Genomic DNA, 72,089 nt, shown 5'->3' on the forward strand with positions numbered 1-72,089 from the left:
TATCATCATGTGTATCATCATGCCTATCATCGTGTGTATCATCATGCCTATCATCGTGTGTATCATCATGTGTATCATCATGCCTATCATCGTGTGTATCATCATGTGTATCATCATGTGTATCATCATGTGTATCATCATGCCTATCATCATGTGTATCATCGTGTGTATCATCATGAGTATCATCATGTGTATCATCATGTGTATCATCATGCCTATCATCGTGTGTATCATCATGTGTATCATCATGTGTATCATCATGTGTATCGTCATGCCTATCATCGTGTGTATCATCATGCCTATCATCGTGTGTATCATCATGTGTATCATCATGCCTATCATCGTGTGTATCATCATGTGTATCATCATGTGTATCATCATGCCTATCATCGTGTGTATCATCATGCCTATCATCGTGTGTATCATCATGTGTATCATCATGCCTATCATCTGTGTATCATCATGTGTATCATCATGTGTATCATCATGTGTATCATCATGCCTATCATCATGTGTATCATCGTGTGTATCATATGTGTATCATCATGTGTATCATCATGTGTATCATCATGCCTATCATCGTGTGTATCATCATGTGTATCATCATGTGTATATCATGTGTATCATCATGTGTATCATCATGCCTATCATCCTGTGTATCATCATCCTGTGTATCATCATCTTGTGTATCATCATGTGTATCGTCATGCATATCATCCTGTGTATCGTCATGTGTATCGTCATGTGTATCATCATCCTGTGTATCATCATGTGTATCATCCTGTGTATCATCATGTGTATCATCATGTGTATCATCATGTGTATCATCATCCTGTGTATCATCATGTGTATCATCATGTGTATCGTCATGCATAATCATCCTGTGTATCGTCATGTGTATCATCATGTGTATCATCATCCTGTGTATCATCATGTGTATCGTCATGTGTATCATCATCCTGTGTATCGTCATGCATATAATCATGCATATCGTCATGTGTATTATCATCCTGTGTATCATCATGTGTATCATCATATGTATCGTCCTGTGATCGTCCTGTGGATCGTCCTGTGGGTCGTCCTGTGGGTCGTCATGTGGGTCGTCATGTGTGTCGTCATGTGTGTCATCATGTGTGTCATCATGTGTATCATCATGTGTATGATCATGTGTATCGTCATGTGTCTCATCCTGTGTATCATCCTGTGTATCGTCATGTGGGTCGTCATGTGGGTCGTCATGTGTGTCGTCATGTGTGTCATCATGTGTGTCTTCATGTGATCATCATGTGTATGATCATGTGTATCGTCATGTGTATCATCCTGTGTATCATCCTGTGTATCGTCATGCGTATCGTCATGCGTATCATCATGTGTGTCATCATGTGTGTCATCATGTGTGTCATCATGTGTAGGACACTCATTGGCTCCTCATAGTGATGGGCATTGGCGCCAGAATACTATAATGTAAACATTCCTGATTTCTATATTAATAAAAAAGATTAAAATTTAACTGAACTTTCAATTTAGGTCACTAAATACATTCTAGGTGCGCAAAGATGACAAAAGGTATGCGAGGTCTTACAGGTTTTTTTTTTTTCTAGAAAGCAGACAACAGCCTGAGAATCCTGTCCCCTGCCAGCATGCTGCAAAGAAGGACACCTTGCCATATATTTGTGGAAACAGCGGCCTCTCCGCAGAGGTCCGACACACCCCTACTGAGTCAGACCTATAACATCCCTTTCACCCTTCCATACATCTGTTTACAGAGGAAAAAAAAAGACCACCCCCCCATGTATTTCTATGGACTTGAGGATGTAAACAGATGAAGATCTTTTTTACATCCATTAACATCCGTTTTTTTTGAACGGAACAAAACCCTATTTTTCTTTTGCAGAAAAAACCCCGGAACAGACGAAAATCAGATGTAAATGGATGAAAAACAGATGTAAACCAATGTAACCGGATGAAAAAATGGATGTAAACGAATGAAAAACTGATGTTATTGGATACAAATGGAAGAAAACGGATGAAAAAACTGATGAAAAACAGATGTAAACCAATGTAAACGGATGAAAAATGGATGTAAACGACTAAAAACTAATGTAATTAGATACAAATGGATGAAAACGGAATCTAAACAGATGAAAAACGGATGTAAACCAATGAAAACAGACCAAAAACGGATTGAATTGGATACAAAACGGATGAAAACGGATCTAAAAACGGATCTAAACAGATGAAAAACGGATGTAAACCAATGTAAACGGATGAAAAATGGATGTCATCGGATGTAAACGGACCAAAAACGAATGTAATTGGATACAAGTGGATGAAAATGGATCTAAACAGATGAAAAACGGATGTAAACCAATGTAAACAGACCAAAACGGATTTAATTGGATACAAATGGATGAAAATGGATACTCCTGCCGCTGATCCCAACAACGGGGCATCATTCCTGCTACTGACACCAATATGGGGCACTTTTCCTTCCAATGAAAAGAACAATGGGGCATCATTCCTGCCATTGACACCAGAAATGGGGTGCTGTTCTCCCCCAATACCAAAGATTTGGCATTGCTTGCTCCCACTGGGCCACAGTCCACCCCCCCCCCCCGAAGGACTATAAACTGGCCCTTTCTTTCGAACGTTTGGAGACTTCTGGCTAAAATGAGATGAATGGAAAGGCATCCTATCACCCCCCGGAGTCAGTGATATTGCAGAAGCAGAAGGTTTTTGAAGGTACTGATGACTTCTCTGTATATAGACCGCACGTCCTCCTGTTAATATCGGCACCATCTGAACGGGTTGGGTTTAAAAGGAAATATATAACTCAGGAGACCGAGGACCACCGTCAGGAAGGCGCTGCTGGTCAGCCCATGCGCCCCGCTGCCGAAGTTGAGCCAACTGTTGACGTCTCCAATCTGCTGGGAATTGCACAGGTCGGACGCACAGCAAACTTCGGAGGCAGACACAACGGTGAAGTTCTGTTGGGCGTTGATACAGGCGGCAGAGCAAAACTTGCTGATCCAATTTACGAAAACGCCTTTAACTGTTGGGAAAAAAAAAAGAAAACATGGTGGATTCCATGGGAAACTGCAAGCAGCACCACCACAAGGACCCGGGTCATCAGGAGACACCTCAGACTGAGGTCTACAGGCAACTCTACAGCTTAACCACTTCTAGTCCAGACACTTTCCCCCCTTCCAGTCCGGACACTTTCCCCCCCATCCAGTCCGGACACTTTCCCCCCATTCCAGTCCGGACACTTTCCCCCCCTTCCAGTCCGGACACTTTCCCCCATCCAGTCCGGACACTTTCCCCCCCCTTCCAGTCCGGACACTTTCCCCCCATCCAGTCCGGACACTTTCCCCCCTTCCAGTCCGGACACTTTCCCCCCTTCCAGTCCGGACACTTTCCCCCCCTTCCAGTCCGGACACTTTCCCCCCATCCAGTCCGGACACTTTCCCCCCCCTTCCAGTCCGGACACTTTCCCCCCCTTCCAGTCCGGACACTTCCCCCCCCCCTTCCAGTCCGGACACTTTCCCCCCCATCCATTCCGGACACTTTCCCCCCCCTTCCAGTCCGGACACTTTCCCCCCCTTCCAGTCCGGACACTTCCCCCCCCCCTTCCAGTCCGGACACTTCCCCCCCCCCTTCCAGTCCGGACACTTTCCCCCCCCTTCCAGTCCAGACACTTCCCCCCCCCCTTCCAGTCCGGACACTTTCCCCCCCCCTTCCAGTCCGGACACTTTCCCCCCCCCTTCCAGTCCGGACACTTTCCCCCCCCTAACAGTCTGGACACTTTCCCCCCCTTCCAGTCCGGACACTTTCCCCCCTTCCAGTCCGGACACTTTCCCCCCCTTCCAGTCCGGACACTTTCCCCCCTTCCAGTCCGGACACTTTCCCCCCCTTCCAGTACGGACACTTTCACCCCCTTCCAGTCCGCACACTTTCCCCCCCTTCCAGTCCGCACACTTTCCCCCCCTTCCAGTCCGCACACTTTCCCCCCCTTCCAGTCCGCACACTTTCCCCCCCTTCCAGTCCGGACACTTTCACCCCCCCTTCCAGTCCGGACACTTTCCCCCCTTCCAGTCCGGACACTTTCCCCCTCTTCCAGTCCGGACACTTCCCCCCTTCCAGTCCGGACACTTTCCCCCCCTTCCAGTCTGGACACTTTCCCCCCCCTTCCAGTCCAGACGCTCCCCCCCCCCCCCTTCCTGCCCAGGCCAATTTTCAGCTTTCAGTTCTATCACATTTTGAATGACAATTACGCGGTCATGCAACACTTTCCCCCCTTCCTGTCCGGACACTTTCACCCCTTCCAGTCCGGACATTTTCACTCCCTTCCTGTCTGGACACTTTCACCCCCTTCCAGTCCAGACACTTTCACCCCCTTCCAGTCCAGACACTTTCACCCCCTTCCAGTCCAGACACTTTCACCCCCTTCCAGTCCGGACACTTTCCCCCCCCCTTCCAGTCCAGACGCTTCCCCCCCCCCTTCCTGCCCAGGCGAATTTTCAGCTTTCAGTTCTATCACATTTTGAATGACAATTGCGCGGTCATGCAACACTTTCACCCCCTTCCAGGCCGGACACTTCCCCCCCCTTCCAGTCCGGACACTTCCCCCCCCCCTTCCAGTCCGGACACTTCCCCCCCCCTTCCAGTCCGGATACTTTCACCCCCTTCCTGTCTGACACTTTCCCCCCTTCCAGTCCAGACACTTTCACCCCCTTCCAGTCCAGACACTTTCACCCCCTTCCAGTCCGGACACTTTCCCCCCCCTTCCAGTCCAGACGCTTCCCCCCCCCCCTTCCTGCCCAGGCGAATTTTCAGCTTTCAGTTCTATCACATTTTGAATGACAATTGCGCGGTCATGCAACACTTTCACCCCCTTCCAGGCCGGACACTTCCCCCCCCTTCCAGTCCGAACACTTCCCCCCCCCTTTCAGTCCGGACACTTCCCCCCCCCTTCCAGTCCGGATACTTTCACCCCTTCCTGTCTGGACACTTTCACCCCCTTCCTGTCTGGACACTTTCCCCCCCTTCCAGTCCAGATGCTTCCCCCCCTGCATTCTTGCAGCCATTGAGAAATACTGTGAGAGCTGTGATTGCTCACAGCTTGTCACATGGTACAAGGCTGTTGTTAATGGTCCTGTACCATGTGATCTCTGTGATCATTCACAGATTTCACACGTAGTAAGCAATGATGTCAGAAGTGACATGTTGCTTACTACTCTGCTTGTGATCACTGATTGGCCAATCAGTGATCACATGATCGGGACCTCACACAGAGGTCCTGTACAGCGATCGGTGTTCTACTGTGTCCAGAGGACACAGTGGGCACTGGATCGCGGTGCTGAGCGCTCCCATCAGCAGTGGAAATTCCAGAGACTGGGGATTTGATTGACTTCTCTGCTGAGGAAAAACAACCTGGTGAGCCTCCAGCAGAAGAGCTGGCAACAGGGCCAAACATTGCTGAACTCTGCCCAGCACTGGTAACATCTTCTGGGTTCCACGGACAGGAGATGGTGAACCCCAATCCCCAGACACCAGTTCCAGAGACTGGGGATCTGATTGACTTTTCTGCTGAGGAGGAACCAGCCGGTCCGCCTCCAGCAGAAGAGCTGGAATCAGGGCATGGCGTGGTTGACCTCTGCCCAAAAGAGTCAGCACCGCAGGAGCTACAGGAAGAGGATGCAATCGGCACCTCACAACGGCAGCTTGAGCTGATGTCCGTGGATGGGACTTCGGTCTCCACTGACACAACCCCAGAAGAAGGTCTGGCATTGGGACAGGAGGTTGTCAGCCTTACTTTGCAAACACTGCAGGATGTCCATCATCTCAAAGTGGATGAGAATACAGTCACCACCTGGATACCCCAGGGATGCTGGGCAGTCAGCCCAGATCCCCAACAGCATGATGGAGTCGGCCCAGATCCCCAACAGCATGATGGAGTCGGCCCAGATCCCCAACAGCATGATGGAGTCGGCCCAGATCCCCACAGCATGATGGAGTCGGCCCAGATCCCCAACAGCATGATGGAGTCGGCCCAGATCCCCAACAGCATGATGGAGTCGGCCCAGATCCCAACAGCATGATGGAGTCGGCCCAGATCCCCAACAGCATGATGGAGTCGGCCCAGATCCCCAACAGCATGATGAGTCGGCCCAGATCCCCAACAGCATGATGGAGTCGGCCCAGATCCCCCACAACATGATGGAGTTGGCCCAGATCCCCCACAACATGATGGAGTTGGCCCAGTCACCCTGTCTTCTCTCCAGCGGCTGAGAGGACTTCAGGAGAAGGACCAGTCCGTACTTCACCCCAGCGGCGGGTATGTTCTACGAGAGAGGCAGAGGTTGGCTGGGTGAGTAATGCTTTGTGTGGGACAATTTGTTTGGGGAACTGTGTGGGTGATGGCATTGGAGGACTGGAAGTACAGACTAACTTCGGAGTCCACCCGTCTGGGGTCTCCTCCTGTGTTAGTCTCCTGCCGAAAGGGGAGATATGTGACGGGAGTGACTTTTGGGGGTGGGGGGACCCCTGCATCATCTCACCAAATCTCTCTTATGTGTAAGGCATCCTGTGCCTGTTAGAGGTACAGTGTAGAATGTCCTGATATTGTGTGGACATGTCTAGGTGGGGTGGGGGGTTGTCCATTGTTCACTACCATGTGCTGCATCCCATTGTTCTATTGTGTCTTGCTGGCCAACAAACTATTATGGGATGTATGTGTTCCTGTATTGTCTACTGCCACCTGGTGTGTCCCATTGTTCTATTGTGTGTCTTGCTTGGGAGCAGAGTATTATGGGATATATGTGTTTGTGCTGACTTGATGGCGGGTGTTTCCAGCAGTCCTTCCCCCTGACAGGACGGCCTGCTGATGGGTTTCCTGTTACTGGATATATTTCCCCGCCCTGTGTATATATCTTGTGTTTGTGGTAAAATAAAGCAGTTTTACTTCCTGTCTTAAGAAGCCTGGTGCTGTCTATTTCTGTATGGTCAGCGGTGGGGTCCGTGGATGGTGTTCCCGGACAGGGAAGCGGGAACAGAAATACCCTAGCACAGTCGGGGTCCGTTTACGTTACAGACACCAATACTGGGGCACAATCTCCTCCCCCAATACCAGAGATGGGGCATGGTTAATCCCACTGATGCCAGGACATTTTTTACCCCCATTTTGGCCCCACTAAAGTCTGAAGGACAGTAAACTGGCCCTCTTGTTTAGAAAGTTTGGAGACCCCGATCTAAGGGTATGTATCAAGTTCAACATGTATAAATACATAAGGGGGGATATGATCTCCATGTATAATACATAAGGGGGATATGATCTCCATGTATAACACATAAAGGGGATATGATCTCCATGTATAAATACATAAGGGGGGGTATGATCTCCATGTATAATACATAAGGGGGGATATGATCTCCATGAATAATACATAAGGAGGGATATGTCTCCATGTATAATACATAAGGGGGGATATGATCTCCATGTATAATACATAAGGGGGGGATATGATCTCCATGTATAATACATAAGGGGGGATATGATCTCCATGTATAATACATAAGAAGGGGATATGATCTCCATGTATAATACATAAGGGGGGGATATGATCACCATGTATAATACATAAGGGGGGGATATGATCACCATGTATAATACATAAGGGGGGGATATGATCACCTTGTATATACATAAGGGGGGGATATGATCACCTTGTATAATACATAAGGGGGGAAATGATCTCCATGTATAATACATAAGGGGGGATATGATCTCCATGTATAATACATAAGGGGGGGATATGATCACCTTGTATAATACATAAGGGGGGGATATGATCACCTTGTATAATACATAAGGGGGAAATGATCTCCATGTATAATACATAAGGGGGGATATGATCTCCATGTATAATACATAAGGGGGGATATGATCTCCATGTATAATACATAAGGGGGGATATGATCTCCATGTATAATACATAAGGGGGGATATGATCTCCATGTATAATACATAAGGGGGATATGATCTCCATGTGTAATACATAAGGGGGGATATGATCTCCATGTATAATACATAAGGGGGATAAGATTTCCATGTATATACATAAGGGGGGGATATGATCTCCATGTATAATACATAAGGGGGGATATGATCACCATGTATAATACATAAGGGGGGGATATGATCTCCATGTATAATACATAAGGGGGGGTATGATCTCCATGTATAATACATAAGGGGGGATATGATCTCCATGTATAATACATAAGGGGATATGATCTCCATGTGTAATACATAAGGGGGGATATGATCTCCATGTATAATACATAAGGGGGATAAGATTTCCATGTATAATACATAAGGGGGGATATGGATCACCATGTATAATACATAAGGGGGGGATATGATCTCCATGTATAATACATAAGGGGGGGATATGATCTCCATGTATAATACATAAGGGGGGGATATGATCTCCATGTATAATACATAAGGGGGATATGATCTCCATGTATAATACATAAGGGGGATATGATCTCCATGTATAATACATAAGGGGGGATATGATCACCATGTATAATACATAAGGGGGGGGGGATATGATCTCCATGTATAATACATAAGGGGGGATATGATCTCCATGTATAATACATAAGGGGGGGATATGATCACCATGTATAATACATAAGGGGGATAAGATCACCATGTATAATACATAAGGGGGATAAGATCTCCATGTATAATACATAAGGGGGATATGATCTCCATGTATAATACATAAGGGGGATATGATCTCCATGTATAATACATAAGGGTGGATATGATCTCCATGTATAATACATAAGGGGGATATGATCTCCATGTATAATACATAAGGGGGATATGATCTCCATGTATAATACATAAGGGGGGATATGATCACCATGTATAAACATAAGGGGGATATGATCTCCATGTATAATACATTAGGGGGGATATGATCTCCATGTATAATACATAAGGGGGGGATATGATCTCCATGTATGAAACATAAGGGGGATATGATCTCCATGTATAATACATTAGGGGGGATACGATCTCCATGTATAATACATAAGGGGGATACGATCTCCATGTATAATACATAAGGGGGATATGATCTCCATGTATAATACATAAGGGGGGTATGATCTCCATGTATAATACATAAGGGGGGATATGATCACCATGTATAATACATAAGGGGGGATATGATCTCCATGTATAAATCATAAGGGGGGGATATGATCGCCATGTATAATACATAAGGGGGATATGATCACCATGTATAATGCATAAGGAGGGATATGATCTCCATGTATAATACATAAGGGGGATATGATCTCCATGTATAATACATAAGGGGGGGATATGATCTCCATGTATAATACATAAGGGGGGATATGATCTCCATGTATAATACATAAAGGGGGATATGATCTCCATTTATAATACATAAGGGGGGATATGATCTCCATGTATAATACATAAGGGGGGGATATGATCTCCATGTATAATACATAAGGGGGGATATGATCACCATGTATAATACATAAGGGGGATATGATCTCCATGTATAATACATAAGGGGGATATGATCTCCATGTATAATACATAAGGGGGATATAATCTCCATGTATAATACATAAGGGGGGATATGATCACCATGTATAATACATAAGGGGGATATGATCTCCATGTATAATACATAAGGGAGGATATGATCTCCATGTATAATACATAAGGGGGATATGATCTCCATGTATAATACATAAGGGGGGGATATGATCTCCATGTATAATACATAAGGGGGATATGATCTCCATGTATAATACATAAGGGGGATATGATCTCCATGTATAATACATAAGGGGGGATATGATCTCCATGTATAATACATAAGGGGGGGATATGATCTCCATGTATAATACATAAGGGGGGGATATGATCTCCATGTATAATACATAAGGGGGGATATGATCTCCATGTATAATACATAAGTTGGGATTTGATCTCCATGTATAATACATAAGGGGGGATACGATCTCCATGTATAATACATAAGGGGGGATATGATCTCCATGTATAATACATAAGGGGGGATATGATCTCCATGTATAATACATAAGGGGGGATATGATCTCCATGTATAATACATAAGGGGGGTATGATCTCCATGTATAATTACATAAGGGGGGATATGATCTCCATGTATAATACATAAGAGGGGATATGATCTCCATGTATAATACATAAGGGGGGATATGATCTCCATGTATAATACATAAGGGGGGATATGATCTCCATGTATAATACATAAGGGGGATATGATCTCCATGTATAATACATAAGGGGGATATGATCTCCATGTATAATACATAAGGGGGATATGATCTCCATGTATAATACATAAGGGGGGATATGATCTCCATGTATAATACATAAGGGGGGATATGATCACCATGATAATACATAAGGGGGGGATATGATCACCATGTATAATACATAAGGGGGGATATGATCTCCATATATAATACATAAGGGGGGATATGGATCACCATGTATAATACATAAGGGGGGGGATATGATCTCCATGTATAATACATAAGGGGGGATATGATCTCCATGTATAATACATAAGGGGGGGGATATGATCACCATGTATAATACATAAGGGGGATAAGATCTCCATGTATAATACATAAGGGGGGGATATGATCTCCATGTATAATACATAAGGGGATATGATCTCCATGTATAATACATAAGGGGGATATGATCTCCATGTATAATACATAAGGGGGATATGATCTCCATGTATAATACATAAGGGGGATATGATCTCCATGTATAATACATAAGGGGGGATATGATCTCCATGTATAATACATAAGGGGGGATATGATCACCATGTATAAAACATAAGGGGGATATGATCTCCATGTATAATACATTAGGGGGATATGATCTCCATGTATAATACATAAGGGGGGATATGATCTCCATGTATGAAACATAAGGGGGATATGATCTCCATGTATAATACATTAGGGGGGAGGATACGATCTCCATGTATAATACATAAGGGGGGATACGATCTCCATGTATAATACATAAGGGGGGGATATGATCACCATGTATAATACATAAGGAGGGATATGATCTCCATGTATAATACATAAGGGGGATATGATCTCCATGTATAATACATAAGGGGGGATATGATCTCCATGTATAATACATAAGGGGGGATATGATCTCCATGTATAATAGATAAGGGGGGGATATGATCTCCATGTATAATACATAAGGGGGGGATATGATCTCCATGTATAATACATAAGGGGGGGATATGATCTCCATGTATAATACATAAGGGGGATATGATCTCCATGTATAATACATAAGTTGGGATTTGATCTCCATGTATAATACATAAGGGGGATACGATCTCCATGTATAATACATAAGGGGGGGGATATGATCTCCATGTATAATACATAAGGGGGGATATGATCTCCATGTATAATACATAAGGGGGGGATATGATCTCCATGTATAATACATAAGGGGGGTATGATCTCCATGTATAAATACATAAGGGGGGATATGATCTCCATGTATAATACATAAGAGGGGATATGATCTCCATGTATAATACATAAGGGGGGGATATGATCTCCATGTATAATACATAAGGGGGATATGATCTCCATGTATAATACATAAGGGGGATATGATCTCCATGTATAATACATAAGGGGGGATATGATCTCCATGTATAATACATAAGGGGGGATATGATCTCCATGTATAATACATAAGGGGGGATATGATCTCCATGTATAATACATAAGGGGGGGATATGATCACCATGTATAATACATAAGGGGGGGATATGATCACCATGTATAATACATGAGGGGGGATATGATCTCCATATATAATACATAAGGGGATATGATCACCATGTATAATACATAAGGGGGGGATATGATCTCCATGTATAATACATAAGGGGGGATATGATCTCCATGTATAATACATAAGGGGGGGGATATGATCACCATGTATAATACATAAGGGGGATAAGATCTCCATGTATAATACATAAGGGGGGGGATATGATCTCCATGTATAATACATAAGGGGGATATGATCTCCATGTACAATACATAAGGGGGGATATGATCTCCATGTATAATACATAAGGGGGATATGATCTCCATGTATAATACATAAGGGGGGATATGATCTCCATGTATAATACATAAGGGGGGATATGATCACCATGTATAAAACATAAGGGGGATATGATCTCCATGTATAATACATTAGGGGGGATATGATCTCCATGTATAATACATAAGGGGGGATATGATCTCCATGTATGAAACATAAGGGGGATATGATCTCCATGTATAATACATTAGGGGGGATACGATCTCCATGTATAATACATAAGGGGGGATACGATCTCCATGTATAATACATAAGGGGGATATGATCTCCATGTATAATACATAAGGGGGGGTGTGATCTCCATGTATAATACATAAGGGGGGATATGATCACCATGTATAATACATAAGGGGGGATATGATCTCCATGTATAAATCATAAGGGGGGGATATGATCGCCATGTATAATACATAAGGGGGGATATGATCACCATGTATAATACATAAGGGGGGATATGATCTCCATGTATAATACATAAGGGGGGGATATGATCTCCATGTATAATACATAAGGGGGGATATGATCTCCATGTATAATACATAAGGGGGGATATGATCTCCATGTATAATACATAAGGGGGGATATGATCTCCATGTATAATACATAAAGGGGGATATGATCTCCATGTATAATACATAAGGGGGGGATATGATCTCCATGTATAATACATAAGGGGGGGATATGATCTCCATGTATATACATAAGGGGGGATATGATCTCCATGTATAATACATAAGGGGGGATATGATCTCCATGTATAATACATAAGGGGGGATTATGATCTCCATGTATAATACATAAGGGGGGGATATGATCACCATGTATAATACATAAGGGGGGATATGATCACCATGTATAATACATAAGGGGGATATGATCTCCATGTATAATACATAAGGGGGGGATATGATCTCCATGTATAATACATAAGGGGGATATGATCTCCATGTATAATACATAAGGGGGATATGATCTCCGTGTATAATACATAAGGGGGGATATGATCACCATGTATAATACATAAGGGGGGGATATGATCTCCATGTATAATACATAAGGGGGATATGATCTCCGTGTATAATACATAAGGGGGATATGATCTCCATGTATAATACATAAGGAGGATATGATCTCCATGTATAATACATAAGGGGGGATATGATCTCCATGTATAATACATAAGGGGGGATATGATGTCCATGTATAATACATAAGGGGGGATATGATCTCCATGTATAATACATAAGGGGGGATATGATCACCATGTATAATACATAAGGGGCATATGATCTCCATGTATAATACATAAGGGGGGATATGATCTCCATGTATAATACATAAGGGGGGATATGATGTCCATGTATAATACATAAGGGGGGATATGATCTCCATGTATAATACATAAGGGGGATATGATCACCATGTATAATACATAAGGGGGGGATATGATCTCCATGTATAATACATAAGGGGGATATGATCTCCGTGTATAATACATAAGGGGGATATGATCTCCATGTATAATACATAAGGGGGGAGGGGATATGATCTCCATGTACTTCTGACATCATTGCTTACTACGTGTGAAATCTGTGAATGATCACAGAGATCACATGGTACAGGGCTATTCACAACAGCCTTGTACCATGTGACAAGCTGTGACACAGTATTATCTATGGCTGAATGCAGCCAGAGAGAAGGAGAAATGGATTGATATTACAGCCTTTATGGGTGTAAAAGCAATCAGTGTTGAAAAAAAAAAATCTTCATCACCCCCCAACAAGTAGTACAGTGTCACTATGGTGACACTGTACTTTTAGGGTGACAGTATGTTAAAAAACATAAATAATAATATAAAAAAATAAAATTAAAAAAATAGCTGAATACATTGTGGCCAATATTTATAAAGAAAGATTATTTATTTGCAAATTTTATAAGAAAAATACTTTTTTTTTCAAAATGTTTGGATTTTTCATTTTTATAGCAAAAAAATAAAAATCCCAGCTTTGAATAAATACCACCAAATAAAGTTTTATCTGTCTGAAAAAAATGCTAAAAAATTAATTTGGATACAGTGTTGCATGACCGCGCAATTGTCATTCAAAGTGTGATAGAGCTGAAAGCTGAAAATTGGCCTGGGAGCAGGAAGGGGGAAAAGTGTCCTGACTGGAAGGGGGGGAAAGTGTCCGGACTGGAAGGGGGGGAAAGTGTCCGGACTGGAAGGGGGGAAAGTGTCCGGACTGGAAGGGGGGGAAAAGTGTCCGGACTGGAAGGGGGGAAAAGTGTCCGGACTGGAAGGGGGGGAAAAGTGTCCAGACTGGAAGGGGGGGGGGAAGTGTCTGGACTGGAAGGGGGTGACAGTGTCCGGACTGGAAGGGGGGTAAAGTGTCCGGACTGGAAGGGGGGGAACGTGTCCGGACTGGAAGGGGGGGAACGTGTCCAGACTGGAAGGGTAGGAAAGTGTCTGGACTGGAAGGGGGGGAAGTGTCTGGACTGGAAGGGGGTGAAAGCGTCCGGACTGGAAGGGGGGAAAATGTCCGGACTGGAAGGGGGGAAGTGTCCGGACTGGAAGGGGGGGCAAGTGTCTGGACTTGAAGTGGTTAAGTTAACAAGGTGCAACCCTTAAAAGTGCTGTTCCTTCAGGAGGAAATGATCTACATTCCATAGGATCTCATCTTCTACTATTATTATTATACAGTATTTATAAAGTGCCGATAGTTCGCTCAGCGCTGTACATTACAGAGGGGGACAGAACATGTGACAGAACAATACCAATACAATACAATACATGAGGGGATCGAGGGCCCTGCTCCTTGGAGCTTACAATCTAGGAGGGAGGGGATGGTGGCACAGGAGGAGATAGCTGTTTGGGATGGAGTGGTAGGAGGAGTGGAGGAGGTTGGCAAGTTAGCAGGGGGTGGGGTAGGCTTCCCTGAAGAGATGGGTTTTCAGGGTGCGCCTAAAGGAGAGGAGAGTAGGTGATAATCTGATGGGTTGGGGCAGGGAGTTCCAGAGGATGGGTGACACCCTAAAGAAGTGCTAGAGGCGGGCATGGGAGGAGGAGACCAGGGAACTAGAGAGAAGGAGGTCTTGCGACGAGCGGAGAGTACATTTTGGGTGGTACTTGGATATTAGGTCAGTGATGTAGTTCGGGGCAGTGTGGTGGACGGCTTTGTACGTCAGCGTTATAATCTACTAGACACAGATCCAGCTCTGGTTTAGCAGCTCGTGGATACAACATTTTCCCCCAACTTTCCATGGAGCAGACAGATCCTAAGACTATACGTACCGACTGAAGTCCCACAGTACGGTGTTGTTCCGGTGCAGTGGTCACTGCCGTACACGACGCGTCATTCGTGGCCATAGTGCAGGTGTAGCATTCATAGGAGTGACCTGTAAGAACATTATTACTATCATTTATAGAGTCAAAAGTGCAACCTGTAAATATCAAAGTCATTTAGATTTAGTATCTGGTTGTCAACATGTTCGTATGATCGGTGTGAGAAGTATTATTTTTTAAGATATCTAATTCATTTTCTGTAGGAACATCTTTTGTTCTCCAAATAAATAGTGCTCAAATGATACAAAAGTTCACTTTATTGACAGGACTGTGATTCGGACCGCAATTCTGAGCAGATGGAAGGAACCTGAATATCAACAGTTTTTGGAATTCAAAAAGCAGCAATTCTCCGAATCCCTGACAAGACTTCCAGAATACCCGCCAGGTCTTCCAAAGATATAGGGAGTTCCAGAGCACGGGAGAAGGTGAAGAGGAAGATGGAGAGCAGAGCAGGAGGTCTTGGGAGGAGGTGAAGAGGAAAATGGAGAGCAGAGCAGAAGGTCTTGGGAGGAGGTGAAGAGGAAAATGGAGAGCAGAGCAGGGAGGTTCTTGGGAGGAGTGAAGAGGAAAATGGAGAGCAGAGGCAGAAGGTCTTGGGAGGAGGTGAAGAGGAAGATGGAGAGCAGAGCAGAAGGTCTTGGGAGGAGGTGAAGAGGAAGATGGAGAGCAGAGCAGAAGGTCTTGGGAGGAGGGAAGAGGAAAATGGAGAGCAGAGCAGGAGGTCTTGGGAAGAGGTGCAGAGGAAGATGGAGAGCATGTGGTATTTTAGTAGTGAGACATTCATTCATGTTCCTGGTGTCATTGGGGTTCCTTGTGTCAGTGGGGTTCCTGGTGTCAGTGGGGTTCCTGGTGTCAGTGGGGTTCCCTGCTGACAGCTGAATGTCAAAAGAATTGCTGGTATTGCCCGACAATTAAAATTAAAAAAAAAAAAAAACGACATGGGGTTCCCCCTCCCATCTATACTAAGCTCTTCAGGTCCATGATGGATTTAGAGGGGAACCCCCATGCCAAAATAAAATAAAAAAATGGGCCCAAATCTATAACAGATCCATATCTGAGCATGTGCCCTGGTAGGTCAGGAAAAAGGGGGGGGGGGGAGCGAGCCCTCCCCCATTCCTAAACCATACCAGGCCACATGCCCTCAACATGGGGGGTGCTTTGGGGCAGGAGGGGGGAGCCGCCCCAAAGCACCTTGTCCCCATGTTGGTGGGGAAAAGGGCCTCTTCCCCACAACCCTGGGCTATGGTTGTGGAAGTCTGCGGGCGGGGGGCTTATTGGAATCTGGAAGCCCCCTAGATCCCGCCCCCCCTATGTGATTGAGTATGTGGTACATAGTACAGTTACCAAAACAAAAATATAGTGTAAAAAAAACAGGAGAAAGTCTTTGCCATGTCCTTTGTTAAAAAATTACAGTAAAAAAAAAATGTCCCCCGAAGTAAATCCAACGGCAATCATGATGCCCGGCGCAGCCCCCGCCAAAGAAAAAACGCGATGTTGGCTTCCACCCGTCTGACAGCTGTGCCCCTGATGACAGTTCTTACATACTGGTGTGATGTCATCCTGTCCTGTGACTGGCCAAAGCATTGCACCTGACCTATGGTCAGGCGTGTTGCTTTGACCAATCTCAATGCACTGTGGGGCGTGGCATGGGAACAGCCCGCTGAACACCCGTACCACTCGTGTTTGGCGAACACACGAACGGCCCATGTTCGAGTCGAACTTAGTCGAACCAAGACTACTGGTTAATGCTTAGACCCCGCACCCCGGGGGAGCCCCCATCATCTCACAAGGTGACCTGCTTGGTCACCTATCCAGCTGGTTGGTGGGAACCTCTCTACTGCTATAGCTACTGATCTCTGAGCCTGATCCTTGACCATGACAGAGGTGCTAGCCGGGTTCCTCAGCGATTGTTGATGAGGAGCAAAGACGTTTACTGACCCCTGAGTTGGCTGGGTATGTGGCCTGCTACCTACAGTTGTAAGGATGAACACTGGTCCTCACAGGTTGTGTCATGGCCGAAGCTCCGAGGCAGAAACAGAGATCAGTCTAATGGTTTGCTGGGCCCTGAGGATGACCTCAAACCTGTTGACCATATCAGTAGCAGGACAGGTTTCTCCAGCTCCCAGGATGAGGATATGGAACTTAAATCCTCCCCCCCCACTGACAATACATGAGTGTCCCAGCCTGTGTCCATTCTCTAGTGCACGGTGAATGCGGCACATTTTTTATGCTTTCTAACAGCTGAGAGGTTGCTCGTGTTTGGTGTTGGCCATGCTAGTATCAGGAGAGGTTCATCCAACGTCCAGGGAGAGAGTGCAAACTGTACCACGTTCCTCACTGCTAACAGAGTAGAATGGGCATACCTCCCTGTGCCTGTTCTCCTCCCCTTCGCTTGGGCTGCCCACATTTAATATGGAGTGTTCACAGCGCATGCGTGGCAGTCATCTCCTTTCTAGCAGCTGGGAGGTGGTCGCTCATGCGTGGTGTCTTTTTCATGCCAGGTGTGGGCGGCTGGGGTGGAGAGTGAGCATGTTGGAGCAATAGCTGTCAGAGCAGACAGTAGGCTGTGGTCCACTGATCTGGGGTGTGGCTTGCTGTGTGGCCACCCCCCCCCAACCTCCTGTGTAACAGCAGTGCAACTGGGGCGGCTGCCCCTTTGCCCACCCCCTTGTTCTGACCCTAAGAGATGTTCCATTGCCAATGATAAAGGCTTTGAAAGGGCAAAGTAAAAGGTTCACTTTGAAGAGGTTCTAAAGCCTGAAGGTTTTTATCTGAATGCATTATCTACATTAGAGTGTTACTAAACCCCGGACCCCGCATTCACTTTATTCGCTCTCCCCGGAGCCTGCATTCACTATATCCGCTCTCCCCGGACCCCGCATTCACTATATCTGCTCTCCCCGGACCCCGCATTCACTATATCCGCTCTCCCCGGACCCCGCATTCACTATATCCGCTCTCCCCGAACCCCGCATTCACTATATCTGCTCTCCCCGGACCCCGCATTCACTATATCCGCTCTCCCCGGACCCCGCATTCACTATATCTGCTCTCCCCGGACCCCGCATTCACTATATCCGCTTTCCCAGGACCCTGCATTCACTATATCCGCTCTCCCCAGACCCCGCATTCACTATATCCGCTCTCCCCGGACCCCGCATTCACTATTTCCGCTCTCCCCGGACCCCGCATTCTCTATATCCGCTCTCCCCGGACCCCGCATTCACTATATCCGCTCTCCCCGGACCCCGCATTTTCTATATCCGCTCTCCCCGGACCCCGCATTCACTATATCCGCTCTCCCCGGACCCCGCATTCTCTATATCCGCTCTCCCCGGACCCCGCATTCACTATATCCGCTCTCCCCGTACCCCGCATTCACTATATCCGCTCTCCCCGGACCCCGCATTCACTATATCCGCTCTCCCCGGACCCCGCATTCACTATATCCGCTCTTCCCGGACCCGCATTCACTATATCCGCTCTCCCCGGACGCCGCATTCACTATATCCGCTCTTCCCGGACCCCGCATTCACTATATCCGCTCTCCCCGGACCCCGCATTCACTATATCTGCTCTCCCAGGACCCCGCATTCACTATATCTGCTCTCCCTGGACCCCGCATTCACTATATCCGCTCTCCCCGTACCCCGCATTCACTATATCCGCTCTCCCCGGACCCCGCATTCACTATATCCGCTCTCCCCGGACCCCGCATTCACTATATCCGCTCTCCCCGGACCCCGCATTCACTATATCCGCTCTCCCCGGACCCCGCATTCACTATATCCGCTCTCCCCGGACCCCGCATTCACTATATCCGCTCTCCCCGGACCCCGCATTCACTATATCCGCTCTCCCCGGACCCCGCATTCACTATATCCGCTCTCCCCGGACCCCGCATTCACTATATCCGCTCTCCCCGGACCCCGCATTCACTATATCTGCTCTCCCCGGACCCCGCATTCACTATATCCGCTTTCCCAGGACCCTGCATTCACTATATCCGCTCTCCCCAGACCCCGCATTCACTATATCCGCTCTCCCCGGACCCCGCATTCACTATTTCCGCTCTCCCCGGACCCCGCATTCTCTATATCCGCTCTCCCCGGACCCCGCATTCACTATATCCGCTCTCCCCGGACCCCGCATTCTCTATATCCGCTCTCCCCGGACCCCGCATTCACTATATCCGCTCTCCCCGGACCCCGCATTCTCTATATCTGCTCTCCCCGTACCCCGCATTCACTATATCCGCTCTCCCCGGACCCCGCATTCACTATATCCGCTCTTCCCGGACCCGCATTCACTATATCCGCTCTCCCCGGACGCCGCATTCACTATATCCGCTCTTCCCGGACCCCGCATTCACTATATCCGCTCTCCCCGGACCCCGCATTCACTATATCTGCTCTCCCAGGACCCCGCATTCACTATATCTGCTCTCCCTGGACCCCGCATTCACTATATCCGATCTCCCCGTACCCCGCATTCACTATATCCGCTCTCCCCGGACCCCGCATTCACTATATCCGCTCTCCCCGGACCCCGCATTCACTATATCCGCTCTCCCCGGACCCCGCATTCACTATATCCGCTCTCCCCGGACCCCGCATTCACTATATCCGCTCTCCCCGGACCCCGCATTCACTATATCCGCTCTCCCCGGACCCCGCATTCACTATATCCGCTCTCCCCGGACCCCGCATTCCCTATATCCGCTCTCCCCGGACCCCGCATTCCCTATATCCGCTCTCCCCGGACCCCGCATTCCCTATATCCGCTCTCCCCGGACCCTGCATTCACTATATCTGGTCTGCCTGGACCCCGCATTCACTATATTCACGCTGACATCACTTCCGGTATCCGTTTCAGGCATCGGTGGATCCGTAGAATGAACATGAGCCTCTCTCTCCTGTTCATTCATCTGCAGTGCAGCTGAGGCTGCAGAAAGGAAATGGGGAATGTGTTTTCTCAGCCCCTTTCTGTCTCAAATAGGGGTCCCTATAGCTCACCCTTGTTATCTCACCAAAGCTCCGCCCCCTCCCAACAGTGTTTTGAAAAAAATGTCCAAAAAAATATACAAAATTGCAAAAAAAAAAAGATTAAAAAAAATTATAAAAAAATCAGGCTAAAATTTCTAATCAGACTATAAAGCCACGCCCAACGTGTAGCATTTAGCCACACCCATTTTTTGCTGCAGTATGCGTTGGTCACCATTTCCCTGGTAGGGGCCCCAGTGCATTACTTTGCCTAGGGGCCCATGATGCTGTCAAGGTGGCACTGCTTAGGTGAACATTATCATGAACAGAATTTTATTGCAGGTTGCAGTCAATTTTACGCAGAGCTTTACATATATATAGTATGCCTTCACATAGGTCCCAGCCCTCAAGGAGCTTACAATCTAAGGGCCCTAACCAGGGGCGGACTGACAACTCATGGGGCCCCCGGGCAATAGGGTATCATGGGGCCCCTGTGTCCTCGCCCACACTCAAACAACACCAAAAAAAGCCTATGAAAGGTACCAGGGGCATCTCATGGCGACCCCTACTGACCCCGGGCCCTCGGGCAGTGCCCGCGTTCCCAAATGGTCAGTCCGCCCCTGGCCCTAACTCACATGCATACACATACTAGGGCTGATCTAGACAGGAGCCAATTAACCTCCCAGCCAGGGGCGGACTGACAACTCATTGGGCCCCCGGGCAATAGGGGATCATGGGGCCCCTGTGTCCTTGCCCAAACTCAAAAAAGCCTATAAAAAAGGAACCAGGGGCATCTCATGGGGCCCCCTACTGACCCCAGGCCCTCAGGCAGTGCCCAAGTCTCCATATGGTCAGTCCGCCCCTGCTCCCAGCATGTCTTTGGAGTGAAACCGGAGTACCCAGAGGAATCCCACACACAGGCACAAGGAGAACATGCAAACTCCAGGCAGGTGGTGCCTTGGTTGAGATTCGGATCCTAGTGCTGCTAGGCGGAAGTGCTAACCACTCAGCCACTGAGGAATGTTGAATGTAGAGAAAAATGAGAACTCAGCAGCAGCCATGATGGACGGGCCCCATAACCCTCCAGAAATTTTTTTTTTTTAAATAATAATTTGTTTTTGAAGCAAAAAAAATGTGTTGTGACAACTGTAATCCCAGAAGAATAGCAATGAAAAGGTGTTGTCACAGTAAGCAACAAGGTATTTTTTTGTCCGTAATCCTCCCTATAGAATAACCTGTGTACACTGTATATATTTGTATCTTTATACTGAATTACTGGAATTCCTGGGGAGTGTTCAATAGTTCACAGTCAAGGAAATGTCTGGCGTACAGACATGCAGATACCGATTGTCACCGGGTGACACGTGAATAAGATGTGAAAAATTTGTCTGCCGCCCCCTCTGGATGTCGCTTAAGCCGGCCATAGTCGGATCAACTCTCAGCTGGTTCAGCAGGGGCCGGACGAGATTTGATCCATCTGTGGGCAGGTTGGTTGTACTGAAGTCAATCCATCGATCCACTTCAGTACAAGCAGCCTCTCGACTGTTTTTTTTTTTTTATCCAATCACTGCCGGCAGCTATAAAACAACAAAGTATACAATGGAATTGGACATTTTTCAAGCATTATATACAAAAAAATCACCAGCGATAAAGAAAATCGTGAAATAATTCCTAACTAAATGCTGCTGCTCATAAGTGTAAACACCAATAAAATAGTAAAAAAAATCAAACAGCGCAAATAAATTATACAATAAATAATAAAAGAGAAAAGAAATAAACTTTCTTTCTTTTATTATTTATTATATAGTTTACAATTACAATTTATTGTATAATTTACAAACATCAAACAGCGCAAATAAATTATACAATAAATAATAAAAGAAAGAAATAATCTTTGTTTCTTTTATTGTATAATTTATTTTGGCTGTTTGATGTTTTTTTTATTATTTTTCAAGTACTGACCAATTGCCAGATTAAGTAATAGTTGTTTATTTTTTTCTAATCTAAATGAGCTGTAAATGTATTTATTTATTTCAGGTACATATATAGCGCTGTCAATGTACGCAGTTCTTTACATATATATTGTACATTCACATCAGTCCCCGCCCCTGAGGAGTGTAAAATCTAAGGCCCCTAACTCACATTCATACATACACATACTAGGGACAATTAGACGGGAGCCAATTCACCTACCAGCATGTCTTTGGAGTGTGGGAGGAAACCGGAGTACCTGGAGGAAACCCATGTCTTTGGAGTGTGGGAGGAAACAGGGAGAACATGCAAACTCCAGGCAGGTGGTACCATGGTTGGGATTTGAACCAACGACCCGAGTACTGCCAGGTGGAAGCGCTAACCATTTAGCCGCTGTGCTGCCCGTAAAATTGTATTCACTTTATGACAAACTTTCTTGTATATAAATGTAAAATGACGGTTGCTGAGGATTTCTGATGATGGCTGACTCCAGAAGTAAGCTATACAGAGACATATATATATATATATATTAAAAAAATTTAAATAAGCTTTCCCATATTGGAGAAAAATATATTTGAAATATATTGTAAAAATATTCTTCCCAAATATATTGACATAAATTTGAAATGCTACAATTTTGGCCGTATTCAATATATTTTTATATATATATACACATATATATATATATATACATATACACATACAAATATATATATATATATACAGATATATATATACATACATATACATATATATATATATACTGCATGTGTGTACTACACGTTGAAATGCATTTTTTATATATTACAAAATATATGAAAAATATTTTTTAAAATATATATTTTTTAAGTATATTCTTCAGATTTTTTTAACATATAAAAAAGTCATATTAGCATATATTTTTACATATATTTGTAAATGCATTCCAAAGATTTGTATTTTTAAAGACATGCAGTATCTTTGAAATGCTACAATTCTGGCCACATTTAATATATTTCAATAAATAAATAAATAAATATATATATATATATATATATACAGTACACACACACATATATATATAATGCGTTTTTTCTATATTACAAAATATATGAAAAAATATTTTTAAAAATATATTTTTTTAAAATATATTCTTCAGATTTTTTTTAACATATAAAAAAGTCATTTTAACATATTTTTACATATATTTGTAAACGCATTTCTAAAATGGAGATCTGTATTATACTGTTAAAATGCAAACAAACAATTAAGTGATGGCAATTCTTAGCGGCTGTTAAAAATAAAATCACTTTGTAAAGAGATTATGCTGAGAGGACTAAATCTGGCCGTAGGTGGATAGGATTAGGTCTTAAGTGGGGCGCACGCTATGAGAGACGGGAAAAAAATTTCCGTATGAGGCACAATCATTCCATTTTCGTACAGTGCGTACACAACGTTTGACACCCGATATAGACTTTCCAAAGGAAAATTTCCACCATTTTTCTTGTACGTGAACAGAACGATTTTTGTATAATGTGTAATGTTTTTGTAGAGTTTTTGTATGAAAAGAATCTTACAGGAAAGACTGCGAATGATCAGAAACAATAAACATCATTTGAGAGTTTCGTTCAGTTAGTAACATCCTCAGTTTGGAGCTGCTGTGAATCGTGGAGGAAATCCGGACAATCGTTCGTACGATTTTCTCATAGTGTGTACTGGGCTTTAGGAAAAATTTGTACACAACATTCTCAGAACATTCATTTGTCATTCGGAAGATTTCATTTGCTGGTCACATATGACTTGGTAATGGTTGAACTGGATGGACTTTTGGTAATGGTTGAACTGGATGGACTTTTGGTAATGGTGGAACTGGATGGACTTTTGGTAATGGTGGAACTGGATGGACTTTTGGTAATGGTTGAACTGGATGGACTTTTGGTAATGGTTGAACTGGATGGACTTTTGGTAATGGTTGGACTAGATGGACTTTTGGTAATGGTTGAACTGGATGGACTTTTGGTAATGGTTGGACTGGATGGACTTTTCCCCTCTGCCTCTCCCTCCACTGGCTCCCTATCGCCCAACGCATCAAATTCAAACTACTCACTCTGACCTACAAAGCCATTCACAACACTGCCCCTAACTACCTCACCGACCTGATTCCCAGGTACCACCCTACCCGTACCCTTCGCTCTTCACAGGACCTCCTTCTATCTTGCTCCCTGGTCTCCTCCTCACACGCACGTCTGCAAGACTTCTCCAGGTCCTCCCCCATCCTCTGGAACTCACTACCCCAATCCATCAGACTGTCACCTTCCCTCCTCACCTTCAGGCGCTCCCTGAAAACCCACCTCTTCAGGGAAGCCTACCCCACCCTCACCTAACTGCTGCTCTCCTTCATTCCTCCTACCACTCCATCCCCCACAGCCACTTCCTCCTGTACCACTACCCCCTCCCTCCCAGATTGTAAGCTCGAAAGAGTAGGGCCCTCTTACCCCTCGTGTGCTGTTCGTAGCTGCTGTAATGTTTCATGTATTGTCCCCCCCTCTATTGTACAGCGCTGAGCAAACCCTTTGGCGCTATATAAACTCAATGTAATGTAATAATGTAATGTAATGTAATGGTGGAACTGGATGGACTTTTGGTAATGGTTGAACTGGATGGACTTTTGGTAATGGTTGGACTAGATGGACTTTTGGTAATGGTTGAACTGGATGGACTTTTGGTAATGGTGGAACTGGATGGACTTTTGGTAATGGTTGAACTGGATGGACTTTTGGTAATGGTTGAACTAGATGGACTCTTTGGTAGTGGTTGGACTGGATGGACTTTTGGTAATGGTGGAATTGGATGGACTTTTGGTAATGGTGGAATTGGATGGACTTTTGGTAATGGTGGAACTGGATGGACTTTTGGTAATGGTTGAACTGGATGGACTTTTGGTAATGGGTGAACTGGATGGACTTTTGGTAATGGGTGAACTGGATGGACTTTTGGTAATGGTTGAACTGGATGGACTTTTGGTAATGGTTGAACTGGATGGACTTTTGGTAATGGTTGAACTGGATGGACTTTTGGTAATGGTTGGACTGGATGGACTTTTGGTAATGGTTGAACTGGATGGACTTTTGGTAATGGTGGAACTGGATGGACTTTTGGTAATGGTTGAACTGGATGGACTTTTGGTAATGGTTGAACTAGATGGACTCTTTGGTAGTGGTTGGACTGGATGGACTTTTGGTAATGGTGGAATTGGATGGACTTTTGGTAATGGTGGAATTGGATGGACTTTTGGTAATGGTGGAATTGGATGGACTTTTGGTAATGGTGGAACTGGATGGACTTTTGGTAATGGTTGAACTGGATGGACTTTTGGTAACGGTTGAACTGGATGGACTTTTGGTAATGGTTGAACTAGATGGACTCTTTGGTAGTGGTTGGACTGGATGGACTTTTGGTAATGGTGGAATTGGATGGACTTTTGGTAATGGTTGGACTGGATGGACTTTTGGTAATGGTTGAACTAGATGGACTTTTGGTAATGGTTGAACTGCATGGACTTTTGGTAATGGTTGAACTAGATGGACTTTTGGTAATGGTTGAACTAGATGGACTTTTGTTAATGGTCGAACCAGATGGACTTTTGGTAACGGTTGAACTGGATGGACTTTTGTCTTTTTTTCAGCCAGACTAACTATGGGACTATGTTTCAAGTGGAGTAAGTTATCTCTAAAATATCTGTTAAGATGGCAGTGGCAAATTTTTGTAGAAAATTGTCTGAATCTATGACATTTTGGCTCAAGATTTTCATCTTCACTGCAACATGTTTCTGTATTTATATTTTCCATGGTCCCCCATTTCTTCCCACCTTTAATAAACAGCCCCTCTTCTCATCACCCCCCCTCCCCCCAACCCCAAGGTCTTACCCAGTTGGGCTACGCAGAGCAGCACCGCGGCGCTTATCACAAGGTTCCTCATGGTGATCCTTCTCTGGAGCAATGTTCCTCGACCTCCTAGATGAATATTATATACGGACTGAGGCTGGTGACGTCACTCTGGTTTTCTAGAGATAACAAGACCAACCTGTTTTTCCTTTTCCTAACATTTTTTTTAGATGTTTAAAGACAAAACACCCAAGTCATTGAAGGAGTGTCAGCCATGACGTCCAACCTGATGACCTTCAGGGGATCGTACTGTTTGACTCCCTTCCTTCTGCAATTATAATGTATTTATTTTAGGCTCTATTAGATAAATGATACAATACGTTTGTACAGACCTGTATTTATTGTACAGTATGTGATACAACAGGGGGCCGCCATACCGAATACAAGGACAATGACTCAACACATGTGACTTAGGTGGATGATTTCATCATTTAGATCAGTGGTCTCCAAACTGTGGCCCGGGGGCCGGATGTGGCCCTTTGCTTGCCTTGATCCAGTCCTTGAGACACTATTCCTCCCACTGACATCAACAATGGGACATAATTCCTCCTTCTGTCAACCAACAATGCGGTACTATTCCCCCAACTGACACCAACCATAGGGCACTATTCATCCCACTGTCACCAACCATGGGGCACTATTCCTCCCACTGACACCAACAATGGGGCACTATTCAACCCACTGACACCAATGATGGGGCACTATTCCTCCCACTGACACCAATGATGGGGCACTCTTCCTCCCACTGACACCAATGATGGGGCACTATTCCTCCCACTGATACCAATGATGGGGCACTATTCCTCCCACTGATACCAATGATGGGGCACTATTTCTCCCACTGACACCAATGATGGAGCACTATTCCTCCCACTGATACCAATGATGGGGCACTATTTCTCCCACTGACACCAATGATAGGGCATTATTCCTCCCACTGACACCAATGATGGGGCACTATTCCTCCCACTGACACCAGTGATGGGGCACTATTCCTTCCACTGACACCAATGATGGGGCACTATTCCTCCCACTGATACCAATGATGGGACACTATTCCTTCCACTGATACCAATGATGGGGCACTATTCCTTCCACTGATACCAACCATGGGGCACTATTCCTTCCACTAACACCAACAAAGGCGCACTATTCCTCCCACTGACACCAACCATGGGGCACTATTCCTCCTACTGACACCAACCCTGGTGCACTATTCCTCCCACTGACACCAATGATGGGGCACTATTCCTCCCACTGGCACCAATGATGGGGCACTATTCCTCCCACTGGCACCAATGATGGGGCACTATTCCTCCCACTGACACCAATGATGGGGCACTATTCCTCCCACTGACACCAATGATGGGGCACTATTCCTCCCACTGATACCAACCATGGGACACTATTTTTCTAATACAAAAAACAGGGCATTTTCCACTCCCACTGGCCACAGTCCGGCCCCTTCAAAGTCTGAAGAACAGTAAACTGGCCCTTTGTTTAGAACGTTTGGAGACCCCTGACTTAGATCCATTGTACTTCCTAGAAAGCAATAAAACTTTGTAAGAACTTTGGGTACGGTGTAAATTGAAGCTGAATTCTTGGCACCAAAATCTTTTTTGGAAACATTTTCTTCAATGGCCACCTTCTTCCCTTCCCCATGTTCCTATGTCCCCATGTTCACCTACGAGGGAGGGGCCCCGGATAAGCTCCAAACCAGACCAAGCAGGATGGGCTCACAGGTAACGCGGTGATGAAGGCGCAGGGGCAAGGTTAGTGTCACCCAAGGGCAGACTGATCATTTGGGAACTCGGGCACTGCCCGAGGGCCTGGATTCAGTAGGGGGCCCCATGAGATGCCCCTGGTACCTTTCTCTCCAGCAGCCAGCATCAATAGACTCTCCAGCAGCCAGCATCAATAGACTCTCCAGCATCAATAGACTCTCCAGCAGCCAGCATCAATAGACTCTTCAGCAGCCAGCATCAATAGACTCGCCAGCATCAATAGACTCTCCAGCAGCCAGCATCAATAGATTCGCCAGCATCAATAGATTCTCCAGTAGCCAGCATCAATAGACTCTCCAGCAGCCAGCATCAATAGACTCTCCAGCAGCCAGCATCAATAGACTCTCCAGCAGCCAGCATCAAGAGACTCTCCAGCAGCCGGCATCAATAGACCCTCCAGCAGCCGGCATCAATAGACTCTCCAGCAGCCAGCATCAATAGACTCTCCAGTAGCCAACATCAATAGACTCTACAGTAGTCAGCATCAATAGACTCTCCAGCAGCCAGCATCAAGAGACTCTCCAGCAGCCAACATCAATAGACTCTCTAGTAGCCAGCATCAATAGACTCTCTAGCAGCCAGCATCAATAGACTCTCCAGCAGCCAGCATCAATAGACTCTCCAGCAGCCAGCATCAAGAGACTCTCCAGCAGCCAGCATCAATAGACTCTCCAGCAGCCAGCATCAATAGACTCTCTAGCAGCCAGCATCAATAGACTCTCCAGCAGCCAGCATCAATAGACTCTCTAGCAGCCAGCATCAATAGACTCTCCAGCAGCCAGCATCAATAGACTCTCCAGCAGCCAGCATCAAGAGACTCTCCAGCAGCCAGCATCAATAGACTCTCCAGCAGCCAGCATCAATAGACTCTCCAGCAGCCAGCATCAAGAGACTCTCCAGCAGCCAGCATCAATAGACTCGCCAGCATCAATAGGCTCTCCAGTAGCCAACATCAATAGACTCTCCAGCCAGCATCAATAGACTCTCCAGCCAGCATCAATAGACTCTCCAGCAGCCAGCATCAATAGACTCTCCAGCAGCCAGCATCAATAGACTCTCCAGCAGCCAGCATCAATAGACTCTCCAGCATCAATAGACTCTCCAGCATCAATAGACTCTCCAGCTTTAATAGACTCTCCAGCATCAATAGACTCTTCACATGCACAGAATGCAGGGGTCAGGAGAAAATCATGCACAGAATGCAGGGGTCAGGAGTAAGTCATACACAGAATGCAGGGGTCAGGAGTAAGTCATGCACAGAATGCAGGGGTCAGGAGTAAGTCATGCACAGAATGCAGGGGTCGGGATTAAGTCATGCATAGAATTCAGGAGTAAGTCATGCACAGAATGCAGGGGTCAGGAGTAAGTCATGCACAGAATGCAGGGGTCAGGAGTAAGTCATGCACAGAATGCAGGGGTCAGGAGTAAGTCATACACAGAATGCAGGGGTCAGGATTAAGTAATGCACAGAATGCAGGGGTCAAGAGTAAGTCATGCACAGAATGCAGGGGTCAGGAGTAAGTCATGCACAGAATGCAGGGGTCAGGAGAAAACCATGCACAGAATGCAGGGGTCAGGAGTAAGTCATGCACAGAATGCAGGGGTCAGGAGTAAGTCATGCACAGAATGCAGGGGTCGGGATTAAGTCATGCACAGAATGCAGGGTCAGGAGTAAGTCATGCACAGAATGCAGGGGTCAGGAGTAAGTAATGCGCAGAATGCAGGGGTCAGGAGTAAGTCATGCACAGAATGCAGGGGTCAGGAGTAAGTAATGCGCAGAATGCAGGGGTCAGGAGTAAGTCATGCACAGAATGCAGGGGTCGGGATTAAGTCATGCACAGAATGCAGGGTCAGGAGTAAGTCATGCACAGAATGCAGGGGTCAGGAGTAAGTCATTCACAGAATGCAGGGGTCAGGATTAAGTCATGCACAGAATGCAGGAGTCAGGAGTAAGTCATGCACAGAATGCAGGGGTCAGGAGTAAATAATGCACAGAATGCAGGGATCAGGAGTAAGTCGAGCATAGAATGCAGGGGTCAGGGGTGAGTCATGCACAGAATACAGGGGTCAGGAGTAAGTCATTCACAGAATGCAGGGGTCAGGAGTAAGTCGAGCGCAGAATGCAGGGGTCAGGAGTGAGTCATGCAGAGAATGCAGGGGTCAGGAGTGAGTCATGCACAGAATGCAGGGGTCAGGATTAAGTCATGCAGAGAATGCAGGGGTCAGGAGTAAGTCATGCAGAGAATGCAGGGGTCAGGAGTGAGTAATGCACAGAATGCAGGGGTCAGGAGTAAGTCATGCACAGAATGTAGGGGTCAGGATTAAGTCATGCACAGAATGCAGGCGTCAGGAGTAAATAAAGCACAGAATGCAGGGGTCAGGAGTAAGTCATGCACAGAATGCAGGGGTCAGGATTAAGTCATGCACAGAATGCAGGCGTCAGGAGTAAATAAAGCACAGAATGCATGGGTCAGGAGTAAATAATGCACAGAATGCAGGGGTCAGGAGTGAGTCATGAACAGAATGCAGGGGTCAGGAGTAAGTCATGCCCAGAATGCAGGGGTCAGGATTAAGTCATGCAGAGAATGCAGGGGTCAGGAGTAAGTCGAGCATAGAATGCAGGGGTCAGGGGTGAGTCATGCACAGAATGCAGGGGTCAGGAGTAAGTCATTCACAGAATGCAGGGGTCAGGATTAAGTCATGCAGAGAATGCAGGGGTCAGGATTAAGTCATGCACAGAATGCAGGGGTCAGGAGTAAGTCATGCCCAGAATGCAGGGGTCAGGAGTAAGTCATTCACAGAATGCAGGGGTCAGGAGTGAGTCATGCACAGAATGCAGGGGTCAGGAGTGAGTCATTCACAGAATGCAGGGGTCAGGAGTAAGTCATTCACAGAATGCAGGGGTCAGGAGTGAGTCATGCACAGAATCCTACTCCAGCCCCAAATCCCCTCACAACAAATACTCCCCCATCCTAGTACATGTCTACTGCCCATAATCTCCCCTCCCAACACAAATCCCCCACCTCAAACTATCCTTCTAGTACATATCTTCTTCCTCTCCATTACCCCCCCAACAAAAATCCTCCTTCTTCTAATCCTACATCCAAGAACAAATCCTCTCCTTCCTCCTCAATCCTCCATCCCAGCACAAATCCCCTCCCCCCAATTCCTTCTGCCAGCACAGACTATCTCCCTCTTCTGTCATGTCAGCTCCCCCTTCTAGCACAAATCCCCCCTCAACCCCTCCTCCTAGCACAAATTCTCCCAATTCCCACCTCACACCACAAACCTTCTTCTTCCAAGCCCAGAACAAATCCTCCTCTGCCCCCCCAAAAAAAATACCTCCTCCCAGAACCCCCCCCCCTGCCCCATCCCAAAACAAATCCTTTCCCCCTCCTTCCCAATTCCCTCATCTGCCACAAATCCTCTTACATCCTGATACAAACCCTCTTCCTCTCCAAACATCCCCCCCAGAACAAATCCTCTCCCCATCAATCTTCCTCCAAGCACAATACCTCTCTCCATCCAAATTCATCCTCCCAGCACAACACCCCCCCCCCCCCAGCAAAAATCACCTTCCACCCAAACCCCCCTCCCAACACAAATCCTCACTCCCCAAAACATTTCTCCTCCTAGAAAAAAAATCACCTTCCACCCCACAAATCCCCTCTCCCAGCACAACATCCCCCAATACCGGCACAACTCTCCCCAACCCCCCTCCTTCCCCCCCAACCCCCCTCTCAACACAAATCCTTGCTCTCCCACATTTCTCCTCCCAGCAAAAATCACCTTCCACCCCACAAATCCCCTCTTGCAGCACAATATCCCCCAATACCGGCACAACTCTCCCCAACCCTTCCCAATCCCCCCCTCCCAACACAAATCCTCACTCCCCCATATTTCTCCTCCCAGCAAAAATCACCTTCCACCCAACAAATCCCCTTTCCCAGCACAACATCCCCCAATACCGGCACAACTCTCCCCAACCCTTCCCATTCCCCCTCCTTGCACCCAAACCCCCCTCCTAACACAAATCATCACTCCCCCACATTTCTCTTCCCAGCAAAAATCCCCTTCCACCCCACAAATCCCCTCTCGCAGCACAACATCCCCCAATACCGGCACAACTCTCCCAACCCCCCTTCTTCCCCTCAACCCCCCCTCCCAACACAAATCCTCACTCCCCCACATTTCTCCCCCATCCTCCCCAAAGTCACCTTTCACCCCACAAATTCCCTCTCCCAGTTGAGAACACGCAGTAAAACACCGCAAACCAGCATTTTTTTTGGTAAAAAAACAGCTGAAAATGCAATCGCAGAAAAATGCAGGAAAATAACGCAAACTGACATTTTTGGACTTTTTTTGACCAAAACAAAAATTTTTTTTGTTTTAAAAAATAAAATACATGAAAAAACTCTAAAAATGCAATCACAGAAAAATGCGGGAAAATGCCTCTATTTGTGGCAAAACGCTGCTAAACACTAATGCAAAAATGCTAAAAAAGCTGAAAAACTCATATTAGTAACGTGACTTTACACAGCTAATGTTACCAGCAATATCAAAACATCCCCCCCAGTGTACAAGAGGGCTAAAAACGCTCTAACGCTGAAAAAGGCGGCAAAACGTGGTAAACGTAGTAAATCGCGGTAAATCGTGGCAAACCAGCTTTTTTGGATGTTTTTTTTTACCCAAAAAAATTTTGTTTTCTGGGGTAAAAAAACCTCTACAAAACACAAAAAAAGTGGCCAAAACGCTAATAAAAAAATGCTAAAAATGCACAGAAAAATTCTGCTATTGGTAGCAAAACGCCGCTAAACACTAATGAAAAATGCTAAAAAAAGCTGAAAAACTCATTTTATTGTGACTTTACACAGCTAACGTTACCAGCGTTATCAAAATGCCCCCCCCCCCCAGTGTGCATGAGGGATAAAAACGTTCTAACGCTGAAAAACGCAGCAAAACGTGGTAAATTGTGGCAAGCCATCGTTTTTGGACTTTTTTTAACAAAAACAATTATTTTTTGGGGGTAAAAAAAAACTCTACAGAATGCGAAAAAATGTGGCAAAATGCTAATACAAAAACGGTAAAAACGCAATCGCATAAAAAACACAGGAAAATGCTGCTAAACACTAATACAAAAACGGTAAAAACGCAATCGCATAAAAAACGCGGGAAAATGCCGCTAAACACTAATTTAAAAACGCTAAAAATGCAATCGCATAAAAAACGTGGGAAAATGCCGCTAAACACTAATATAAAAATGCTAAAAAAAGCTGAAAAACTTCGGTTTTTAACGTGACTTTACACAGCTAACGTTACCGGCGTTCTCAACACGCCCCGAGCGCTCTAACAATGAAAAACGCGGCAAAACGTGGTAAAATGCAGTAAATCGCAATAAATCGTGGCAAAGCAGCGCTTTTAGACTTTTTTTGCCCAAAAAAACACTATTTTTTGGGGGTTAAAAAAAAAAACTCTACAAAACACAAAAAAATCGGCAAAACATTAATACAAAAACGCTGAAAAACTCACATTTTTAATTTGACTTTACATAGCTAACGTTACCAGCGTTATTAAAATGCCCCTCCCCCAGTGTGGGTGGAGCCTGAATGGGATGAGGTGGCAACCCTAGGCAGGCCCCCCTAAAGGTGTACATGTGACAACCGGGCCTTGTGAGTTGTCATGTCCTCAGAGGCAGAAATTAGAGATCAGATGAACGCTTTGCTGCCCTGATAATGACTTAATGACTGTCTGTGGTAGGACAGGTTCCCCAGCTCCCAGGACAAGGATACGGAACTACATCCTCCTCCCCCACTGCCTCCAAGTCCATCCTGCAGGAGGGGAGAGCAGGTGGAGGAGAGAGCGGGAGGACGGGAGAGCGGGTGGAGGGGAGAGCGGGGAAAGCGGAGCGCGGCGTGACTGCAGTAGCTGCCAGAGCAGACAGAGAATCTGTCCATGGAATTCATTCATTATTTTCAAATCTTTCTATTATATTGTATTCTAGGCTATTCTTTTTCTGTTTTATTCTTTTCTATTGTATTATATTCTGTTGTATTCTAATGTATTCTATTTTCTTTCCTTCAAATCTATTATACTTTGTTTTATTTTATTCTATTCTCTTCTATTGTATTTTGTTCTATTCTAGTCTACTTTGTGTTATTCTATTCTATTCTGTTCTATTCTATTCTTTTCTGTTTTTTGCCAAGAGGAGTGGGCCAATATCCCTCCTGAGATGTGTGCAAACCTGGTGGCTAACTCCAGGAAACGTCTGACCTCTGTGATTGCCAGCAAGGGATTGGCCACCAAGTACTAAGTCATGTTTTGTGAAGGGGATCAAATCCTTCTTTCCCTCATGAACATGCAGATCAGTCATCATTTGTTAGACGCATTTCTGCTGAATTTGTTGTTGTATTCTGTCTCTCAGTGTTACACCGAACATTCCATTGTTAGACCGATCATTTCTGTGTGAGGGGCGAACATTCCATTGTTAGACCGATCATTTCTGTGTGAGGGGCGAACATTCCATTGTTAGACCGATCATTTCTGTGTGAGGGGCGAACATTCCATTGTTAGACCGATCATTTCTGTGTGAGGGGCGAACATTCCATTGTTAGACAGGGAAGACCATACATTCCCAGCCATATAGCACACATGCAGAATGCCCATTAGCCGTGCCCATTGATGTTTTCATGCACATAGCCAAGCGGGCTATTTAACCCCTCACCTACCGGGCACTCCCACTCCCTTCCTGCCTACAGGACACTTCTACCCCCTTCCTGCCTACCGGGCACTTCTACCCCCTTCCTGCCTACAGGGCACTTCTACCCCCTTCCTGCCTACCGGGCACTTCTACCCCCTTCCTGCCTACCGAGCACTTCTACCCCCTTCCTGCCTACAGGGCACTTCTACCCCCTTCCTGCCTACAGGGCACTTCTACCCCCTTCCTGCCTACAGGGCACTTCTACCCCCTTCCTGCCTACAGGGCACTTCTACCCCTTCCTGCCTACCGGACACTTCTACCCCCTTCCTGCCTCCCGGGCACCTCTACCCCCTTCCTGCCTACCGGGCACTTCTACCCCCTTCCTGCCTACCGGGCACTTATACCCCCTTCCTGCCTACCGGGCACGTCTACCCTCTTCCTGCCTACAGGGCACTTCTACTCCCTTCCTGCCCACAGAACACTTCTACTCCCTTCCTGCCTACAGGACAATTATACCCCCTTCCTGCCTACAGGGCACTTCTACCCCCTTCCTTCCCACTGGGCACTTCTACCCCCTTCCTGCCTACCGGGCACTTATACCCCCTTCCTGCCTACCGGGCACGTCTACCCTCTTCCTGCCTACAGGGCACTTCTACTCCCTTCCTGCCCACAGAACACTTCTACTCCCTTCCTGCCTACAGGACAATTATACCCCCTTCCTGCCTACAGGGCACTTCTACCCCCTTCCTTCCCACTGGGCACTTCTACCCCCTTCCTGCCTACAGGACACTTCTACCCCCTTCCTGCCCAGGCGAATTTTCAGCTTTCCTGCCTACCGGGCACGTCTACCCCCTTCCTGCCTACAGGACACTTCTACCCCCTTCCTGCCTACAGGACACTTCTACCCCCTTCCTGCCTACCGGGCACTTCTACCCCCTTCCTGCCTACCAGGCACTTCTACCCCCTTCCTGCCTACAGGGCACTTCTACCCCGTTCCTGCTTACCGGACACTTCTACCCCTTCCTGCCCACCGGACACTTCTACCCCCTTCCTGCCCACCGGGCACTTCTACCCCCTTCCTGCCTACAGGACACTTCTACCCCCTTCCTGCCTATCGGACACTTCTACCCCCTTCCTGCCTACCGGACACTTCTACCCCCTTCCCGCCTACCGGGCACTTCTACAACCTTCCTGCCTACTGGGCACTTCTACCCCCTTCCTGTCTACAGGACACTTCTACCCCCTTCCTGCCTACAGGACACTTCTACCCCCTTCCTGCCTACAGGGCACTTCTACCCCCTTCCTGCCTACAGGGCACTTCTACCCCCTTCCTGCCTACAGGGCACTTCTACCCCCTTCCTGCCTACAGGACACTTCTACCCCCTTCCTGCCTACAGGGCACTTCTACCCCCTTCCTGCCTACAGGGCACTTCTACCCCCTTCCTGCCCAGGCGAATTTTCAGCTTTCAGCACTGTCGCACTTTGAATGACAATTGCGCGGTCATGCAACACTGTACCCATATGAAATTTTTATAATTTTTTTCACACAAATAGATCTTTCTTTTGGTGGTATTTAATCCCCGCTGGGGGTTTTTGCGCTATAAATGAAAAAATATTTAATTTTTTTGTTTCTATTATAAAATTTTGCAAACAGGTAATTTTTCTCTTTCACTGATGTGAGTGGATGAGGCTGCACTGATAGGCTGCACTGATGGGCACTGATAGGCTGCACTGATGGGCACTGATAGGCAGCACTGATGGGCACTGATGAGCCATCACTGATGGGCACTGATGAGGCAGCATTGATGGGCACTGATGAGGCAGCACTGATGGGCACTGATAGGCTGCACTTATGGGCACTGATAGGCAGCACTGATGGGCACAGATGAGGCAGCATTGATGGGCACTGATAGGCTGCACTGATGGGCACTGATGAGGCAGCACTAATAGGTAGCATCAGGGGCAATAGGGGATCATGGGGCCCTTGTGTCCTTGCCCAAACTAAAAAAAGCCTATGAAAAAGGTACCAGGGGCATCTCATGGGGCCCCCTACTGACCCCCGGCCCTCGGGCAGTGCCTGAGTTTCCAAATGGTCAGTCCGCCCCTGGGTAGCACTGATGAGACGGCGCTGATGAGGCACTGATAAGCAGCAATGATGGGCACTGATAGGTGGCACTGACTGGTGGCACTGCCTGATAGCACGAACTGGAGGCACTGAAAGACAGCAATGTCCGGCAGCACTGATGGGCGACACTGATGGGCACTGCCGGGTGGCACTACTGGACAGCACTGAGACTCCAGCACTTTGCCTTATGGTCTACTATGTTCCTGCATACCGATCTCTTGTTGCCGAACTGATCTGCCTTGACCACACCTGAACTCCGCCTGTACCCACTCCTGGCTTGCCTCTGGACCACGTCTCTGCCTGCTTCCCCTACCTACCTGTCTGACCATTGCTGACTCTGACCTGAACTCTGACCATCCTTCTGCCTGTCGCTTTGTTCCTGATCTGCCTGCTAGTTCCTCATTCGGCTTGCCTGACCCTGCTATTGGCTCCTGCCAGTGGCTACCATCTGCACCCTACCAAGTGCCAGTGCCCTGCCAGCCTGCTGTTCCTGCTTCCCTGCATCCACAGACCAGCGTGCATCCTGGTACACACAGACAACTCACCAGCATTTTCCCGCGTTTTCCAGCGTTAGAGTGTTTTTTCAGCTAAAAAACTCCTCTAGAAGCCCGCTAGCTCTGGGTTTTTTCCAGCCAATAAACATGGATTCCAGTCTATGTGTGTATGGACACGGAGGAGAACATGCTGCGGGGGTTACTGGCTGCAGAAAAAAACATCAAAAGTACCATAAACAGCCACTGTAAAAATTTCCCGTGTGCGCGAGGACCAAAGCTACTGTCTGCTTTCCTCTCTAGCTGAGCCAAGGCTGGAAATGTACATCTTTGAACTGAAGAAAGTGACGTACAGTTTTTGAGATCAACGAAAAGGCGAGTATCCAGTAAGGAAGCAACTGCTTTGGGCATCCCCAAAATGGCTGTCTCTAGCAAGAAGGAACAGGAGCGACGCTGGAGGACATTTACAGCACGCACTCATTTTGGTCGCATAGTTATGAATGTGGAATGTGTGATCTTTTGTTGCAGAACATTAGTTGGTGTCAAACTGTTACGGATAAAGTTCTGCTTTAACCTCCCTGGCGGTAATCCTGAGTGTGGCTCGGGGATCATTTACAGTACAAAAGCAGTGACCCCGAGCAACACTCAGGATTACACTGTAGTCCTTGTCCTGCGATCCCCCGATCCTTACCTTGTCCTGCCATCCCCCGATCCTTACCTTGTCCTGCCATCCCCCGATCCTTACCTTGTCCTGCGATCCCCCGATCCTTACCTTGTCCTGCGATCCCCCGATCCTTACCTTGTCCTGCGATCCCCCGATCCTTACCTTGTCCTGCGATCCCCCAAACCTTACCTTGTCGTGCGATCCTCCGATCCTTACCTTGTCCTGCGATTCCCCGAACCTTACCTTGTCATGCGATCCTCCGATCCTTACCTTGTCCTGTGATCCCCTGATCCTTACCTTGTCCTGTGATCCCCCGATCCTTACTTTGTCCTGCAATCCCCCGATCCTTACCTTGTCCTGCTATCCCCCCATCCTTACCTTGTCCTGCAATCCCCCCGATCCTTACCTTGTCCTGCGATCCCCCGATCCTTACCTTGTCCTGTTATCCCCCGATCCTTACCTTGTCCTGCGATCCCCCAAACTTTCCTTGTCCTGCGATCTCCCCGATCCTTACCTTGTCCCGCGATCCCCCGATCCTTACCTTGTCCCGCGATCCCCCCGATCCTTACCTTGTCCTGCGATCCCCCGATCCTTACCTTGTCCTGCGATCCCCCGATCCTTACCTTGTCCTGCCATCCCCCGATCCTTACCTTGTCCTGCGATCCCCCGATCCTTACCTTGTCCTGCGATCCCCCGATCCTTACCTTGACCTGCGATCCCCCGATCCTTACCTTGTCCTACGATCCCCCGATCCTTACCTTGTCCTGTTATCCCCCGATCCTTACCTTGTCCTGCGATCCCCCAAACTTACCTTGTCCTGCGATCTCCCCGATCCTTACCTTGTCCTGCGATCCCCCGATCCTTACCTTGTCCCGCGATCCCCCCGATCCTTACCTTGTCCTGCGATCCCCCGATCCTTACCTTGTCCTGCGATCCCCCGATCCTTACCTTGTCCTGCCATCCCCCGATCCTTACCTTGTCCTGCGATCCCCCGATCCTTACTTTGTCCTGCGATCCCCCGATCCTTACCTTGTCCTGCGATCCCCCGATCCTTACCTTGTCCTGCCATCCCCCGATCCTTACCTTGTCCTGCCATCCCCCGATCCTTACCTTGTCCTGCGATCCCCCGATCCTTACGTTGTCCTGCGATCCCCCGATCCTTACTTTGTCCTGCGATCCCCCGATCCTTACCTTGTCCTGCGATCCCCCGATCCTTTCCCCAGAATTGAGTGATAATGATTCGTTGGGGAAATTCCTCATCAGACACTGAAAGTGACGATAGCGAGGATTCTGCGACTGAGCTCAACGATCTGCGAACACGGCGCTCTATTTCACATTTCAGTGTTTTTGGTTTGATGACATTATTGAATTACATTTATTAATATATTATTATATTTTATAATTATTTATTAAATTATTAATTTATGATTTCGTGTTTCAAATTTTATCCCCCCCGGGATGTTTACTAGACTCTTATTTGGACAGATATAGGAATCATGTACACTGCAGCTGATAAACGGACGTTCAGGAGCTGTTCTGCGTTTTTTTCAGCAGCCCCTGAACCCTCCCTAATGTTTTCCTATGTCTCCATGTACACATCGTCCTTTACAGTTGTTTACAGGCAGTTGAGTTTACAGTCGTTTTCTTGAACGCACTAAACTTGCGTTCCGGAGTAGATTTACCGGCATTTAAAACGCTTGTAAACACGGTTAACCGCATTTACAAGCGTTTGAGTTTAGATGCGTTTTTTCACAAGCCCATATCCAGATCCTGTTCAGAGCCTATTATGCAAAGCCTTTTCTATGTATTCAAATGGACCCGGTACACCAGCGCAGTCAGTTCCAGGTTTTGCGTGAAGGTCAGGCAAAACCTGGTGGCAGTCCAGGGGCGGATTGCCGTTCATAAACGCCTTCTGCCATTTTGGACTGTGCGTACTCCCTGGGAGCGCGCTGCACCGTGATCCAGTGCCCACTGTGTCCTGCGGAATTGGCCAATCAGTGATCCCATGAATAGGAGTAAACAAGTGGTCACTTCTGACATCATTGCTTACTGCTAGAGAAATGTGTGAATGATCACAGAGATCACATGGTACAGGGCCATTCACAACAGCCTTGTACCATGTGACAAGCTGTGACCAATCACAGCTCACTCAGTATTTCTCAATGGCTGCAGGAATGCAGCCAGAGAGGAGGAGAAATGATTGCTTTTACTGCCTTTATGGGTGTAAAAGAAATCAGTGTAAAAAAAAAAAAAAATCTTCATCACCCCCCACAAGTAGTACAGTGTCACTATGGTGATACTACTGCTAGGGTGACAGTATGTTAAAAAAAAACAAATAATATAAAAAAAAAATTAAAAATGTAAAACATTTTTTTGAAAAATCTAATTTTTGGTTACAAACTAATTTGGGTTATTTTTTTTTACTAAAAAGATAACGGAATACATTTTGGCCAAGATTTATGAAGAAAGATTATTTATTTGCAAAAATTTATAAGAAAAACACTTATTTTTAAAATTTTGGGACTTTTTCATTTATATAGCAAAAAAAAATAAAAGTCCCAGCAGTGAATAAATACCACCAAAATAAAGTTTTATCTGTATCAAAAACAAAATCATATGGGTACAGTGTTGCATGACCGCGCAATTGTCATTCAAAGTGTGATAGCGCTGAAAGCTGAAAATTGCCCTGGTCAGGAAGGGGGGAAAGTGTCCGAACTGGAAGGGGGTGAAAGTGTCCGGACTGGAAGGGGGGAAAGTGTCCGGACTGGAAGAGGGGAAAGTGTCCGGACTGGAAGGGGGGGAAAGTGTCCGGACTGGAAGGGGGGGAAAGTGTCCGGACAGGAAGGGGGGGAAAGTGTCCGGACTGGAAGGGGGGGAAAGTGTCCGGACTGGAAGGGGGGGAAAGTGTCCGGACTGGAAGGGGGTGAAAGTGTCCGGACTGGAAGGGGGTGAAAGTGTCTGGACTGGAAGGGGGGGAAAGTGTCCGGACTGGAAGGGGGGGAAAGTGTCCGGACTGGAAGAGGGGAAAGTGTCCGGACAGGAAGGGGGGGAAAGCGTCTGGACTGGAAGGGGGGGAAAGTGTCCGGACAGGAAGGGGGGGAAAGTGTCCGGACTGGAAGGGGGGAAAGTGACCGGACTGGAAGGGGTGAAAGCGTTCGGACTGGAAAGGGGGGAAAGTGTCCGGACTGGAAGGGGGGGAAAGTGTTCGGACTGGAAGGGGGTGAAAGTGTCCGGACTGGAAGGGGGTGAAAGTGTCCGGACTGGAAGGTGGTGAAAGGGTCCGGACTGGAAGGGGGGTAAAAGTGTCCGGACTGGAAGGGGGGGAAAGTGTCCGGACTGGAAGGGGGGGAAAGTGTCCGGACTGGAAGGGGGTGAAAGTGTCCGGGCTGGAAGGGGGGGGAAAGTGTCCGGGCTGGAAGGGGGTGAAAGTGTCCGGACTGGAAGGGGGTGAAAGTGTCCGGACTGGAAGGGGGGTAAAGTGTCCGGACTGGAAGGGGGGTAAAGTGTCCGGACTGGAAGGTGGTGAAAGTGTCCGGACTGGAAGGGGGTGAAAGTGTCCGGACTGGAAGGGGGGGAAAGTGTCCGGACTGGAAGGGGGGGAAAGTGTCCGGACTGGAAGGGGGGGAAAGTGTCCGGACTGGAAGGGGGTGAAAGTGTCCGGACTGGAAGGGGGGGTAAAGTGTCCGGACTGGAAGGGGGTGAAAGTGTCCGGACTGGAAGGGGGGGAAAGTGTCCGGACTGGAAGGGGGTGAAAGTGTCCGGACTGGAAGGGGGTGAAAGTGTCCGGACTGGAAAGGGGGGGGGGGGGGAAAGTGTCCAGACTGAAAGGGGGGAATGTGTCTGGACTGGAAGGGGGTGAAAGTGTCCGGAATGGAAGGGGGGGGGGAAAGTGTCCAGACTGGAAGGGGGGGAAAGTGTCCGGACTGCAAAGGGGGGGAAAGTGTCCGGACTGGAAGGGGGTGAAAGTGTCCGGACTGGAAGGGGGTGAAAGTGTCCGGACTGGAAGGGGGTGACAGTGTCCGGACTGGAAGGGGGGGAAGTGTCCGGACTGGAAGGGGGGGAAAGTGTCTGGACTGGAAGGGGGTGAAAGTGTCCGGACTGGAAGGGGGTGACAGTGTCCGGACTGGAAGGGGTTAAAAGAAATCGGTCTGTTCCTGGGAGGGAGCAAAGCAAACATACATTGCCAGATAGCAGAGGTGGGAACACTCTTGGGATGGGCTCGGTGGGGGGGGGGGGGGGGAGGCGGTGTTGATGCAATGTGTTCAATGATTGTCTTGGGTGAATGGTTGGGTCACATGGGGTGCACGGGGCGTGTCATGTACACAGATAAGGTGACTATATTAAACATTCTGCTCACAGGCTATAGAAAGGTGGATGAAGAGCTAACACAGGCATGGACCATAGAACATAGATCACCCTCCCAGGAACACGTTACCAGTGTCAGCACTCCGCTCTCTCTCCTGTGCAGCGTCATACTCCATGACGCCGTGCCTTCTGGGAGATCAACCGTATTCAGAAACTGAGCGATCATTCTAGAATCAAATACAAATCAATGATTTTCTGGCTCTTAAATGGGGTTTTCAGTAACTTTACAATTCCTGACATGTCCCAGGATACAGTCACAGCAGGGCTTTTCTTCAGTAGGAACGCGGGGGGAACGCAGTTACAGCCCCTCCAGCACTGAATGTATATAATGGCAAGGAGAGCTGGGGTGTGCTGGAGGGTCTATTGTTGCTGGATGCTGAGGGATCTGTTATCGCTGGGGGGATTTATTGTGGAAGGAGGGATTTTTTGTTTTTGGGAGGGATCTGCTGTTGAGGGAGGGGGGTTTATTGGTGCTGGCTGCTAAGGGATCTGTTGTCACAGGGAGGGGGGATTTATTGTGGAAGGAGGGATCTTTTGTTGCTGGGAGAGATATGCTGTTGAGGTGGGGGGGGGTCTATTGTTGCTGGCTGCTGAGGGATCTGTTGTCACTGGGTGGGATTTATTGTGGAAGGATGGATCTTTTGTTGCTGGGAGGGATCTGCTGTTGAGGGGGGTCTATTGTTGCTGGCTGCTAAGGGATCTGTTATTACTGGGGGGTGGATTTATTGTGGAAGGGTGGATCTTTTGTTGCTGGGAGGGATCTGCTGTTGAGAGGGGGGTCTACTGTTGCCATCTGCTTGAGGGTCTATTGTTGCTGGTTGAAGGTGATCTATTTTACAGCTTTTTATTAACAAATTCCATACTGAGTATTTAGCTGCTTGAGGGTCTATTGATGCTGGCTGCTGGGAGGGGATCTGTTGTTGCTTTTGGGGGTCTATTGTTGCTGGGGAAAGGGGTATTTTGTTGCAAGGGGTCGATTGTAGCTGGGGAGGATCTATTGTTAAAGGGGGGGTCTATTGTTTCTGGCTGCAGGTGATCTATTTGACTGCTTTTTATTAACAAATTCCAAACAAAGTACTTAGCACCAGAAAATGATACTTGGTTATGTTTTTTCTAAATTAAGCATTACCGGGACGTGGGTAGGATGTGGAACCAAGGGATGATGCTCAGAGGTGCTAGGATGTGGAACCAAGGGATGGTGCTCAGAGGTGGGTAGGATGTGGAACCAAGGGATGATGCTCGGAGGTGGGTGGGGGTGGAACCAAGGGATGGTGCTTGGAGGTGGGTGGGGGTGGAACCAAGGGATGATGCTCGGAGGTGGGTGGGGGTGGAACCAAGGGATGGTGCTTGGAGGTGGGTAGGATTTGGAACCAAAGTGCGATGCTTGGAGGTGGGTAGGGGGTGAAACCAAGGGATGGTGCTCAGAGGTGAGTAGGATGTGGAACTAAGGGGCGATTCTCGGAGGTGGGTAGGGGGTGGAACCAAGGGACAGTGCTTGGAGCTGGGTAGGGGTTGGAACCAAGGGGCAATGCTTGGAGGTGCGTAGGGGGGGGAACCAAGAGACAGTGCTTGGAGGTGGGTAGGATGTGGAACCAAGGGACGGTGCTCGGAGGTGGGTAGGGGGTGGAACAAAGGGATGGTGCTCAGAGGGGGGTAAGATGTGGAACCACGGGTCGATTCTCAGAGGTGGGTAGGGGGTGGAACCAAGGGTCGATTCTCGGAGGTGGGTAGGGGGTGGAACCAAGGGATGGTGCTTGGAGGTGGATAGGATGTGGAACCAAAGTGCGATTCTCGGAGGTGGGTAGGGGTTGGAACCAAAGGATGGTGCTCAGAGGTGGGTAGGAGGTGGAACCAAGGGGTGATGCTCGGAGGTGTGTAGGGGGTGGAACCAAGGGACGGTGCTCTGTGGTGGGTAGGAGGTGGAACTAAGGGACAATGTTCGAAGGTGGGTAGGAGGAGGAACCAAAGGATGGTGCTCAAAGGTGGGTAAGGGGTGGAACCAAGGAACAGTGTTGGAGGTGAGTAGGAGGTAGAACCAAGGGATGGTGCTAAATGGTGGCTAACAAGCTGCTGATTAGAACTATTAACCTAATATGTGATCACCGCCACCCACCGATCCTTCTCTGCCTCTCACCCTCTGCAATTACCGTTTTCCCTCCACTGCCTCTCCCACCGGTAATTGCAGAGCCTCCCTGCCGCTGTGACCTCCGCCCCTTTCCTGCATCCCCTCCAGCACCGATCCCCCCCAGCACAAGCCAATTACCCCCCCCCCCTCCTCCACCCCCCACCAGCACCAAAACTCTGTTGCTCTGCAATTACCAGCTGCCCGCCTCTGCCTCTCCCACTGGTAATTGCAGAGCCTAAAGAGTAAACTGTATTTACTTTGATTCAGTTTGTGAAAGAATAGGACTCTATACATTTGCTCAAGTATCACGGGGGGCCTAAAAATCACTAGCACTTTTTTTTTTTTATTCTACTGGTCATGTGCTTTCAGAAAGTATACAGTTTTGGGGGTCTTTTACAAACTCTGAAAAATAAAAAAGTAACGAAAAAATTTCAATAATGGTCCGTCCACCTGAATCTAAAAGTGGAGCTCAGAGCCCCGGCTGTTGGTGCCAGTGTAGCATGGCTTCCAGATGTCCGCTGTGGGTTTTGCACATTTTATTTCTGCAGAAATTTGACTTTCTTTTTAAAAAAAGTTTTGATATCTCCATTGTCCAAAAATAATTCAGAACAAAACACACATAGCTGAAAATATAGTGATACAGCAGGACTGTGCCGGAGCGCAGAGACGTGGCCACTAATGGAAGTAGCCTACAAATTGGAATGTCCATTAGAGGCATTCTGCTCCTGGAGTCCTCATATTTACACCACATTGGCAGTGTGGATCAGGGGAGCTGCCTCTTGATTGGTCGCAACGCTGGCACACCAGGTGAGACCTGAAGTGTCATTGGCTGTTCACCAGAGAGGAGACCCACCAGTGGATCCTAGAGGAGGTAAGCAAGACAAGACAGGTGTCAATGGAAAAAGTGCCCCCATTGGAAGATTTGCACTCATCGCCTGTTGCACTTATGCTAAAGGGGGCTTGTTTTAATGATTAGAATTTAGTAAGTTAAAGTGGAGCTCCACCTAAAAAGGGGAAGATCCGCCTCATTGCACCCTCCACCACCACATTTGGCACTTTTTTCTGGGGAGGGAGGAGCAGGTACCTGGTTTTAACAGGAACCCGCTCCCACTTCCGGCTCAGTTCGCCATGGCAAACTGACCTGGAAGTTCATCCCACCTTCCCCCCCCCCAGTCTTCTGAGACACTTCGCAGGTCCCAGAAGACTAAGGGGCCAATTACAGGGCACAGCGCAACTCATGAATGCGCAGAAGGAAACCGGCTGCAAAGTAGCAAGGCTTCACCTCCGGTTTCCCTTACTGGGAACCCAGAGGCTAGTGAAGGACTTGTTCAGAAGAGGACAGTGCTGGATCCCTGGACAGGTAAGGGTCCTTATGTATAGAATTTGTAGCTGCTGACTTTTAATTTTTTGGGGGGAGCCGGGAGCTCCACTTGTATCCTAACATATCATGTAAGAAACTTTGATGTGCCTGGGAGCAATCTTCCCCACCGCATTATGTAATCACACAGCATTTCCCTGAAATAATTTTCCAACATTGAGAAGTGTTAGAAGGTGTGAGAATGCCGTCCCGACACCTCCAGCAATGAAAGTATGCAATGAAGGGTCTACTGATGCTGGCTGCTGGAGGATTTATTGTCACTGGGGGGTCTATTGTTACTGGTGGGGATTTCTGTTGCTGGGATCTAAGTGGGGAAAAATCTCCTGCTGGATCTCTATACTGACATGGACGGGTGATGGGTGAGGAACGTAAGGACGCCCCATCGTTGGATGGAAATGAAAATGATCGACCTACAGAGGACTGAATTCAAAGACATCCCGAAAATCAAAGGAAAAATGATGCAGCAGGCCGGTCCATTTGGCTGAAATGTCATTGCAGCAACTCAGAATGGTCCTCAGTAGTTTGTATGGCCCCAGGGGGTGTATTTACCACAAGGCAAACAAGGCATTTGCCTAGGGCGGCATTTTTCAGGGGGGGCAGCACTGCCCCTTGGAAGAAGGGACAGAAGAAGGAACACACGTGGCATGGGGACCTGGTGGGTTCCTTGAGATGCTGTGGGTTTCATGACGGTGTATGCACAGCCCAACTCTCGTTCCCGGGGATGTCCGGAGCTGTGAAGGCGAGTGTCTCTCTCACCATGGGGGATGGTGGCTGGTGTATGGGGGGCAGTGGTAGTGGAAGGCTTGGGTGGAGGGCAGGGGTGTTCTTGGTCAATGTCAGGCTCTTTCTGCGAGTGGGTACCAATTTATGTGTTGCCTAGGGCTGCACAAAACCTAAATACACCACTGTATGGCCCCCTCGTGTTTGTATGCATGCCTGACAACGTCAAGGGAGGCTCCTGGATGGTGTCCTAGGGGATTTCCTCCCAGATCTGTGTATATATATATATATATATACACATATACAGTACATTGTATATAGTCTGGGGGAGGGGTGGACTCACTTCTGGGAGATACTGCATATACATATATATATATATACACATTGTATACAGTCCGGGGGAGGGGTCTTTATTGACTCTGCAGATAGTTGGCGACTTCTGCACTGTGTGCTTCAGCTGATCCCGCTCTGTCATGTGACGTGGCCTACCACTTGGTGGCTGAGTGGCTGTTGTTCCCAGTTGCTTCCACTTTGTTATAATCCCACTAACAGTTGAGCGTGGAATATTTAGTAGCCAGGAAATGTCACGGATGGACTTATTGCCCAGGTGGCCACCTATCCCGGGACCACGCTTGGAGTCACTGAGCTCCTGAGAGCGACCCATTCTTTCACCAATGTTTGTAGAAGCAGTCTGCATGCCTAGGGGCTTGATTGTATACACCTGTGTCCATGGAGGGGATTGGAACACCTGAATCACGATTGGGATGGGATTGGAACACCTGAATCACGATTGGGAGGGGATTGGAACACCTGAATCACGATTGGGAGGGGATTGGAACACCTGAATCACATGATTTGGAGGGGATTGGAACACCTGAATCACGATATGGAGAGGATTGGAACACCTGAATCACGATTGGAAGGGGATTGGAACACCTGAATCACATGATTGGGAGGGGATTGGAACACCTGAATCACATGATTGGGAGGGGATTGGAACACCTGAATCACGATTGGGAGGGGATTGGAACACCTGAATCACGATTGGGAGGGGATTGGAGCACCTGAATCAGGATTGGGAGGGGATTGGAGCACCTGAAGCAGGATTGGGAGGGGATTGGAGCACCTGAATCAGGATTGGGAGGGCGGGCCCAGTACTTTTGGCAATCTAGTGATTATGTAAATCCACACATGACCTGACATTTATTAGACCTACTATGAATGGTCTTCTTCTCCCCATGTCAGTTTCATGATGGGCTGGGCGAGGTGTAATTATCAGAGTTCAATCAGAAAGCAAACACAAGAATGTAGAGTAACTTGTTTTCTCAATAAATTCCATTCCATGCTATTTTTTCTTTCCTGAACCAAATGGGTGTCATTGTGTATTCTCTACACCCAAGGGTGCTAAAGGTACATAACGACACAATCTGATGGAGGAACATTTGGAGTCGCAGCCATGACGGATAAGCCATGCATTTCCTGCCGGACAATGCACAGCTAAGAACAGGGGATTGAAGTGAAATCTGTGAAATGATCATGTATGTCATGCAAGTAATGGGAGTATTGATGAGCAGTGGTAGAGGTGATGGGAATGATGGAGCAGCAGATGATGACAGTGATGGGATAGATGGCGCAGGAGGTAATGACAGTGATGGCGCAGGAGGTTATAGGAATGATGGTGAAAGAAATGAAGAGAGTGATGGCGCAGGAGGTGATGGTAGTGTTGGTGCAGGAGGTGAAGGGAGTGATGGAGCAGGAGGTGATTACAGTGACTGCGCAGGAGGTGATGGTAGTATTGGTGCAGGAGGTGATGCAAGTGATGGCACAGAAGATGATGACTGCTTTCGCAGGAAGTGACGGCAGTGATGGAGCAGTAGATGATGAGAGTGATGGTGCAGGAGGTGATAGGAGTGATGGAGCAAGAGGTGACGGCAGTGATGGTGCAGGAGATGACGGGAGTGATGGCGCAGGAGGTGATGGGAGTGATAGCGCAGGAGGTGATGACAGTGATGGCACAGAAGGTGATCGGAATGATGGTGCAGGAGGTGATAAGAGTGATGGAGCAGGAAGCAATGGCAATTTTGGTGCAGGAGGTAATGGGAATGATGGCGCAGGAGGTGATGACAGTGATGGAGCAAGTGGTGATGACAATGATGGCGCAGGAGGTGATGGGAGTGATGGTGCAGGAGCTGACAGGAGTCATGGCGCAGGAGGTGATAGGAATGATCGTGCAGGAGATGATGAGAGTGATGGAGCAGGAGGCGATGGCAGAATTGGTGCAGGAGGTGATGAGAGTTATGGAGCAGCAGGTGATGGGAATGATGGCGCAGGAGATGATGGCAGTGTTGGCGCAGGAGGTGGAGGCAGTGTTGGCGCTGGAGGTGACGGCAGTGTTGGCGCAGGAGGTGACGGCAGTGTTGGCGCAGGAGGTGACGGCAGTGATGGCGCAGGAGGTGACGGCAGTGATGGCGCAGGAGGTGATGGGAGTGTTGGTGCAGGATGAGATGGGAGTGATGGTGCAGAAGGAGATGGCAGTGATGGTGCAGAAGGAGACGGCAGTGATGGTGCAGGAGGAGATGGGAGTGTTGGTGCAAGAGGTGATGGGAGTGTTGGTGCAGGATGAGATGGGAGTGATGGCACAGGAGGAGACGGCAGTGATGGTGCAGGAGGTGATGGGAGTGTTGGTGCAGGATGAGATGGGAGTGATGGCGCAGGAGGAGACGGCAGTGTTGGTGCAGGAGGTGACAGCAGTGTTGGTGCAGGAGGTGATGGCAGTGTTGGTGCAGGAGGTGATGGCAGTGATGGTGCAGGAGGTGATGGCAGTGATGGTGCAGGAGGTGACAGCAGTGATGGTGCAGGAGGAGACGGCAGTGATGGTGCAGGAGGTGATGGGAGTGTTGGTGCAGGAGGTGATGGGAGTGATGGTGCAGGAGGTGATGGGAGTGTTGGTGCAGGAGGAGACGGCACTGATGGTGCAGGAGGTGATGGGAGTGTTGGTGCAGGAGGAGATGGGAGTTTTGGTGCAGGAGGAGACGGCAGTGGAATGGTTGCAGGTCTCACGTAGGTGTACAGTTTGAAGGACAGCGAGAAGCAGGTTACAATTGGTGCTTTGTAGGAGTAAATCTTAGCAATGCAGGTTATTGCTGACATGAACTTTGACAATTACTGGCCGACAGTTGCTTGGGTTCCGGGGTTTCTTGCACGCACCTAAAAACATGCCAAATGCAGGAGGCTTCTTGTGGTGCCACAAATGTGAATCCCACGAATAAGGATCTACTTGCAGTGGACAGTCAATGACTTCGCCTAGGCTGAGATGATGTCCCGGGTTTGCCTGACAGGTAAAAGGCTGCAACAGACCTGCATTGTTGGTGTCAGTGGAAGGAATAATGCCTCAAGGGCCAGATGGAGGTGGGCAAAGGGCCACATCCAGCCTCAGGGCCCCAGTTTGCAGACCACTGACCTGGATGATCGAACACCCTCAGGCTCGGTTGAGACGTGATGCGATTTTCATGCAATTTCAAGTGCAACTATGTAGGGCGACTTGGTTGAAACCTTGATCTGCCTTCGGTGTGACTTCACTCACAGAAACCGCTCCAGCATTAGATGGGAAGCAATTCCTATGCAACTTGGATACATCAGTGGTTGTTTTTTAACCCTTATCTCTCCTCCCTGGTCATCCTTGCTGCCTAAAACTCTCCTCCCACTCACATTCCATTCACACCTGAGCGCAGCAGAAACATGCATTCCAGATCTGGTATTTTTGTGCATTTTTCACAGATATACACACATCACGCATAAGGCAGCCCATCCGTGCGAGAAACACCCCAAAGTATCCCACGTGGAAGAAAAATATATTTGGAAATATATTTTTAAAAAATTCTTCCCAAATATATTGCCATATATTTGAAATGCTACAATTTTGTCTGTAATTATATATATATATATACTGCATGTTGAAAAGCGGTTTTATTACAAAATATATGACAAATATTTTTAAAAATACATTTCAAATATACTGCGTGTTTTTAAAAATACAAATCTACATTTTTGGAATGGATGTACAAATATATGTAAAAATAACTTTTTTATATGATTAAAAAAAATGTGCATTTTGACACATCTGTAGCGTGACAAACGTGCAGAAAAACATGCGCCTGCTAACCGTGTTTGGAAATGTGCAGATGTGAAGCCAGTTCATGACACCCCCAACATGCAACGACCCGCGAGTGCGGTGCGCATTTTTAGCTCATTTCAGGAACGCGCGGCAAAGCGCTTGTTTTCTCTGCAGGTTGCTGCACATTTAGAAATAGGTGACTGACTGTTCATGACACCCCAAACACAGTTAAATGACGCATGTTTTGTTGCGTGCCAAAAATACGCACTAAAAAAATTCTCAATGCTCCACAACCAAAAGGTTTATAACCCCTCGCCCTCCAGAGGATTTACTCCCCCCCCCTCCTAACCAGGATATTTTTTGTGATACTTTAACTGGCAATTGCTCGGTCATGCAACGCTGCACCCAAATGAAATATATATACGTCATTTTTTTCCCACAAATAGAGCTTTCTTTTGGTGGTATTTGATCGCCTGTGCGGTTTTAATTTTTTGCTATATAAAAAAAAAAAGAACAAAAAATATTTGCTGAAAAAAATCCCAATACGTGTAAATTAATTGGTTTATGTGGAAGTTATAACATCTACAAATGGTGGTATAGATACTGGGATTTTATTTTAATACTAGTAATGGCGGCGATCAGCTACAGTGAAGGAAATGTATATTTTCTCCCCCCTGATGCTGAATGTTCGCCCCTCACACAGAAATGATCGGTCTAACAATGGAATGTTCGCCCCTCACACAGAAATGATCGGTCTAACTTTGGAATGTTCGCCCCTCACACAGAAATGATCGGTCTAACAATGGAATGTTTGGTGTAACACTGAGAGACAGAATACAACAACAAATTCAGCAGAAATGTGTCTAACAAATGATGACGGATCTGCATGTTCATGAGGGAAAGAAGGATTTGATCCCCTTCACAAAACATGACTTAGTACTTGGTGGCAAATCCCTTGTTGGCAATCACAGAGGTCAGATGTTTCCTGGAGTTGGCCCCCAGGTTCGCACACATCTCAGGAGGGATTTTGGCCCACTCCTCTTGGCAGATCCTCTCCAAGTCATTAAGGTTTGGTGGCTGACGTTTGGCAACTCGAACTTTCAGCTCCCTCTACAGATTTTCAATCGGATGAAGGTGTGGAGACTGGCTAGGCCACTCCAGGACCTTAATGTGCTTCTTCTTGAGCCGCTCCTTTGTTGCCTTGGCCGTGTGTTTTGGGTCATTGTCATGCTGGAACACCCATCCACCACCCATTTTCAATGCCCTGGCTGAGGGAAGAAGGTTCTCACCCAAGATTTGAGGGTACATTGCCCCGTCCATCGTCCCTTTGATGCGGTGCAGTTGTCCTGTTCCCTTAGCAAAAAAACACCCCCAAAGCAGAATGTTTCCACCACGTTTCACAGTTGGGGTGGTGTTTTTGGGGTCATAGGCAGCATTCCTCCTCCTCCAAACATGGCAAGTTGAGTTGATGCCAAAGAGCTGGATTTTGGTCTCCTCTGACCACAACACTTCCCACCAGTCCTCCTATGCATCATTCAGATGTTCAGTGGCAGACTTCAGACGGGCCTGGACATGTGCTTTCTTGAGCAGAGGGACCTTGTGGGCACTGCAGGATTTCAGTCCTTGTCGGCGTAGTGTGTTACCAATTGTTTTCTTGGTGACTGTGGTCCCAGCTGCCTGGAGATCATTGACAAGATCCTCACGTGTAGTTCTGGGATGATTCCTCACTGTTCTCATGATCATTGACACTCCACGAGGTGAGATCTTGCATGGTGCACCAGACCTAGGGAGACTGACACTTGTTTTGTGTTTCTTCCATTTGTGAATGATTGCACCAACTGTTGTCACCTTCTCACCAAGCTGCTTGGCCATAGTTTGGTAGCCCAGTCCAGCCTTGTGTAGGTCTACCATCTTGTCCCTGACATCCTTGGACAGCTCTTTGGTCTTTGCCATGGTGGAGAGTTTGGAATCTGATGGTTTGATTGCTCCTGTGGACACGTGTCTTTTATACAGGTAACACAATGAGATTAGCAGCACTCCCTTTAAGAGACTGCTTCTAATCTCAGCTTGTTACCTGTATGAGAGACACCTGGGAGCCAGAAATCCTGCTGAATGATAGGGGATCAAATCCTTCTTTCCCTCATGAACATGCAGATCAGTCATCATTTGTTAGACGCATTTCTGCTGAATGATAGGAGATCAAATCCTTCTTTCCCTCATGAACATGCAGATCAGTCATCATTTGTTAGACGCATTTCTGCTGAATTTGTTGTTGTATTCCGTCTCTCAGTGTTACACCGAACATTCCATTGTTAGACCGATCATTTCTGTGTGAGGGGCGAACATTCAGCATCAGCAGGGGAGCAAATACGCATTTCCTTCACTGTATGTGATAGTGTCAGGTTGCCAAGAGAATATATATATATATATATAAATATATATAAATATATATATATTTTTTAATTAAAATATATTGAATATGGCCAAAATTTCAGCATTTCAAATATATTTTTCTTCCATGTGAGAATGAGTGAAGACATAAAAGATTCAGCAAAAGAATAATTGTAAATATTTCACAGCTTTATTAAATCCCGACTTATTAACACTGTAAAGCCATCAGCGCCCAACAAACTCCCCAAAGAGTTACAATCAGGATTTGAGGTATCAATGCGGTTTGTAAAATATAACAATGTAGACAGGTATAGAAACAATAAATACATTTATAAAATCTTAGTAAATGTTAATGATTAACATACTGTACTAAATATATACAAATGTGTTTTATAAAAGTACAAAAAAATATTCTTTAGTAACAGATTTTATTATTTACATTTATCGATATTAAAGCTGCTCTGTCTGTCAGGTAAAGTTGTACAGTGTAGGGGCTCCCTGCATAGAAGACATGGCGTTCCCACAGATCTCTACTGAAACTTCGATATGACGATCCTGCAAAATGTGACACTTTTCTGTCCCCCCCGTTGTGTGATTTGGTTTCTTCCACCAGTCCATTTGGTACTACGGGATACAAGAATGATGGAGGGAATGAGGGACTGAACCACTGAGAGCAGCGGGGGGGGGGGGGAGTGGTGGGCAGGAAATTGACACGCCAGGAAGTGTCAGATTCTGTGGGGTCTTCAGCCAGAGATTAGCAATGTTGGCAGTGGAAAAGGTGAGCATTCAATTCCTTCTTTGCTGTACAATCACAGCATTCATCGCACAAAGGTACTGACACGTTACCCGGCGCTGTACATGACATAACAAAGGGTGCAAATGACAAAAAAAAGATACGGCTAAAAACATAATCAGGAACAACAAGAAGACCTTGTTGCTCAAAATGTTCCCTCAAAACCTGATGAACTGATGGAGAAGCCCACATAGAAGAAAAATATATTTGAAATATATTTTAAGAATATTCTTCCTAAATATATTGATATATACTTGAAATGCTACAATTTTGGCCGTATTCAATATATTTCAATAAATATATATACCGCATGTTGAAATGTGTTTATATATTACAACATATATGAAAAATATTTTTAAAAATACATTTAAAATATATTGAATGTCTACCTTTTTGGATATATGTAAAAATACATGTTAAAATGACTTTTCTATATGTTAAAAAAATCTGAAGAATATATTTTTAAAAATATCTTTCATATATTTTGTAATATAGAAAAAATGCATTTCAACATGCAGTGTGTATATATATATATATATATATATATACAGTTGTAAGAAAAAGTATGTGAACCCCTTGGGATTATGTGGAGTTTTGCATGATTTGGGCATAAAATGTGCTCTGAACGTCATCTAAGTCACAACAATAGAAGAACACAGTCTGCTGAACATAATACTACACAAACATTAGATGTTGCCATGGTTTAATTGCACATAACATGTAAACATTCACAGTGCAGGGAGGAAAAAGTATGTGAACCTTTGGACTTAATAACTGGTTGACCCTCCTTTGGCAGCAATAACCTCAACCAAACGTTTCCTGTAGTTGCAGATCAGACCTGCACAACGATCTGGAGTCATTTTGGACCACTCCTCTTCACAAAACTGTTTCAGTGTAGCAATATTCTTGGGATGTCTGGTGTGAATCGCTCTCTTAAGGTCATGCCACAGCATTTCAATGGGGTTGAGGTCAGGACTCTGACTGGGCCACTCCAGAAGGCATATTCTGTGCTGTTGCAGCCATTGTTTTGTTGAATTACTTGTATGCTTTGGGTCATTGTCCTGTTGCATCACCCATCCTCTGCGGAGCTTCAATTGGCGGACAGATGGTCGTACGTTTTCCTGCAAAATGTCTTGATAAACTCTGGAATTCATTTTCCCATCAATGACAACAATCCGTCCAGGCCCTGAGGCAGCAAAGCAGCCCCAAACCATCATGCTCCCTCCGCCATGTTTCACAGTGGGGATGAGGTTTTGATGTTGGTGTGCTGTGCCTTTTTTTCTCCACACATAGTGTTGTGTGTTCTTCCCAAACAACTCAATCTTGGTTTCCTCTGTCCACAGTATATTTTGCCAGTAGTGCTGTGGAACATCCAGGTGCTCTTTTGCAAACTTCAAACGTGCTGCAATATTCTTTTTGGACAGCAATGGCTTCCTCCATGGTGTCCTCCCATGTACTCCATTCTTGTATAATGTTTTCCTTATTGTAGATGTGTCAACAAAAATGTTAGCATGTGCCAGAGATTTCTGTAGGTCTTTAGCTGACACTCTGGGATTCTTCTTTACCTCATGCAGCATTCTGCGCTGTGCTCTTGCAGTCATTTTTACAGGACGACCACGCCTAGGGAGAGTAGCAACAGTGCTAAACTTTCTCCATTTGTAGACAGTCTGTCTTACCGTGGACACATGAACATCAAGGCTTTTGGAGATACTTTTGTAACCCTTTCCAGCTTCATGTAAGTCAACAATTCTTGATCGTAGGTCTTCTGAAAGCTCTTTTCTGCGAGGCATGGTTCACATCAGACAGTGCTTCTTGAAACCAGTAAACCCAAAACAGGTGTGTGTTTTTTAAGGGCAGGAGAGCTGTCAGCAACACATCCAATATCATCACACTGATTGGAGTCAAGGTTGGCTCACTCCTGGCTCCAATTAGCTCTGGGAGAAGTTATTAAGCTAGGGCCTCACATACTTTTTCCTCCCTGCACTGTGAATGTTTACATGTTATGTGCAATTAAACCATGGCAACATCTAATGTTTGTGTAGTATTATGTGCAGCAGACTGTGTTCTTCTATTGTTGTGACTTAGATGACGTTCAGAGCACATTTTATGCCCAATTCATGCAAAACTCCACGTAATCCCAAGGGGTTCACATACTTTTTCTTGCAACTGTATATACACACACATACATATACACACACACACACACATATATATACACACACACATACATATATATATACACACACACATACATATACATATACACACATATATATACACATATATGTACAGACACACACACTGCAAGTTGAAATTTTTAAATATTTTTAAAAATATATATATATATTTTTAGATATATTCTTCAGATTCTTTTTAACATATAAAAAAAAGTCATTTTAACATGTATTTTTACATATATTTGTAAATGCATTCCAAAAAATGTAGATTTGTATTTTTAAAGACGTTCAGTATATTTGAAAATGCATTTTTAAAAATATTTTTCATGTATTTTGTAATAAAAATGCATTTCAACATAATCTATTTTTTTTTTTTTTTTTTTTTTTTTTAAATATACTGAATACGGCCAAAATTGTAGTATTTCAAACATATGTCAATATATTTGGGAAGGATATTTTTAAAATATATTTCAAATATATTTTTCTTCCATGTGGGTACATACACTTTAATAGTTCTGTGGGGAAAAAAATGAAAGATTTGAAGAGTAATTTGTCAGTATTGAGGTCAGAGATATAGGAGTGGGATGAGTATTGAAGTGATTTGAAGGCGAGGCATGGTGACATGAATGCTGTTCCTGGGTTGGTCAGAAGGCAGTGAAGGGGCTGGCAGAGAGAGGAGAGCAGATGGTGAGTGGTGGAAGGTGGACAAGTCTTACAGCAGCATTGATGGTCGATTGTAGAGATGAGAACATAGTTCCGGAAGTATATTCCAGACATTGAGATAGCAGGTTACCAGGGTATGGACCGGTTCTTCAGAGGTCTCCAGAGTTATGGAGGGTTGTATCCTGCAGATTATGCCGAGGTAGAGGCAGCAGAATTAGGAGATGTTCCATATCCGAATGTTCAGGAAGACATAGGTCACACCAAGGTAGGTAGAATGACCTTAATGACAATTCCTCAGAGACTTTGCTCCATATTCACATGATGGCATCACACATTTGCTGCAGATTTGTTGGCTGCACATCCATGAACCGTGGATCCACCACACCATGACACCACCAATACCAGCCTGAACCATTGATACAAGGCGGGATGAATCCACCACATCATGACACCACCACCACCAGCCTGAACCATTGATACAAGGCAGGATGGATCCACCACTCCATGACACCACCAGCCTGAACCATTGATACAAGGCGGGATGAATCCACCACATCATGACACCACCACCACCAGCCTGAACCATTGATACAAGGCAGGATGGATCCACCACTCCATGATACCACCACCACCAGCCTTAACTGTTGGTGTCATGGTGTGGTGGATCCATCCTGCCTTGCATCAACAGTTCAGGCTGGTGGTGGTGGTGTCATGGTGTGGTGGATCCATCCTGCCTTGCATCAACAGTTCAGGCTGGTGGTGGTGGTGTCATGGTGTGGTGGATCCATCCTGCCTTGTATCACCACCACCAGCTTGAAGCAATGATACAAGGCAGGATGGATCCACCACACCATGACACCACCACAACCAGCCTGAGCCGTTGGTGTCATGGTATGGTGGATCCATCCTGCCTTGCATCACCACCACCAGCCTGAACCATTGATACAAGGCAGGATGGATCCCCCACACCATGACACCACCAGCCTGAACCGCTGATACAAGGCAGGATGGATCCACAGTTTCATATTGTTTCCACCAAATTCTGACCCTACCATCTGAATGTCGCAGCTGAAATCCAGACTCATCAGACCCGGCAACGTTTTTCCAATCTTCTATTGTCCAATTTTGGTGATCCTGTGCGAATTGTCACCTCCGTTTCCTGTTGTCACCTTCCTGTTCTTAGCTGACAGGAGTTGCACCCGATGTGGTCATCTGCTGCTGTAGCCCATCTGTTTCAAGGTTGGATGTGTTGTGCATTCAGAGATGGTATTCTGCATACCTTGGTTGTAACGAGGGGTTATTGGAGTTCCTGTTGCCTTTCTATCATCTCCAACCAGTCTGCCTATTCTCCTCTGACATCAACAAGGCATTTTCCTCCACACAACTGCCGCTCACTGGATATTTTCTCTTTTTCGGACCATTCTCTGTAATCCCCTAGAGATGGTTGTGTGGGAAAATCCCAGTAGATCAGCAGTTTTTTTAAATACTCAGACCAGCCCGTCTGGCACCAACAACCATGCCACATTAAATGTCCTTCCTTCCCCATTCTGATGCTCGGTTTGAACTTCAGCAAGTCGTCTTCACCACGTCTAGATGCCTAAATGCATTGAGTTGCTGCCATGTGATTGGCTGATTAGCCATTTGTGTTACCAAGCAATTGAACAGGTGGACGTCATAAAGTGGCTGGTGAGTGTATATGTGTGTATATAGTATATACTCTGTGTGTAGATCTATTATTAGCATCTTACGTACGTGAAAGATCTCATCATCCAGGTCATGGTATGTGGACTTGCTCTGTAATGTTGAAGACCTTCCATGACCCATCACAGCCACTTCTTCAGTTTAATATTAGCACCATTGTTCGATGTTACAGAAGTCCCTGAAATATATTTTAAAGTGCATCTTCGGTCAAAATGTCAAATCTTCTCTTCGTCTCCACATTGTATTCCAACGATTTCAATCTTCTTCCATTACCCTGAATGATCTTGAAGTTTGTGAACGTACTTTGTGAAGGCCCCACACATTTCCTTCCCGGAGTTCCATGATCTGTAGTCACTATGCCCTGTGAGTAGGCACCACTGGGCCACACATTTCACAGAGCCCGCCTTCTGAGAGGAGGAGTTTCAGGAGGCGGAGTCAGTACGGGAATCACAGCTTGCAGGCAGCAAGGGACCATGGGGTATGTAGTCTTAGAAATGGAGGAGAAGCTGCAAAGCAAGCTGGGAATCCAGGAAGCTGTGGAAAGAGACGGCCAGGAGGCAGGCAGAGCTCACAACACGAAAGGAGATTTTTCAAGAGATCTTATAATGGATTATTTATTGGTTCTGTAGCCATTCTCAATACAGGAGCTTGAGGTGCCTTCAATGTATTCATGGAAATGTTGAAGATCTTTTTTTTTCCATTGGGCCAGTTGTCTATCTACACATGGAGATACTCGCTTTTTCAAGAAGGATTTACTGTGTTGTGCATTGGTATAGTGAGGGAAGTTTGGGTTCTTTTAAGTCCATCTCACCATCACCTGACTGGTTATACTGTCTTGTCGCTCCCCACAGAAGTCATGGTGTCCACGAGCTGCTCTGATGATGGGCAACAATCCTGAACCAGCTGTACAGTGAAAGAAATGCGTATTTGCTCCCCGGCTGATGCTGAATGTTCGCCCCTCACACAGAAATGATCGGTCTAACAATGGAATGTTCGGTGTAACACTGAGAGACAGAATACAACAACAAATTCAGCAGAAATGCGTCTAACAAATGATGACGGATCTGCATGTTCATGAGGGAAAGAAGGATTTGCTCCCCTATCATTCAGCAGGATTTCTGGCTCCGAGGTGTCTTTCATACAGGTAACAAGCTGAGATTAGAAGCAGTCTCTTAAAGGGAGTGCTGCTAATCTCATTGTGTTACCTGTATAACAGACACCTGTCCACAGGAGCAATCAAACCATCAGATTCCAAACTCTCCACCATGGCAAAGACCAAAGAGCTGTCCAAGGATGTCAGGGACAAGATTGTAGACCTACACAAGGCTGGACTGGGCTACCAAACTATGGCCAAGCAGCTTGGTGAGAAGGTGACAACAGTTGGTGCAATCATTCACAAATGGAAGAAACACAAAACAAGTGTCAGTCTCCCTAGGTCTGGTGCACCATGCAAGATCTCACCTCGTGGCGTGTCAATGATCATGAGAACAGTGAGGGATCATCCCAGAACTACACGTGAGGATCTTGTCAATGATCTCCAGGCAGCTGGGACCTCAGTCACCAAGAAAACAATTGGTAACACACTACGCCGACGAGGATTGAAATCCTGCAGTGCCCGCAAGGTCCCTCTGCTCAAGAAAGCACATGTCCAGGCCCGTCTGAAGTCTGCCACTGAACATCTGAATGATGCAGAGGAGGACTGGTGGGAAGTGTTGTGGTCAGAGGAGACCAAAATCCAGCTCTTTGGCATCAACTCAACTCGCCGTGTTTGGAGGAGGAGGAATGCTGCCTATGACCCCAAGAACACCATCCCAACTGTGAAACATGGTGGTGGAAACATTCTGCTTTGGGGGTGTTTTCTGCTAAGGGGACAGGACAACTGCACCGCATCAAAGGGACGATGGATGGGGCAATGTACCCTCAAATCTTGGGTGAGAACCTTCTTCCCTCAGCCAGGGCATTGAAAATGGGTGGTGGATGGGTGTTCCAGCATGACAATGACCCAAAACACACGGCCAAGGCAACAAAGGAGCGGCTCAAGAAGAAGCACATTAAGGTCCTGGAGTGGCCTAGCCAGTCTCCAGACCTTAATCCGATTGAAAATCTGTGGAGGGAGCTATAAGTTCGAGTTACCAAACGTCATCCACCAAACCTTAATGACTTGGAGAGGATCTGCCAAGAGGAGTGGGCCAAAATCCCTCCTGAGATGTGTGCAAACCTGGGGGCCAACTCCAGGAAACATCTGACCTCTGTGATTGCCAACAAGGGATTTGCCACCAAGTACTAAGTCATGTTTTGTAAAGGGGATCAAATCCTTCCTTCCCTCATGAACATGCAGATCAGTCATCATTTGTTAGACGCATTTCTGCTGAATTTGTTGTTGTATTCTGTCTCTCAGTGTTACACCGAACATTCAATTTTTAGACCGATCATTTCTGTGTGAGGGGGAACATTCCATTGTTAGACCGATCATTTCTGTGTGAGGGGCGAACATTCAGCATCAGCCGGGGAGCAAATACCCATTTCCTTCACTGTATGCCGGTTGGAAGAAGTGGCTCCGTAACGTTAGACTGGATCCTTGCTTTAAACCGGCTGATCTGGATGCACAGGTGGCCGGTACTTGAGAAGAAAATGCGGTTTCATCCACAATCCTGAAATGAAGTACAATTCTCAACAGTTTCACAAAGTTATTATCTTCTTAACCAATGGATCCGTTGCTTGATTGTTTCCTCCAGAACATCAAGTTGCTCTTGCCATCATCTCTCCGACCTCTGACAAACCTGAACAGCTCTCTCGTCTGGTCCCGGGACATCTCCTTACAGGTCACACTGCTTATCGGTCAAAAGTTGTTTGGGTTTGTCTAGAGTTTTTGGCCGGTTCTTCACAAAGTATGTTCACCATTGTAGAGACAGGAAGAGGACAGGCCATCACCGCAGTGAAGGTTTCTTCCGGATCTAGCTGCTCTCACAACGTGAAACACTCTTCATTGCGGCTAAGTTTTGGGACTTCTCATTCAAACCATGACTTGATAGTTCTGTAGCCATTCTCAATACAGGAGCTCGAGGTGCCTTCAATGCAGTCATGGCCTTCCCAAGCTTTTCACTACCGACTTGTTGGTCTTCTTTAGAACATGGAGTAACTTGTCCTTGTCCTTATCCCCCCAAGCTCTAATGAATATGTAGAGCTCCCTCATCCTGTCCTCGGGGGTGGACTTACTACGCACAGTGTTGCACTGCTCAACGGTCAGTAGTTCCAGGAAACTGAGCTTGTCTAAGACCGGACCTATCGGGTGCACTCTATTGATCAGTTCTATTTGATGTAGATCCACAAAGTGCTTTGTTGAAGGAGACGAACCTGTAAGTATAAAAAATATATATTTTACGCCATGCATTGTCCATTCTCCTGAATTCATTCTTGGCCTTTTGCCCTGTGATATGTTTTGCTATGTTTCCTAAAATTCCTTTTTTTCTATTTTTTTTTTTGTTACATGGGGTATGCAGCTAACGGAGCTAAAAGACACAAGTCCAACTAAGTTCAACCAATATAAAATAAATACATTGCATCTACATTTTTGGAATGCATTTACAAATATATGTAAAAATATATGTTAAAATTACTTTTTTATATTTAAAAAAATATATTTTTCATGAATTCTGTCATATATAAAAAATGCATTGCAACCATTTTTACATATATTTGTAAATGCATTCCAAAAATGTAGATGCAATGTATTTATTTTATATTGATTGAACTAGTATTTTTAAAGAAACAGTATATTTGAAATGTATTTTTAAAAATATTTTGTAATAAAAACACATTTCAACATACAGAGTGTGTGTGTATGTATATATATATTTTTTTCACACATACACACACAGATAGATATATACACACACACACGTGTGTGTGTGTATACAGTGGGGCAAAAAGTATTTAGTCCCCACCAATTGTACAAGTTCTCCCACTTACAAAGATGAGAGAGGCCTGTAATTGGCATCATAGGGAGACCTCAACTATGAGAGACAAAATGTGAAAACAAATCCAGACAATCACATTGGCTGATCTGGAAAGAATTTATTTGCAAATTATGGTGGAAAATAAGTATTTGGTGACCTACAAACAAGCAAGATTTCTGGCTCTCACAGACCTGGACCTTCTTCTTTAAGAGGCTCCTCTGTCCTGCACTCATTACCTGTATCAATGGCACCTGTTTGAACTTGTTATCAGTATAAAAGACACCTGTCCACAACCTCAAACAGTCACACTCCAAACTCCACTATGGTGAAGATCAAAGAGCTGTCGAAGGACACCAGAAACAAAATTGTAGACCTGCACCAGGCTGGGAAGACTGAATCTGCAATAGGCAAGCAGCTTGGTGTGAACAAATCAACTGTGGGAGCAATAATTAGAAAATGGAAGACATACAAGACCACTGATAATCTCCCTCGATCTGGGGCTCCACGCAAGATCTCACCCCGTGGGGTCAAAATGATCACAGGAACGGTGAGCAAAAATCCCAGGACCACATGGGGGGACCTAGTGAATGACCTGCAGAGAGCTGGGACCAACGTAACAAAGGCTACCATCAGTAACACACTACGCCGCCAGGGACTCAGATCCTGCAGTGCCAGACGTGTCCCCCTGCTTAAGCCAGTACATGTCCGGGCCCGTATAAAGTTTGCTAGAGAGCATTTGGATGATCCAGAAGAGGATTGGGAGAATGTCATATGGTCAGATGAAACCAAAATAGAGCTGTTTGGTAGAAACACAACTCGTCGTGTTTGGAGGAGAGAGAATGCTGAGTTGTATCCAAAGAACACCATACCTACTGTGAAGCATGGGGGTGGCAACATCATGCTTTGGGGCTGTTTCTCCGCAAAGGGACCAGGACGACTGATCCATGTACAGAACAGAATGAATGGGGCCATGTATTGTGAGATTTTGAGTGCAAACCTCCTTCCATCAGCAAGGGCATTGAAGATGAAACATGGCTGGGTCTTCCAACATGACAATGATCCCAAACATACCGCCCGGGCAACGAAGGAGTGGCTTCGTAAGAAGCATTTCAAGGTCCTGGAGTGGCCTAGCCAGTCTCCAGATCTCAACCCCATAGAAAACCTTTGGAGGGAGTTGAAAGTCCGTGTTGCCCAGCGACAGCCCCAAAACATCACTGCTCTAGAGGAGATCTGCATGGAGGAGGAGATCTGCATGGAGGATGGGCCAACATACCAGCAACAGTGTGTGCCAACCTTGTGAAGACTTCCAGGAAACGTCTGACCTCTGTCATTGCCAACAAAGGATATATAACAAAGTATTGACATGAACTTTTCATATTCACCAGATACTTATTTTCCACCATAATTTGCAAATCAATTCTTTCCAGATCAGCCAATGTGATTGTCTGGATTTGTTTTCTCATTTTGTCTCTCATAGTTGAGGTCTCCCTATGATGCCAATTACAGGCCTCTCTCATCTTTGTAAGTGGGAGAACTTGTACAATTGGTGGGGACTAAATACTTTTTTGCCCCACTGTATATATATATATATATATATATATATATATATATATATATATATATACACACACACACACACACATATATACATATATTTATTTAAATATATGGAATATGGCCAAAATTGTAGCATTTCAAATCTATGTCAATATATTTGGGAAGAATATTTTTCCAATCTGTTTTTCTTCCATGTGGGTAATGAAATGATTGTAAATATAGTAAAAGGTTTACATGCCTCCACTGCTGACGGACGCACAGGCTCGCAATTCCATTTCTCTCAACTCCCCTAAAAAAAAATAAAGGACACGGAAGAGTTTCATTTAACACTACAATGATTATGAAGCTGTATACATGTGAACATTTGTATGTCTATCTATCTGCTGGGGGTTACTTTAAGGCCCCCTATGTGCCCAATAAACATTGTTACACAGTTACTCTGGGTGAAAATAGACACACATTTATCTAGTTCAACCAATACAAAGAAAAATACACAATTAGAGATCCTCTAATGAATGTGGGGTCCGAGGAGATCATATCCCCCTTATATATTATACATGGAGATCATATCCCCCCCCTTATGTATTATACATGGAGATCATATCCCCCTTATGTATTATACATGGAGATCATATCCCCCTTATGTATTATACATGGAGATCATATCCCCCTTATGTATTATACATGGAGATCATATCCCCCTTATGTATTATACATGGAGATCATAGCCCCCCTTATGTATTATACATGGAGATCATATCCCCCCTTATGTATTATACATGGAGATAATATCCCCCCTTATGTATTATACATGGAGATCATATCCCCCTTATGTATTATACATGGAGATCATATCCCCCCTTATGTATTATACATGGAGTTCATATCCCCCCTTATGTATTATACATGGAGAATATATCCCCCCCCCCCTTATGTATTATACATGGAGATCATATCCCCCCCTTATGTATTATACATGGAGATCATATCCCCCCTTATGTATTATACATGGAGATCATATCCCCCCTTATGGATTATACATGGTGATCATATCCCCCCTTATGTATTATACATGGAGATCATATCCCCCCCTTATGTATTATACATGGAGATCATATCCCCCCCTTATGTATTATACATGGAGATCATATCCCCCCTTATGTATTATACATGGAGATCATATCCCCCCTTATGTATTATACATGGAGATCATATCCCCCCTTATGTATTATACATGGAGATCATATCCCCCTTATGTATTATACATGGAGATCATATCCCCCCTTATGTATTATACATGGAGATCATATCCCCCTTATGTATTATACATGGTGATCATATCCCCCCTTATGTATTATACATGGAGATCATATCCCCCCTTATGTATTATACATGGAGATCATATCCCCCCTTATGTATTATACATGGAGATCATATCCCCCCTTATGTATTATACATGGAGATCATATCCCCCCTTATGTATTATACATGGAGATCATATCCCCCCTTATGTATTATACATGGAGATCATATCCCCCCTTATGTATTATACATGGAGATCATATCCCCCCTTATGTATTATACATGGAGATCATATCCCCCCTTATGTATTATACATGGAGATCATATCCCCCCTTATGTATTATACATGGAGATCATATCCCCCCTTATGTATTATACATGGAGATCATATCCCCCCTTATGTATTATACATGGAGATCATATCCCCCCTTATGTATTATACATGGAGATCATATCACCCTTATGTATTATACATGGTGTTCATATCCCCCTTTATGTATTATACATGAAGATCATACCCCCTTATGTATTATACATGGAGATCATATCCCCCCCTTATGTATTATACATGGTGATCATATCCCCCTTATGTATTATACATGGAGATCATATCCCCCCTTATGTATGATACATGGAGATCATATCCCCCCCTTATGTATTATACATGGAGATCATATCCCCCCTTATGTATTATACATGGAGATCATATCCCCCCTTATGTATTATACATGGAGATCATATCTCCCCTTATGTATTATACATGGAGATCATATCCCCCCTTATGTATTATACATGGAGATCATAACCCCCTTATGTATTACACATGGAGATCATATCCCCCCCCTTATGTATTACACATGGAGATCATATCCCCCCTTATGTATTACACATGGAGATCATATCCCCCCTTATGTATTACACATGGAGATCATATCCCCCTTATGTATTATACATGGAGATCATATCCCCCCTTATGTATTATACATGGAGATCATATCCCCCCTTATGTATTATACATGGAGATCATATCCCCCCCTTATGTATTATACATGGAGATCATATCCCCCCCCTTATGTATTATACATGGAGATCATATCCCCCCCCTTATGTATTACACATGGAGATCATATCCCCCCTTATGTATTATACATGGAGATCATAACCCCCTTATGTATTATACATGGGGATCATATCCCCCCCTTATGTATTATACAGGGAGATCATATCCCCCTCATGTATTATACAGGGAGATCATATCCCCCCTTATGTATTATACATGGAGATCATATCCCCCCCTTATGTATTATACATGGAGATCATATCCCCCCCTTATGTATTACACATGGAGATCATACCCCCCCCCTTATGTATTACACATGGAGATCATATCCCCCCCCTTATGTATTACACATGGAGATCATATCCCCCCTTATGTATTATACATGGAGATCATATCCCCCCTTATGTATTATACATGGAGATCATAACCCCCTTATGTATTATACATGGAGATCATATCCCCCCCCTTATGTATTATACATGGAGATCATATCCCCCCTTATGTATTATACATGGAGATCATATCCCCCCTTATGTATTATACATGGTGATCACATCCCCCTTATGTATTATACATGGAGATCACATCCCCCTTATGTATTATACATGGAGATCACATCCCCCTTATGTATTATACATGGAGATCACATCCCCCCTTATGTATTATACAGGGAGATCACATCCCCCCTTATGTATTATACAGGGAGATCACATCCCCCCTTATGTATTATACAGGGAGATCATATCCCCCCTTATGTATTATACAGGGAGATCATATCCCCCCTTATGTATTATACATGGTGATCATATCCCCCCTTATGTATTATACATGGAGATCACATCCCCCCTTATGTATTATACAGGGAGATCATATCCCCCCCTTATGTATTATACATGGAGATCATATCCCCCCCTTATGTATTATACATGGAGATCATATCCCCCTTATGTATTATACATGGAGATCATATCCCCCCTTATGTATTATACAGGGAGATCATATCCCCCTTATGTATTATACAGGGAGATCATATCCCCCCCTTATGTATTATACATGGAGATCATATCCCCCTTATGTATTATACAGGGAGATCACATCCCCCCTTATGTATTATACAGGGAGATCATATCCCCCCTTATGTATTATACAGGGAGATCATATCCCCCCTTATGTATTATACATGGTGATCATATCCCCCCTTATGTATTATACATGGAGATCACATCCCCCCTTATGTATTATACAGGGAGATCATATCCCCCCCTTATGTATTATACATGGAGATCATATCCCCCCCTTATGTATTATACATGGAGATCATATCCCCCTTATGTATTATACATGGAGATCATATCCCCCTTATGTATTATACAGGGAGATCATATCCCCCCTTATGTATTATACAGGGAGATCATATCCCCCCTTATGTATTATACATGGTGATCATATCCCCCCTTATGTATTATACATGGAGATCACATCCCCCCTTATGTATTATACAGGGAGATCATATCCCCCCCTTATGTATTATACATGGAGATCATATCCCCCCCTTATGTATTATACATGGAGATCATATCCCCCTTATGTATTATACATGGAGATCATATCCCCCCTTATGTATTATACATGGAGATCATATCCCCCTTATGTATTATACATGGAGATCATATCCCCCCTTATGTATTATACATGGTGATCATATCCCCCTTATGTATTATACATGGAGATCACATCCCCCTTATGTATTATACATGGAGATCACATCCCCCCTTATGTATTATACAGGGAGATCATATCCCCCCCTTATGTATTATACATGGAGATCATATCCCCCCCTTATGTATTATACATGGTGATCATATCCCCCCTTATGTATTATACATGGAGATCATATCCCCCCTTATGTATTATACATGGAGATCATATCCCCCCTTATGTATTATACATGGAGATCATATCCCCCCTTATGTATTATACATGGAGATCATATCCCCCCCCTTATGTATTATACATGGAGATCATATCCCCCCTTATGTATTATACATGGAGATCATATCCCCCCTTATGTATTATACATGGAGATCATATCCCCCCTTATGTATTATACATGGAGATCATATCCCCCCTTAATCTCCTCTTCTCAGTAGAGAATACATTCAGTTCCTCTAATCTCTCCTCATAGCTGATCTCCTCCATGCCTCCTATCAGTTTGGTTGCCCTTCTCTGTACTTTCTCCAGTTCCCCAATGTTCTTTTTGTGAATTGGAGCCCAAAACTGAACTGCATATTCCAGATGAGGTGTTACTAATGATTTGTACCGGGGGGGGGGGGGGGTGATATCTCTCTCTCTGGAGTCTATACTTCTCCTAATACAAGAGAGGATTTTGCTCGCTTTAGAACCCGCAGCTTGGCATTGCTGCCATTATTAAGCTTGTGATCTACCAGAACCCCCAGATCCTTCTCCACCATTGACCCCCCAGATCCTTCTCCACCACTGACCCCCCCAGATCCTTCTCCACCACTGACCCCCCCAGATCCTTGTCCACCATTGACCCCCCCAGATCCTTGTCCACCATTGACCCCCCCAGATCCTTCTCCATCATTGTCCCCCCCAGTTGTAACCCCTTAATATACATATTCTTAGCCCCCAAGGGCAGAACCTTACATATATCAACAATAAACCTCATTGGCCCCCATAGTCTCCAAATTACACAGAGCATTGAGGTCGGCTAGTAAGGAGACATCCTGTAAGGACGTTATTCCCCGGCACAGCTTGGTGTCATCTGCAAAGACTGGAATCCCCAACCCTATATTGTTTATAAATATATTAAAAAGTAAGGGTCCCAACACTGAACCTTGGGGTACCCCACTAATAACACTGAGCCTTGGGGTACACCACTAATAACACTGACCCTTGGGGTACACCACTGACACCCCCAGACCATTCAGAGTATGAATCATTAACCACTACTCTCTGAATACCATCTTTTAGCCAGTTTTCTATCCATTTACATTCAGATTTTTCCAGCCCATAGACTTTACCTTACACATTTGCTGTGTCTGGGGAACTGTGTCAGACAGTTTTGCAAAATCCAAGTATATCACGTCTACTGCCACCCCTATGTCCAAGTATACCACGTCCACTGCCACCCCTATGTCCAAGTATACCACATCCACTGCCACCCCTATGTCCAAGTATTCCACGTCCACTGCCACCCCTATGTCCAAGTATACCACGTCCACTGCCACCCCTATGTCCAAGTATACCACGTCCACTGCCACCCCTATGTCCAAGTATACCACATCTACAGCCACCCCTCTGTCCAAGTATACCACGTCCACCACCACCCCTTTGTCCAAGTATACCACGTCCACCGCCACCCCTCTGTCCAAGTATACCACGTCCACAGCCCCCCTCTGTCCAAGTATACCACGTCCACAGCCCCCCTCTGTCCAAGGTTTTGCTCAGTTCCTCATAAACAGAAATCAGATTTGTTTGACAACTTTGTCTTTCATGAATCCATGCTGTCTGTTGCTTAAAATATTTGTTTCCAGCAAGAACTCCTCTCTGTGGTCTTTTATTAAACTCTCCAGTATCTTCCCAACTATAGAAGTTACTAACAGGTCTATGATTACTCGGTAAAGATTTTGACCCCTTTTTAAATATTGGCCCCACATTGGCCTTACGTCAATCCAGTGGTACTATGCCAGTCATTAAAGAGTCCCTAAAAATGAGAAACAATGGCTGTGAGATGACAGAGCTGAATCCTTTAAGGCCCCCGTGGGTGTCTGCCATCCGGTCCAGGGGCTTTATTCACCTTTATTCTGTCTAATTATTTCTGGATCATATCAATTGTGAGCCAATGTGGATCATCTGGAGCTGTGTCAGTACCACCCCCCATTATGGACAAGAGCCCCCCAATGCTCCTTTGTATATACAGAGCTGAAGAAGGGATTTCATACATTGGCCTTCTCTTTGTCCCCAGTCACCCCCTCTAGATGGTTCTGTAAGGGGCCAGTGTCATTGGCCCCATAATTTTGGATGTGATGAAGGTCTTTAACCCCTCGCCTACCGGGCACTTATACCCCCTTCCTGCCTACAGGGCACTTCTACCCCCTTCCTGGCTACAGGGCACTTCTACCCCCTTCCTGCCTACCGGGCACTTCTACCCCCTTCCTGCCTACCGGGCACTTCTACCCCCTTCCTGCCTACAGGGCACTTCTACCCCCTTCCTGCCTACAGGGCACTTCTACCCCCTTCCTGCCTACAGGGCACTTCTACCCCCTTCCTGCCTACAGGGCACTTCTACCCCCTTCCTGCCTACAGGGCACTTCTACCCCCTTCCTGGCTACAAAGCACTTCTACCCCCTTCCTGCCTACAGGGCACTTCTACCCCCTTCCTGCCTACAGGGCACTTCTACCCCCTTCCTGCCTACCGGGCACTTCTACCCCCTTCCTGCCTACCGGGCACTTCTACCCCCTTCCTGCCTACAGGGCACTTCTACCCCCTTCCTGCCTACAGGGCACTTCTACCCCCTTCCTGCCTACAGGGCACTTCTACCCCCTTCCTGCCTACAGGGCACTTCTACCCCCTTCCTGCCTACAGGGCACTTCTACCCCCTTCCTGCCTACAGGGGCACCTCTACCCCCTTCCTGGCTACAAAGCACTTCTACCCCCTTCCTGCCTACAGGGCACTTCTACCCCCTTCCTGCCTACAGGGCACTTCTACCCCCTTCCTGCCTATCGGGCACTTCTACCCCCTTCCAGTCAAGGCCAATTTTCAGCTTTCAGCGCTGTCGCACTTTGAATGACAATTGCGCGGTCATGCAACACTGTACCCATATAAAATTTGTATCATTTTTTCTCACAAATAGAGCTCTTTTGGTGTTATTTAATCACTGCTGGGCACTTCACTTTTTGCGCTATAAACAAAACAAGTGCAAAAAATTTGAAAAAAAAAAAAAAGTTTCTTTCTATTTAGAAATTTTTCAAACAGGTAATTTTTCTCCTTCACTGATGTGCTTTGATGAGGCAGCACTGATGGGCACTGATAGACAGCACTGATAGGTGGCACTGACTGGCATTACTGCTGGGCACTGACTGGCGGCACTGCTGGGCACTGACTGGCACAACCACTGGGCACTGACTGGGTGGGTGGCACTGCTGGGCACAGGTGGGTGACACTGCTGGGTGGCACAGGTGGGTGCACTGCTGGGTGGCACAGGTGGGTGCACTGCTGGGTGGCACAGGTGGGGGCACTGCTGGGTGGCACAGGTAGGTGGCACTGCTGGGTGGCACAGGTAGGTGGCACTGCTAGGCACAGGTGGGCGGAACTGGTGGGTGGTACTGCTGGGTACTGATCATCAGTGCCCTGATGATCGGTGCCGATCCCCGCTCTGACAACTGACGGTTCTCGGCAGTACTCTCCTCATGCTCTGACAGCATGAGGAAAGTGCAGCCAAGAACCGGCAATTGCATTTCCCGGTGATCAGCGTGTCATTGGACACGGCTGATCACGTGGTAAAAGGC

General features: G+C 46.1%; 1 protein-coding gene and 1 pseudogene across 2 annotated transcripts in view; both read right to left on the reverse strand.

Annotated features, from left to right (window-relative positions):
- Nucleotides 1-2,429: 2,429 nt before the first annotated feature.
- Nucleotides 2,430-22,023, reverse strand: LOC149449977 (prostate stem cell antigen-like; annotated as a pseudogene). Its single transcript, XR_016315335.1, has 3 exons — nucleotides 21,954-22,023; nucleotides 15,567-15,715; nucleotides 2,430-3,052 (listed from the first exon to the last, which is right to left on the reverse strand). The product of XR_016315335.1 is annotated as a prostate stem cell antigen-like (transcript).
- A 39,177-nt stretch (nucleotides 22,024-61,200) lies between these two features.
- LOC149449978 (NACHT, LRR and PYD domains-containing protein 1-like) overlaps nucleotides 61,201-72,089 on the reverse strand; it is a gene marked incomplete at its 5' end in the record, with an annotated part of 100,589 nt that continues 89,700 nt past the window's right edge. The window contains 2 exon segments of the mRNA XM_089692521.1: nucleotides 61,201-62,035; nucleotides 64,433-64,483. Of these exon segments, the coding sequence (XP_089548647.1) occupies nucleotides 61,761-62,035; nucleotides 64,433-64,483 (326 nt within the window).

This window comes from Staurois parvus, unplaced genomic scaffold (genome assembly GCF_062004578.1).
Source record: "Staurois parvus isolate SC_StPar_1 unplaced genomic scaffold, SC_StPar_1.0 ptg000590l, whole genome shotgun sequence".
Classification (NCBI taxonomy): Eukaryota; Metazoa; Chordata; class Amphibia; order Anura; family Ranidae; genus Staurois; species Staurois parvus.